Below are 72,089 nucleotides of genomic sequence, written 5' to 3' on the forward strand. Positions count from 1 at the left end.
AGATCTGAAATGAAACAGAAAAGGATTAAAATTCCAGATCTAAAATAAAGTAATTCCCAAATCAATAAAGACTCAGTCAAAAAAAGTTAGAATGCTTATTAGTGATGAATCTTGATAACCAAGAACATGAAATTGGACTTCAAGAAAGTTTCCCAATCAATCGAATCTGATAAGCAACACAAAACAGCGAGATTAAATTTAACAGATTATAAAAATAAAAACTTGAACAAAATTAGGGATTTGGGCGGCAAGAAGGGGGAAATTGATGGACAAGATTAATAATCGGTAATCAAGAAGTTCTATGATCCCTTCCAACCAAATCCGAAAAGAAATTAAGAATCCAATCAGCAAATCAATTGAAATTCCAGCAACTGTTTGAACCAGAATGAGAAGGAGAAATTCAGCGAGATCAATTGGGGAAAAGATGATTTGGCTTGAACTTGGCTGCCAAAGAGAGGGCTGATCGATTTTCTTTAGTATTAAAGAGGGCTGAAACAAACAAGAAGATCAAAACAAGTTAGATAAAGGAATCGACACTAGTAGAATTTAAAGGAAAAATTGACAGCAAGAAATTAAAAGATAAGTCCTAAGAAGCCTTGAAATCCCAAAAGATTCCACAACTCCTTTCAAACGACTCTAATCTCCCCTCCAAAGAATATCAATGGCAAGAATAAGGTTGAAGATGACTCCCACAATAAAAAGATTGTTAACACAACTTCTAAAGAAGACTCAAGAGAGAATTCTTGGAGAAAAACTCAAAGCGAATTCTGCACTTAAACAAATCTGAAATTTTCAATATAATTGAGAAGTGAATAACAAGGTGGCCGACCAAGCCTTTATATAGGCCTCTCAAGTGTTTTCCTAATCTAATTAGAAAACTAAAAATAAAAAAACTCCTAATTATTTTAATATTTAAATGGAAATTCGGCCAAGGGCTTTTAATTGGGCCTCTTGGACTGAATATCTACATAAAAATTTAAACTAAGTATTTAAAAAATAAAACTTTACAAATCGGGCCACTTTGACAATTTGGCCTGATTTTCAAGTAAGTATGGTTTGTCTTCTTGTTTGGGCTTGGAATTATCTTATTGGGCCTTGCCTTCAAGAACTTGGGCTTGTATTCCATTTTCTACCAAAATTGGTTCGTTGATGCTCGTAACGGAGATCCAATGCGCTTTGGCTACAAGATTTGGTTTCTTGGACCAAGATTTCCAAGATTTGAAATCTTGATTTTCTTGATTCTTGAAATCGCTCCAAACAGCAAGATTGGGCCAAGATTTGGTTTCTTGATTTTCTTGAAAACAAGAAAGTGAATCTTGATTTTCTCTTTCTTTCATGTACGCATTTAAGGCCTTGCTAACAAACTCCTGAATGGTCCCATTTAGTTTGGAACGCATTTTTCGGGCCTTTGATCTCGTTATTGGGCCTTGTGGTAATTTGAGTCCATCACGTTCTTGGGCTTGGGTTGGGCCTTTGTGACTCGTATCATAAGAGCTATAATCGGAAAGCTCATATGAGCCAATAATAGGAAGCTCCGGAGAGCCATATATCAGGAAGCTCAAGAGAGCCAATATTGAGATGCTTATGAGAGCTAATAATAGGATGCTCTTACGAGCTGTGGTGTGTCCGCAACACATGCAGGACCACAACTAATTCGGGAACCCTGTATCCATCGAATTTCATTTATTCAAACGGGACTTGATAGTTGTTGCTTATGTGACCAATAACATACATGACATTTTATACAAATCACAGACACAACAATATTCAATTCTAAATTATAAAAATATAAAATTTAGTTACACGAACTTACCTCGACAATGTTCGTGTACATAAAAGCTATTAATCCATTACTTTCTCTTTTCCACGATTTAACTCCGTATTTGATCTACCCGGATCTATACGAATGAATTTACCATCAATTTATATTCAATTCAATCTAATTATCATCTTTGGAAAAATTACCATTTTGCCCCTATACTTGTAATTAATTATAATTTCGTCTTTAGGCTCGGAAAATGAAATTCATACAATTTAATCCTTATTCCAAGATTAACCTATGTAACAATAACAACCCATGCATTTCATAAAATTTAGAATTTTTCATAAATTTTCCATCTTTAAATTTAGTCCTTAAATCATAATTTTATCAAAATTCACTTTACACAAGTTGTTTATCTATCAACGTCCTTCCATTTTCTACTATGAAACTTCATAATTCTTCTATATTCATCAATGGAAAAACCCTTATACTTTGATAAGTTTGTAAATCAATCCCCGAGATAGCTAGATTAAGCTATTACGATCTCAGAAACATGAAAATTATTAAAAATGAGACAAGAATACTTACCCAATTAAGGCAAATAAGCTTGATCAAAGCTTAATTTACACGGCTAGGGTTTCCATGTTTTTGTTTAGGAAAGATTATATAAAATGATGATATTTTGTTTTATTTTATTATTTATCATCTTTAATTATTTGATCTTTCCAATTTAATCATTTTCTTTATTAAATTTTCCAATGATGAATCATCATACTTATCTACTAACTCCACTAATTGGTATATTTTCCATATGAGGACCTCCAATTTTGAATTCCATAGCTATTTGATCCTTTTAGCTACTAGAATTCAACTTTTGCACTTTATGTAATTTTGTCAATTTCATCAAATTAAACATGTAATCGGTAAAATTTTCTTAACAAAATTTTCATACAATATTCCTATCATACTATAGACCATAAAATAATATTAAAATAAATTTTCTTCCAGACTCGAATTTGTGGTCCCGATACCACTGTTCCAATTTCACTAAAAACGGGCTGTTACAGGTAGTATATTTGTTGACGATGATATGTTTGGTTAAATGATTTCCTTGTCAAATGTCTAAACAGGTGAGGTAATACCATGGTATGGACATTTGAAGCTTGAGTAGTTGAAGTTGAATATATTAATTAGGGAGAAGTGAATTGGCATTTGTTTGCTCATCTAGTTTTTTTGGTATAATCGAAATGGTTGAGATGTATCAATGATTTAATAGTTTAATTGTATATATATAAATATGCATTTAGTTAGTTTGAAATTGAGGTACATTGTTTAGGGATATAGGTTGGTTGATTTTAATGATGTGTTTGATATGAAAACTTGTGTTTTTAATTGAGTTATATATCTATAAATACATTTAAGCCTACCATTTGAGTTTATGTGAATTTTGGTCATGAAAAGAAATTTTGAATATATTTTTTACCATTCTTGACCCAGTACAGGTATTTTAGGCATTGGTATTGATACTTTTTATTATGTATAGTTTTAAAATAAATGAATGTCAAAATATTATCGATTTTTATTTAAGTATCATTGCTTTCTCATAAAATATTGATACCATAAAATAATTATTGATACCATTGTTTTCAAAGAAAATAGAATTGAGTTTTAGTATCAATTTTTAGTGAGGTATCGATTTGGTATCGATACCAATTGTGGATTTTCAAAATTGACAATTAAACTTTAAAATTTTACAATTCAATCTTACTATATGCTCGAATTTTACAAATTAGGTTCTTCTAGAGTTTAAAAGTTCTAACATGCTCATATATATTTGGTTTAAAGATAAATATTTGAGTTTTGTTTAGAAATAAATTTGTCGATTATTGAAGCTTCTCGTAGCATCTTATTACTCGGGTTCGGTGACCAGGCTAGGTAAGGGGCTGTTACATTTAGTGGTATTAGAGCTATAGATTCTTGGGCTAAGTAGAGCTCTGAATTGAGTCTAGAGATACATGCCCTCATCGAGTCAAGAATGGGTTGGGATCTGGGTGCTGATCAATAAATTATTTTGTTTTATAGTTGAAAATGACAGGAGAATTAAGAAATGTTTATATTGACGACATGAATAACAATAGTCACTCTATTGAGAATGAAAGCAAGATCGGGGTTGAAGCAACTAGTAATGATTTAACCGGTGCTCAAGAAAATAGAACTATGGGAACTCGAATAGAAGGTCAAGGTAATAAGAGATTACCTCACAAGATACTAGAAATTTTTCAAAGAATAGCAATGGTTGCTCTACAAATCACCTCAGCAATCGCTACTAGACGAGCTCCGATAAAAGGACTACGAAAGTATGGTGACATAGAGTTTATGGGAGTAAAAGGGGTCGATCCTTTGAAGGTCGAGATGTGCGTAGAGGGAACGAATAAAATACTTAAATAGTTAGAATACACGCTCTATGAATGTGTTATTTGTACTGTTTTTCTATTACAAGGAGAATCATATACGTGGTGGCAGATAGTGTCACGCCACATACCTGTGGAAAGAACCGACTAGAGGTTTTTTCAAAAGGAATTTAAGAAGAAATAAGGCAAAAAATTATATCTGGAAGATAGGAAACAAGAGTTTTTACTATTAAAGTAGAGTGAAATGTCGTGGCTGATTATGAATGTGAATTTCTACGACTTAGTAAGTACGTTTTAGAACTTGTTCCGGCTGAAGAAGAAAGATGTAAGCTATTCCTCTGGGGAATGCGAGATGAGCTTCAAGTTTAGTTGATCTAGCATAAAATAAAGGAGTTTGTCGACCTAGTTGAACGAGCGAAAATGGTTGAACAAGCCTTGGGCTTAGATCTAATCCGACAGGAAAAGGTCGAGGAAACTTTGCTGGTGAGTCAATAGCTGAGGATTTGGTGTGTATACTTTCATGATTGAAAATCAAATTATTTATTCATGGATATATTGAATGGTGATTATGAGTACTAAATATTGAGAATCAAATTGAGTTGAGTAGGATAGAAAATGTGGACTTGATTGGTATTAGATTGTTAATATCAATTGAATTGAATCATATAATGATATTTGATAATTTGATATCTAATAATGAGGTTGGGGTTGATAGATCGTGAGATGAGTATATAATGACATTGAAAATTTGTTGGTTATTAAATGTGCAAGTTATACTTTGATATTATCCAATGATGCACTATGTCTGCCAGTATGTCGCTTCGGTATTATCCGATGATGCACTGTGTGTGCCAGTATGTTGCTTCGGTATTATCCGATGATACACTATGTGTGCTAGTATGTTTCTTTGATTTTATTCGATGATGCACTATGTGTGGCAGTATGTTGCTTCGATTTTATCCGATGATGCACTATGTGTGCCAGTATGTTGCTTTAGTATTATTTGATGATGCACTGTGTGTGCCAGTTTAATTGCGTTATTCATCCAATGATACACTTATGTGTTAGTATTGATTGTTTTGGCTTATCTGATGATGCAATTACAATGCTAGATTGGAATACAAGTTAGTTAATATATGTATCTGACTTTAGTCCAAGAAAGATCAATAAAGTTATAACATATGAGCAGGTTAAATGGATTGGGAATTGAGTTTATATCGTGATTGATGATTTGAATGTAAATTGTGATGTATGAATATTGATAGCATGCGAAAGACTATGCAGTCCGATTAAATGAGTTTGGGGATTGATAAGAAAGGATTGCAAACAAATTAATTGATTTGGAACAAAAATCTTAGTACCCTACCTTCTCCAAATAGATTTCGAGTATGAAATTTCTTAAAGGAGTGGAGAATTGTAACTACCTAAAAGACAGTGGTGCCGAAAATGATGGGTTCAGAACCCCGTTCTCTGACGGTCAAGTCTGAAAATATTATTTAATATTATTTATAAATTTATCTTAGTGTTTTATGAGATTTTAATTTGAAAGATTTTATTAAGTGATCAGTTAATCAAGGTACAAGTGGTTTGCACCGAAAATTAGTGGTTTTGGAAAATAAGGTATTGGGACCTCGTTTTCATTAATTGAGCTTGTAAATATTTAGTAAAAATATTTACGAGTTATTTTATAAGTGAATTGAATTTCGATCGATTAATTATATCGAATTAGTACTTAATTATGGTACAAGGACTAAATCATAAAAGTATCAAAAGTTTAATTATTATTAATTTTTTTGTAGAACATGATTAAGGGAATTTTATAGTAATTAAACCAATGGTTTAATTGAGTGGACACTAACATGTGCCAATATATTAGAATTTGTAATGAAAATTTAAGTAAAATAACATTACTAATAAAATAGTTAATTAAACTTAGGAAATAAAATAAGAGTGGAGCGAAAGAGAAGCTTTATTTCTCTTTGCATGCAACAACTTTCGAAACAAATAGGGAGGGGAAGAAGACGAACGGGCCAAGGGTTAGAAATTTTTAAGCTTTGAATGGTTAGTCAATGTAGTCCTTTTTCTTGTAATTTTTATAGTTTTGGTCTAATACCCCAAAATAGGGCATAGGAGTTTTAGGGCTAGAGTGTTTGGAATTTTACGACATGGTTTATCGGTAATTTTTTTACTATAGTTTTTAGAAAATTAAATCAATTTCTGAAAATGAGTTTTAAATACCTTTAATTTTGAAAATAGAACTGATTTGTAAAAAAGTCAAAACTTAGAGTTTTTATGTAACGATCCGACAGGCAGGGGTGTCGAAAAATGTATTTCTAGGACTTCATTTCTATGAACCGGACCCGTAAACATTTTTAGTAAATATTTACGAAGTTATATTAGAGACGAATTAAATCTTGATCAGGTAATTTGCATGAATTAGGAGTTATTAAAGTATAAGGACTAAATCGCGTAGGGTTAAAAGTTTAATTATAGATTTAAAATAAATTAAAGGGGATTAAACTAGCAATTATACCTTCATTTTAGTTGTAGTGGACAGTCATTAATGTTATGTATATTATATATATGTTATACATTAAGTTAACTTTAATACATATATTATAATAATGAATAAAATTTAAAGTAAAATAAGTGAAATAAAAGGAAAGTGAAAAGAGATGAAACATTTCATGCAAATTAAAAGAAAACAAAGAGAAAAAGGAATAGACCGATGAGACCTAAGGGTTTATAACTTTCCAACTTCAATTGGTTAGTCAATTTAGTCTATTTTCTTGTAATTTTTACGTTTTTGGAATCCTGGTACTTAGAGCTACTTGACCCATGATATAATTTTTAGTATTGATTAAGATTTTAGATGTTGTTATTGTTGAATAGTTTAAGTACTAGGGTTTGAATTGATAGATTTTTAAGTTAGAAGTGGAAAAGGACTAAATAGTGAAGATAATTACTGATTTTTAGTAGGGACTGAATTTTGAAAAACTCAAAATTGAGGGGTAGAATTAGAAAATAGGGAGCTAAATTTAGCTTAGAGTTAAATTAGTATAAAAATTGAGGTTAAATGTGGAGGTGAAAATTAGTCTCGGTTGAGGGACTATATTGAAGTTTATGCAAATATAGTGTAAAAATTGGAAATTTAATGTGAAAATTGAATTGTGTAATATTAATGTATTTAAATTATTTTATTCAGTAGCTATCTTCGTATCAAAATCCTCAAATAAAAGGGGAAGGATAAAATCACCGTCAAATAGCTCAAAATTCAGAGTTTGTGTTTCTATAATTCAGACTCTTGTAAATTCTTGCATTTTGAACTATTATGCATGGTAAGATACAAGGTGAGTAGTTTTGTTAAAATTGGGATGAAACGAATTGAATTTAATTGATGAATGTTTATAAGGATTTAAATGTGTGTATTGAGAAATGTACGTATTTATATATATGATGAATTGAATATATGTTCTGAGAATTGTGATTGTTAATGAATTGAATCAAATGCCTATATGTTACATATATATATATAGAACTAAGACATTGGTTATATTGAAATGTGAAATGAAACCCCATTAACTGTTTAGGCTAAGTCGAATATAGATGGCATGCCATAGGATAGGAAGAGTTTATGGATTTCTTCGACCTTGAGTCGATGAGGCATTGGGTGCAAATTTGCTTCGATTTAACCGATGAGACACTGGGTATCAATTTATATAGCACTAGATACAATTATTACTTCAAGTTTATCCAATGAGGCACGGGGTGCCAAACTGGTGTGTTGGTTTCTGTGTATCCATCTAAGTCCGAGTTGTGTTAATAGGGAAAATTAAATAATAAAAATATGTGTTTGATATTGAGATGACAAAGTTGAGAAATGAATATGAGATGAGAAATGAAATATGAAATGATGAAATGAGATGTGAATTTTGAATTAAATGCAAGTATTGATCAAAAAGATGAATCATTCCATTGTATGAGTTGAATTACCAAATGCTATGGAATACCATTGATATGTGTTTGAACATGTGGAATTTAGTGGATGTAAATAAGGAATGAGTAAATTTATATGATCGATTTGAAACATATGTGCATAACATTTCTTGTTGCATTCTTACATTTTGATTACTCATATCAAGCTAAATTGTTCAAATTATAGAAATACCACTGAGTTATACTCAGTGTACGGTTTTTCTTTCTATGCCCAGGTAAGGTACTTTTCAAGTTATCAGCGAATCAACATCCAACCTCAATCCTGAGCTTAAGTGTGGTGATATCTTATTTTGTAATGGCTTGTACCTAGGGAGTCTTTTGTTGATGTTGTTTATAAGGTGTTGATATTTTGGTTTGCTAGTGAAATTATGCTTAATTGTTTATATGATTGTGGTTGAGGTTATGTTGGTATGTTAGCGTAGTTTATAGTTTTGGGTATGTGTTTAGCTTAAAAATTTGGTAGCCTAAGTAGCTAAATATTAGTTCAATTATGGCAAAATTGGTGTGAATGAAAGTTTTGAATGGTTGATGATTTATTAATATGTTTGATGATATAAATTGTGGTACTAATAAGGGTACATTGTTTAGGCACTTAATATGGTGGTTTTGGCGTGTTTTGAGCATGTTTAATTGTGTTTTGAATAGGTTAATTGGTTGATAATTGAGTTTCTTAGTGTCCAAGTAAGCGTGAAATGGTAAACTTGAGTTTTAAGGTACATTTAGGTGCACATGGCCTGAGACACGGTCTGTCACACGGCCGTGTGAGACACACGGGCAACACATACGGGCATGTACCCTAAGCATGTTGAAAAATTGTATAGTTGTACTTTCCACACGAGTTGACACACAAGTTGGGACACGATCGTGTGTCTCAAGTCAGTGAGTTACACGGGCAAAGACACGGGCTGGGACATGACCGTGTGTCCCAACTTCGAAAGTCACATGGTTTGGGGCATTCCACACGGCCTGGCCACACGGTTGTGCGTCTCATGTTTCTAGGTATTTTGAGATTTCACCCTAAACTTCTAGAATTATTTCAAATTTGCCCCTGTTTGTTCTTAGATCATTTTTAGGGTCCTATAAACTCGTATTTAGGACGTATGGTAATTTTTACTACGATTTTGAATGAAATAGCTTGCATTTTAATTATGATTGAATAATTGATTAATTTGTTAGTAATGCCTGTGACCCTAATTCGATGATGGAGAGGGGTTAGGGGTGTTACATTTTAAGAGGCAATTAGACCAGATTTTAAAATCCAACCTAAAAACCCCCATTTATAGTTTTATTTTCACGTTATTCTTCTCCATCAATTGTTTGTGCTGTCCCATTTGTTCCCCCAACTCTCCCATTCAATTTTCATTTCAAAATCCTAATTTCTTTTGATTTCTCTAATCTTTTAAGCCATAAATCTCCATTAAATACCAAGAAAAACACCCAAAATCACCATTGATTTCTCCATTGTCAAGCTTGTGAGTTTTTTGGGTTTTCAATCAAACACTCAAATTTTCGTCATCTAAAGTAACGATTCAACTCCTAAATAGTTTTAAATGTTATTTAGTCTTTAAAACTAAGCTTTTAGCCATTAAATCACATGTTTTGAGTAAAAGCCAAAAATTGGCTTGTTAATGGTGTATTTCAAGATTTTAAGTAAAAATATGGTTTCAAAGTGTTTTTCAATTTGTTTTAACATGATTAGAAGATTTATACACTTATTGTAATGTTTGGTTAACGATTTCTAAGGATTTAATGAATTTGCATGAAAATAGCCATAAACATGTCAAAAATTTTGATACCATGAATTGAGTAATTTTGTGTATTTTAAAGGTTGAGAATTAGTCGTATGTGAATAATTAAATGAACAGAATCGGTTGTAGGTGAAAATATTAAGTATAGAGGAAGATATTTGAGTTTCAAGTTTGTTAGTCGAAATTTCAGTTTTAGGAGGAACATAGCTTAGACTTGCATTTTTGGTTGGTTTAAGTGAGTCTTTGGTTGAATATTGATTGTGTATATTGTGTGGTTATTATCTGTAAAGTGTTGGAACCGTTGGCACCTTCTTCGAGCTAGGAGAAAGGCAAGGAAAAGCTAGTTTAAGCTTTCAGCATTTCGGCGAAAGCGTAATTGGTGAGTGTTTGGAATAACCTAAATCCCTATCCTAACTTCTAAGTGTAAGTTTCAATTTCCCTTATTTTATTTTTGGTAAATTATGTGATTATGAGAATATTTATGGATTGATTATTGTGATGTGATATTGTGATATGAGAAATGTGTGATGACTATTGTGAATTGTATTAGGTCGTGGCATATTAAATGTGTCAAACAATAGTGGTGATTTTGTGTTAGCAATATAAATGTGTACTGAAAGTGTGCAAAAATTCGTAAGTATGTATGTGTTGAATTACGGAATGTAATGCTAATGTAATAGGTTATGAATGTGATAAATTGATTTTAATGCTCTCATATGTGGTTGGATATGTGATGGCTCAATGAGCATTAGTGTGGCACTTTAAGTGCAATTAAATGTGAATTTGATAAGCATGCATTGTGTACAAGTTTGTGATGCGAATTGATGAATATGAATAGAGATTATGTGCATTAGGATGGTTGGATATAGTTGGCATGCCATCGGATTGTAAATACTTACCTATATGTTTTTTTTGATTTGGGCGTTGAGGCCTTGCGACATGTTGGAGAGATAAGGGAACGTGAGCTAGGCTCTATTCAATGGGATATGTTTGGTATGTTGGAGAGTGTTAGCTTTATACTTCACTTTTGGGATATGTTCGACTCTATGAGTCATTTGGTGTATTGGAGATCCATGTATCCAATGTGTGGTAATAGAGCCCACTTTTATGTTTCATAGCCTTAAGTGCCAAATTATCTTAAAGTGTATATATGTGTAATGTGATGTATGCCTAAATGAGTATGTGGTTTCTATGCAAATTATTGTTTAAATGTGATCTTATCTGTTGTGGTCATACGACGTGAGATGAATGCTTAAACATGTGAATAATATGTTAAATGAGTTGATTTAAGTTTCATGAAAATGTTAGTATGTTCTCATAGGAAATTGCGTATGTAATTATGGTTTGGATCATTTTCATTTTACTTGTGAATGCATGTGAATATATCAGCTAGACTTGTGGGTTATTAAAGCATGTATACGTTGTTTAGTCTTGATAAATTATATATAGGTGAGTTGAGTGTAATTGCATGTAGTAGTATATGTTAGTTTTATGATTTAATGAAACGTGAATATGTTATTTTGACTTGATTAGAATATGGTTGTGAACGTGTTGTAGTATGCTCTTGTTTAACCTTTAATGTTGTGTGTACATTGTGGTTATTCTGAGCATTCATTGAGCTGGTTAAGCTCACCACTATTTTTAACCCATTGTAGATTAATTGTGTGTCAGTGTGAGCGGTGTGGTTTTCGACGCATGATCCAAGCAAGACATTAGCTTTATTTCATAGGTGTTATTAATTCGTTTATGTTTTGGGGAAATAAAGGCAATGTGGTAGAATTGTTGTATGAATTTTTCCATGATATTTTGGATGTTTCCATAGTTTATTTGTTCTAAGGATTTAAAGGTTTGAATCGTGATATGTTGATTATTTCTCGGACTTATTCTCGATGTTTGAAACTATGCTTATGGTCATTTGGACGTTTATTTGATATAGTAAAAGATGCATGTTGCATAGATTTGTGTTGGAATGGTTTATATGCTTAAATATGATGAATTTTTACTGTCTAGAGTAAAGGTATCGACATTCGTGTTTTAAAAATGATACCTCTATGATTTTCAAATGTGCAGGAAGTCAGAATCGTAATTTGGTATCGATACAAATACCACAAGTATCCATACTCGGGGCAAAATTACTGATATTTTTCGAAAGGTACCTATATTTTCTTATGCTTTGATTTTAGATGAGAAATAGAATGCTGATTTGGTACCGATTTTCCATACAGTATCGATACCATGCAAGGAAAATATCGATACCCATGTTCTAGTATCGATACCAACGTGATTGTCTTGGAAATTTTGCTAAGTGATCCTAATGAATGTTAAATTATTACTATATGTTTATTTAAAGTTTGTTTGGCATGTTCTAATGATGATTAATATACGTTTGACTAAAAAGAGGATGATTTCTTAATAATGTGACAATTTACCATGAGTACGAAATGAGATAACGGTGTGGCATTCTGATATTCGGGCTTGGTGACTAGACCGGGTATAGGCTGTTACATTTGGAATCCCGGGAGCTTAAGCTTGTTGATTGATGTCCTATTTTTCAGTATTGTTAAATATTGAGGATGTTACCATTATTGATTAGTTTAAGTTTTAGGGGTCAATTTGATAGATATTAAGTTTAGAGTTAAAAAAAGGACTAAATTATGAAGTACGTTTAAAGTTTTGTATTATAGGGATTCAATTGTATAAATTTCAAATTTTAGGGTAAAAAATGAAAAATAAGAGATCATTTAGGGACTCTAGTTAATTTGACATAAAATTTAGGGGTTAAGTTTAAAAGTTATTTTAGTCCCAATTTTAAGGACTAAATTGAATAAAATGAAAAAGTTGCTTAAATTAGCAATTCAATGTGAATTTGGTTGTATATTGATGATTTGGTATGTTTATTTTAATTCGTAGCTAACGTCGACCTGAATACCCCAAGACGAAAATGAAAAGACAAAGTCGTAATCGAATAGTTCAGAGTTTACAGTTTGTATTTCTATAACCCAAACCTTTTTAATTGTTGCATTTTGAACTATTCTACATGGTTATAACAGAAGGAAAGTTGGAAATGATAAAACAAGCTGAAACGAATCAATTTGAATAGATTTGAATATAGGATATGTTGATAATAACGTGCAATTGAATTCGATTTATGATGAGTTGTGTTGGAACATATGCAAATTAATGATTAGTTGATAAAATTATATTGTAGAACTGCGAAATTGAGTATATGAAATTGAAACAAGGGTAGATAGTGGATATTAGTTTATAAGCTCAATTTAATATATGTAATTAGATTGAATAAGAGGTGATGTAATTGGACTTGTATATTGACATGTTTAAAAGCATTATAATCTTTATAATATATTTTATTGTTTGATTATAGAAATACCACTGAATTATACTCAGCATAAGATTTTATTTTGTGTGCGTAGATTAGGTACTTTACGGCTCACTTGTCAACTCAGCATCCAACAACAATCCCGAACTCAAGCGTTAGTGATGCTCTTATTTTGTTTTGGCATGCACTTAGGAAGTTTTTTGAGCGAAAGCTCATTTTGTAATTTAATTGTTAGCTTGTGTTTTGGTTGGTAATTTATATAAGTTATGTCTTTATGTGTGTGAATGTGAAAGTATTTGTAGTATCTTTGTTGATGATGATATGTTTGGTTAAATGATTTCCTTGTCAAATGTCTAAACAGATGAGGTAATACCATGGCATGGGCATTTAATGCTTGATTAGTTGAAGGTGAATATATTAATTAGGGAGAAGTGATTTGGAATTTGTTTGTTCAACTAGTTTTGTTTGGTGTAATGGAAATGGTTGAGATGTATCAATGATTTAATAGTTTAATTGTATATATATAAATATGTATTTAGTTAGTTTGAAATTGTGGTACGTTGTTTAGAGATCTAGGTTGGCTGATTTTAATGATGTTTTGATATGAAAACTTATGTTTTTAAATTGAGTTATGCATCTAAAAATACATTTAAGCTTACCATTTGAGTTTATGTGAATTTTGGTCATGAAATGAACTTTTGAATATAGTTTTACCATTCCTAACCCATGTATCGATGTTTTTGGCGTTGGTATTGATACTTGTTATTATGTATAGTCTTAAAATAAATAGAATATCAAAATGGTATTGATTTTTATTTAAGTATCGATACTTTCTCATAAAATATCGATACCACAAAATAATTATTGATTTTGGCATTGGTATTGATACTTGTTATTATGTACGTCTTAAAATAAATAGAATATCAAAATGGTATTGATTTTTATTTAAGTATCGATACTTTCTCATAAAATATCGATACCACAAAATAATTATTGATACCTTTGTTTTGCAAAGAGAACAAAACCGAGTTTTAGTATAGATTTTAGTGAGGTACCGATTTGGTATAGATACCAATTGTGGGTTTTCAAAATTGACAGTTAAACTTTAAAATTTTACAATTCAATCTTACTATATGCTCGAATTTTACAAATTAGGTCCTTTTAGAGTTCAAAAGTTCTAATATGAAAATATATGTATATGGTTTAAAGATAAATATTTGAGTTTTGCTTAGAAATGTATTTGTCGATTATTGAAGTTTGTCATAGCATCTTATTACTTGGGTGTGACGACCTGGTCGGGTAAGGGGTGTTACATCTTGCTTCAACCTAGGCCAACAATACAGTTCAAGGAGGTCACAATACATCTTATTGCTTCTTGGGTGCATTGCGTAAGGGCTGCTATGAGCTTTAGTAAGGATCACATGTCTATGCTCTTCATCACAAGGTATGGAAAGTCTTCCACGAAAGCAAAGTATCCCTTCTGCATTCAGTGCGAAGTCTCCTTGAACCCCCTACTCTACTTGGTGAACCCACCTTGCCAAGTCTATAACAACCTATTTTTTGTGAAATCGAAATAGTGGTTTCGTGACCACAAATATGATAAGTAAATTATTATTTTATTGTCTATGGGATATTAGTAAGGTCGTACTAAAATTTCGTTAAGAAATTTTATGTTTGCTTGATTAATTAAGTGAAAAGGACTAAATCGTAAAGAGTGTAAAAGTAGAGTTCCATTAGTTAAAAGGGAAAGAAAGCTATGGAAAGGAAATGTAAGGGACTTAAATGGTAAATAAACCATTTAAATAAGATAGTGGATTTACATGGCAAGGTTTTAATGAAATTTTGGAAGGTTTTAAAGGTTAAAAAGGTAGATATGTTATTAAACTTAAAACAAATAAAACAAATATTGTGCTCATCTTCTTCAAAGTTTTTTTCCACCAAATTTTGAAAGAAGTAAAGCAAATTTTAGGGTTCTTGAATTCGTCTAGCTTGATTGAATGCATGTAAGTGATATTTCTACCCGTTTTTAATGATTTTTATGTTTTTGAGGTTGTTTTAGCTTAATCTAGCTAGCCCAGGGGTCAATTTGTAAAACTGTTAAAGGTTGAGGGTTATGCCATGAATGTTCTTGTATGATTCTTGAAGTTAAATGGTAGATTATGAATCCTTGTTGATAAATAAACAAGTTTTGTAAAGTGATTTTTGATGAAATTTGCATTTAGGGATTGATTTGTAAAAATGGTAAAAGTTCATGGAAAATTTATGAAATGATGGTTTGTATGGGTTGATAGAAGTCCCTAATAAATTCAGTTAGCCTGAATGGGGGATTAAAATGCTTAAATTTCAATTTATGAGCTTAAGGACTAAATTATGAAAAGTTAAAATGTTAGGAGAAAAATAGTAATTTTGCATAAATATGAAATGTGGACTAAATTGAATACTAGAAATATTAAATGGATTGAAATTTTCTATTTAGATCAAGATAGACCACGTATGGACTTAGATCGAGGCAAAGCTAAAGATTCAGAATAGCTCAATTTAACCTTCACGCCTTTAGTTGTCGAGGTAAGTTCGTGTGAATAGTTATCATTTTAATGTTAATTCAAGTAGTATGTTAATATGTTATTTATCATGTGAATTGAATGATGTGTAAATAAATTAATGCAATGATGGTTATAGAGTCTCGGTTAAATCTTAGGAATTTGTACGATACAAATGATATGTCATTAGGAATTTCATGTTTCAGGTGCTGGTCTTGAATGTCCTACGATAGCTGAAGTCCTACATTTGTTGTAGATACTCCATAGCTCATGTGAGCAGCATCGTGTAGCTTACATTCTGACCCACACCTCATGTGAGTAGACCCATTTCACAGCTCATGTGAGTAATGATGTAAAGGAAATGTTACAATTATATGTTTAAGCACACTTTGTGTGAGCTTTCTCGAGTATCTGATGATATTCTAGATGGTTCAATGGGCAAGAAAAGGGATTGAAATGGTAAGTTTTCAAGTGGAATTGTGCATATGCTCATGAAAAGGATATATGAATCAAATGATGTATTTTCATATGAAAATGAGTTATGTATAAATGTACTAACTTGTGTATTGATGATGATGTATAGGCTTATGCCAAGCTTGTGGTTTGGGTTATATTATGCTTATACTTATTGTTATGTAAATGAAATGGTAAGTTATGTTTTGATTTCTATGAACTTACTAAGAATTAAGTGCTTACGTAGTTCCTTTCCTATGTTTTATAGAGTATCGGAAGCTCGATTATATTGAAAACTCATCGGAGATCTATCACACTATCTAACTTATATATCGGTAGTTTTTAAATGTTTTGGCCAAGGTTATAATGACATGTATAGGTGGACTTGTAATGTTATTTAGTTGAATGTTTAGTTGATGATTTGGTATGTATATAAGTTGTGTAAGTTAACTTTGTCGGTACATTTGATGCCTTGCTAGTTTGTGTCAATGGGGCTATATTATGTTGCATGTTTGAATGGCTCAAATGGTATGTGTTGAATTGGTTTAATTATGGTCAAGTAATGACATGTTTAGGAAAGTATTGAACTAGATGTTGACGTTTGAAATTAGGTAAAGTTGACATGTTTATGTAAGTTTTGATGATTGTTTTTGAGGTGCCTCTAAATGAAATATTGGTTAATTGAATTAGGACTTTTGGAGTGGCAAATATATGCATGTTTAGGTATGGTTTGATGCCTTGTAAGTGTTCACAAATTGTTCAAATGATTATACATGAAATGGTATAGGAAATGGCTTGTTTTTAGGTAAATTTATGTCCACATGGCCTAAGACACGGGCGTGTGACTTAGCCGTGTATGACATATGGCCTGGCGACACGGCTGTTATCTAGGAATTCCTTTGTATGTAAGTCAGTGAGTTACACAGCCTAGCATACGGCCTGGTACACGGGCGTGTGACCCTACTCAGAGAGTTACACGGGTGAGGACACGGGCTGGGACACGACTGTGTGTCCCTAGCTTGAAGGTTACATAGCCTGTGACACGGGCATGTGTCTTAGCCGTGTGAGGCATACGGTCGTGTGACCCCTATTCCCCATTTTTTGTGAATTTTTCTTAGACTTTCCAAATGATTTTAATTTGGTCCCAAACTATTTCGAAGGTATTTTTAGCACCTTGAGGGCTCGATTTAGGGACGAAATGTGTATGTATGATTGACTTATGATATGTTTATGATAGTGGATGAAAATATGTTTAAATGTTCCATTTGTACGGTAATGCTCCGTAACCTTAACCCGACGATAGATATGGGTTAGGGGTGTTACATTTAGTACTATCAGAGCTATGATTTAGTTAGCTCTTGGACTGAACGTAGCATGTGTGTGATGCGACGAGGTCCATGAGCTACCTAGTGATAATGGCTCTTCTCTCGAACTGCCCAAAGGACCCATTACTCGAGCTAGGGCCAAGAAGTTCAAGGGTGCAATTTCAACCTTGGTGGATCGAGTTTGGGGTGAATCCGTAGCTGGTTTACTTGAAAGCTCATGGGCTAGCAATATGAGCAAACCATGCATCCTACTTCAAGTTCATTCAGCTCAACCATAGTTCATTGAGCTCATCTTTAGCTCATTCAGCTCATCTTCGTTTTTCTCCTAGCTCAACTTAAGCTTATTTGCGTTTAAATATTTATTTTCTTGGAATAATTATTTAAGTTGTTAGTTAAATTAGTTAAGCTAATTAATTAAGTTAAATCTTGGTCAAATAATTAATAAGTGTTATTAAATATGTCCTACCTAGTTCGGTGTCTTGAATATGTCCTAAACTCATACAAATCTTTGATTAGTTCACGAATTTTATTAGCGATTTTACATTCATTTGTTGCCCATTTTAATGTGTTTAAAACATAATTAATTTGCTAATTTAAATTGGTGCAGAATTCTTCTTGGGCGGCATGGGTGCATGCACCTTAGGTTCATTGCATTTGGCCGATACATGCATGGTACCCCAAAGGAATGTTCAAATTAATTTGCCAACTCCAAACATCTACATGCAGCCCATTTCAAGTGTTCACATGAGGGACTATTCAATGATGGTGTTCACACATATTTGACTCTCCAAAACCGACTTTTCACACTTGTGTGGCTGTTCAACAACTCTCTTTAATGTAGCTATCTTTTCACCAACAAGTGCCAAATTAATGAGTTATTTAAGGGCATGGCGAACCTAGTCATGGCCAATTAATTAACGGTGCATTCATCTCTACAAGGTTCATTTCCTTAATGTTTAAGCTGCCTCTTGGAGATCTCATTCAGCCGAACCATACTAGTGAATTAATTCTGGAATGATCATGAATTTTCCTTAGCTATTAAGTGTGTCTATTCGGCTAGCCTAGGGATTACTATAAATATTTGTTTGATAATTTGTCAAAGGACTTTTGCCATTTTGATTATTGAATTAAGTATTTTGTGAGGAATTCTTCTCTCAATTTCGTCCAAAGACTTAGTTGGCTTATCTACTAGTTAGTGGCGTCAACCTTTGTTCTTTGCATCCTGAACTTATCACTTTCACCCAAAGTGTGGCGTTCATTTGATACCGAGGTTCCTATCTTTGATAGATAGTGGGTCGAGGTCCTTTTACATTCGTTTTCATCCACCTTAAAGACATATAAGATTCGGGTCAACATTTTCCTTAGTGTTGGTTCATTTTTGTTTTAAGCTTTTCTTTCCATTTCACCTTAAACCGAAAATTCCATACCTTTAATATTTGTTTTCTTTCTTTCTTAGCCGAAATACCTTACCAACCAATTCCTTTTAACCTTAAATGAACCATAAACACCTTCATTGAATAAACATAACCTTTTGAATCAAGTCGAACGAAACTTCATCGTTAGAACGATCGGGCAACAAAACGACTCGGAATCATCCACGAGGCCGGGGCGTATCATTTGGTATCAGAGCTACTAAAACGAGGAGTTTGGACGTTCGAGAAGAGCCGGAGTAAGTAGATTTATTTTTCTAAAATCACATTCTACACTCCTTTATACCCATTTTAGTGAATTTTCACGCTATTTAAAAAAAACAATTTCCCAATTAGTGAATTCATTTTATACGCCACGTCTTTAAACCTTTCTTTCATTCGAGCCTACCCTAAACCATACGACTTTCCCTTGCAAACCCCTTGAAGCCGACCCTCTAAACTAAAGATCAAGCCCTACCGAGTCTTATACGAAATTATAAGAGAAGAAACGAGAGGAAAAAGGCACGAGTGTGGGAGCATATTCGAGAGGAGGTAAAAGCCAAAAGAGTGAAAACACGAGCGTGAGTGTCGTACTTTCTTTTCTGAGTGAACGTGAGTCTTTGTGGTGAGGAATCTTTAATATGTCTCAAAATCCCGAGCAAAACATGGCGGAAAGGACTGATAGACAACCGATAAGAAATGTTGGAGGAGGAGTTCCCGATTTAGGTCAACAAGCCCTCTTAAGGGAATTCCAACGAATGCTTCGAAGTGAACTTGAATCTATTAATGAGAGACTCGATCGAGTGGAAGGAGGACCAACACGAGAAGGAACCCCTCAAGGACCGAGAAGGGAGCGAGGGCGAGCAAGGCCTTTCGTGGATGATCCCTACGAGCCAAGCGAGGTGAAAAGTGACCAAGCGTCGAATCAAAGCGAGAGACGACAAGGTCAAAGGAATAGGGGTCCTAGAGATTGAGGCCAATTTGATGATGATTTAAAAAGTATTAAGCTATCCATTCCTCCCTTTCATGGGAAATCGATCCTAAGCTTATCTAGAATGGGAGAGAAAATTGAGATGGTCTTGAGTGTCACAACTACTCGGAGAGCAAAAGGTGAAATTAGGCGGCAATCGAGTTCTCCGATTACGCAATGATATGGTGGGATCAACTCACAACGAGTCGAAGAAGGAACGGGGAGCGGCCAATCTCATCTTGGGCCGAAATGAAAGCCGTAATGCGTAGGAGATTTATACCTTCTTACTATTGTCGTGAACTTTATCAAAAGTTGAAGAATCTTACGCAAGGAAATCTAAGTGTGGAGGACTACTTCAAAGAAATGGAGATTGCCATGATACGTGCGAACGTGGAAGAAGATCGCGAAGCAACCATGGCTCGATTCTTAGCTGGACTTAATCGTGACATAGCCAATATGGTGGAGCTTCAACACTACGTTGATATTGTTGATATGGTGCATGTTGCTATCAAAGTTGAAAAGCAATTGAAAAGAAAAAGTTCTTGCCGAACCTTTCCTAGCACCAACAATCCTCAAAGGTGGAACCAAGGCACGGGTAAGAAAGACTTATCTAATCGTACTAAGGATCAATCTTTGTCTTCTAAGATGAACAAACCCGTTGGCGAAACTAGCAAGGGCAAAGAAGTTGCCATTCCGAATCGATCGAGAGAAATAAAGTGCTTCAAGTGCTTAGGGAGGGGCCACATTGCGAGTCAATGCCCTAACCGAACCAACATGATTGTACGGGCTAATGGAGAAATTGAATCGGAAGAAGAAGATGACGAAGAACCCGATGAAATGGTCGAAAAGGAAGAAGAGGATGAACTTGAATACGCCGTTGATGGCGAAATTCTCGTTATTAAACGAAGCCTTAGTCTTCAAAGTGTTGAAAATGAACAACAAAGGGAGAACATTTTTCATACACGTTGCCATGTGCAAGGCAAGGTGTGTAGCTTGATCGTGGATGGCGGAAGTTGTACAAATGTGGCCAGCACTTTAATGGTTGAAAAACTCAGCTTGCCAACAACTAAGCACCCTCAACCTTACAAACTTCAATGGCTTAACGATGGGGGGGAGTTGAAGGTAACTAAGCAAGTTTTGGTGCCGTTCACTATCGGAAAATATTCCGACGAAGTCCTATGCGATGTAGTACCCATGCACGCTGGTCATATGTTATTGGGTCGTCCATGGCAATTTGATCGCAAAGTCATTCATGATGGTTTCACAAACCGCTACACCTTCAAATGCGATGGGAAAAATGTAAATTTGGTTCCCATGACGCCGAGGCAAGTTTATGAAGATCAATTAAAACTAAGGGAGAGTGTAGAGAAATTTCGGGAATATGTAAAAAAAGAAAAGAATGAAAAAGAGAGTGAAAAATATATTGAGAAGAAAAAAGAAAAACAAATGAAAAATGTGAGAGAAAAAATAAATCAATCGAACAAAAAAGAGAGAAGAAAAGAGCAAAAGAAAATGAGTGTTTATGCGAGAGAGTGATTTTAGGAAATCTTATTTGATGCAAAGAATCGGTTCTTGTACTTATCTACAAGGAAACTCTTTTGAATACTAACGAGTTGGATCCAAATTTGCCCTCTTGATTGTTTCTCTTTGCGGGAATTTGAGGACGTGTTTAGGAAGACATTCCTAATGGGTTGCCGCCATTCGAGGAATAGAACATCAAATTGATTTCATTCCGGAGCCTCTATTCCCAATCGTCCGACTTATCGTACTAATCCGAAGAGACCAAAGAGTTGCAAAAACAAGTTAATGAACTTATGGAGAAGGGATATATCTGAAAGCCTTAGCCCATGCGCCGTCTGCGGTTTTATTGGTACCAAAGAAGGATGGAACATGGCGATAAAGCGTAGATTGTCGCATGGTGAATAAGATCACAATTAAGTATCGACATCCAATACCGCGACTCGATGATATGTTGGATGAATTGAGTGGTGCTCGATTGTTTTCTAAAATTGATCTAAAGAGCGGATACCACCAAATTCGGATGCGTGAAGGGGACGAGTGGAAAACCACTTTTAAGACGAAGCATGGGCTCTACGAGTGGCTGGTTATGCCATTCGGGCTTACCAATGCGCCCAGCACTTTCATGCGCTTGCTGAACCATGTTCTTCGTTCTTTTATCAGAAAATTTTGTGTTGTCTATTTTGATGATATACTTATCTATAGCAAATCCTTAGATGACCATTTGTTGCATTTAAAATCTGTTTTGGATGTGCTTAGAAAAGAATCTTTGTTTGCTAATCTTAAGAAATGTACTTTTTGTACTAACAAGGTTATTTTCCTAGGATTCGTGGTCACTTTCGGAAGGACTGGAGGTTGATCAAGAAAAGGTGAAAGCTATTCGAGAGTGGCCTAGACCCACGAGCATTAGCCAAGTGAGGAGCTTCCACGGATTGGCAAGCTTCTATCGACGATTTGTTCCAAATTTTAGCACCTTGGCAGCACCTTTAACTAGTGTGATCAAGAAGTCTTCTGCCTTCTATTGGAATGAGGAACAAGAAAAATCTTTTATTGCTATTAAATCGTGTTTAACTAATGCTCCATTACTTGTGTTGCCTGACTTTGCTAAAATGTTTGAAGTTGAATGTGATGCATCAGGTGTCAGGATTGGAGCTGTTTTAACACAAGATGGAAGGCCCGTGGCATACTTTAGTGAGAAGTTAAATGGAGCCGTTCTCAACTATCCGACGTACGACAAGGAGATGTATGCTCTAATTCGAGCTCTCGAGACATGGTAGCACTACTTATGGCCAAAAGAGTTTGTCATACACTCGGATCATGAGGCGTTGAAACATATCAAGGGACAAGCAAAATTGAATAAACGACATGCCAAATGGGTAGAGTATTTAGAATCTTTTCCTTATATCATCAAATATAAAAAGGTTAAGGAAAACATTGTGGCTGATGCATTATCTCGACGATATACTTTATTATCACATTTGGATGCAAAGTTGCTTGGATTTGTCTTTTTAAAAGAAATGTATGTTGACGATGTTGATTTTGGTGCTATTTATAAATCCTGTGAAAATAAAGCTGTTGATAAGTATTTCAGGTTTGATGGTTTCCTTTTCCGCGAAAGTAAGCTTTGTGTGCCACAAAGTTCAATAAGGAAATTGTTGGTAATCGAGGCACATGGTGGTGGACTTATGGGCCATTTCGGGTGGCTAAGACGTTGTCAACCCTCCATGAGCATTTCTTTTGGCACAGGATGAGAAAAGATGTTGAGCGGTCGTAGTCAATTTATAACTTGCAAGAAGGCCAAGTCCAAAATCAATCCGCATGGACTCTACAAACCATTGCCCATAACTGACGCACCATGGGTCAATCTTTCAATGGATTTCGTCCTAGGACTACCAAGGACAAAAACGGGGAAGGACTCTATCTTTGTTGTTGTAGATAGATTTTCCAAAATGTCACATTTTATAGCTTGTTCTAAAACTAACGATGCTGTCCATATTGCTAATTTGTTTTTAGGGAGGTTATGCGACTTCATGGAGTTCAAAACCATCGTATCCGATCGAGACACAAAGTTCCTAAGTCATTTTGGAGAACTCTATGGGAAGGTTAGGAGCGAAGTCTGCATTTTCAACAACATGTCATCCTCAAACGGATGGACAAATGGAGGTTGTGAATCGGGTGCTATCAACTCTATTGCGAGCAATTATGCGAAAGAATATCAAGTCGTGGGAGGAGTGTCTACCGCATGTAGAATTTGCTTACAATAGAACCGTCCATTCTGCTACTAAACATTCACCATTTGAGGTTGTTTATGGGTTCAATCCTCTAACTCCGTTAGATTTGCTTCCTTTGCCCAATGATCAGCTTGTCCATTCTGATGCTAAGAGAAAAGCTGAATATGTAAAGTAACTACATCAAAGGGTGAAAGCCAACATCGAAGCTCGAACCGAACAATATATGCGAGCTACAAATAAAGGAAGAAAGCAAATAGTGTTCGAACCCGGAGACTGGGTTTGGGTTCACATGAGAAAAGAACGTTTTCAAGACTGCGAAGGTCAAAGCGCTACCAAGAGGAGATGGTCCCTTTCAAGTGTTGGAGCAATTAATGAGAACTCTTACAAGCTTGATCTCCGGGGATTACAATATTAGCGCAAGTTTTAACGTGGTGATTTATCTCCCTTTGATGTAGGTAGCGATTTGGGGACAAATCGCCTCGAAGGGAGGAATGATCTGAACGAGGTCCATGAGCTACCTAGTGATAATGGCTCTTCTCTCGAATCGCCCAAAGGACCCATTACTCGAGCTAGGGCCAAGAAGTTCAAGGATGCAATTTCAACCTTGGTGGATCGAGTTTGGGGTGAATCAGTATGGGTTTACTTGAAAGCTCATGGGCTAGCAATATGAGCAAACCATGCATCCTACTTCAAGTTCATTCAGCTCAACCATAGTTCATTGAGCTCATCTTTAGCTCATTCATCTCGTCTTCGTTTTCTCCTAGCTCAACTTAAGCTTATTTGCGTTTAAATATTTATTTTCTTTGGAATAATTATTTAAGTTGTTAGTTAAATTAGTTAAGCTAATTAATTAAGTTAAATCTTGGTCAAATAATTAATAAGTGTTATTAAATATGTCCTACCTAGTTTGGTGTCTTGAATATGTCCTAAACTCATACAAATCTTTGATTAGTTCACCGAATTTTATTAGCGATTTTTACATTCATTTCTTGCCCATTTTAATGTGTTTAAAACATAATTAATTTCTTGATTTAAATTGGTGCAGAATTCTTCTTAGACGGCATGGGTGCATGCACCTTAGGTTCATTGCATTTGGCCGATACATGCATGGTACCCCAAAGGAATGTTCAGCCGAATTTGCCAACTCCAAACATCTACATGCAGCCCATTTCAAGTGTTCACATGAGGGACTATTCAGCTGATGGTGTTCACACATATTTGACTCTCCAAAATCGACTTTTCACACTTGTGTGGCTGTTCAACAACTCTCTTTAATGTAGCTATCTTTTCAGCCAACAAGTGCCAAATTAATGAGTTATTTAAGGGCATGGCCGAACCTAGTCATGGCCAATTAATTGATGGTGCATTCATCTCTACAAGGTTCATTTCCTTAATGTTTAAGCTGCCTCTTGGAGATCTCATTCAGCCGAACCATACTAGTGAATTAATTCTGGAATGATCATGAATTTTCCTTAGCTATTAAGTGTGTCTATTCGGCTAGCCTAGGGATTACTATAAATATTTGTTTGATAATTTGTCAAAGGACTTTTGCCATTTTGATTATTGAATTAAGTATTTTGTGAGGAATTCTTCTCTCAATTTCGTCCAAAGACTTAGTTGGCTTATCTACTAGTTAGTGGCGTCAACCTTTGTTCTTTGCATCCCGAACTTATCACTTTCACCCAAAGTGTGGCGTTCATTTGATACCGAGGTTCCTATCTTTGATAGATAGTGGGTCAAGGTCCTTTTACATTCGTTTTCATCCACCTTAAAGACATATAAGATTCGGGTCAACATTTTCCTTAGTGTTGGTTCATTCTTGTTTTAAGCTTTTCTTTCCATTTCACCTTAAACCGAAAATTCCATACCTTTAATATTTGTTTTCTTTCTTTCTTAGCCGAAATACCTTACCAACCAATTCCTTTTAACCTTAAATGAACCATAAACACCTTCATTGAATAAACATAACCTTTTGAATCAAGTCGAACGAAACTTCATCGTTAGAACGATCGGGCAACAAAACGACTCGGAATCATCCACGAGGCTGGGGCGTATCAGTGTGAGTCTAGAAATACATGCCATTATATAATTGCGATAGTGTGATAACTTTGGACTCAAATTGAACTATGTTTTATTATAGATAAAATGTCATCCCGATGAAGTAGAAAGTAATGTGCAAGCCTCCATTCACAAGGCAGCTTCTAGTGGTAGTAGGCTTGTATCTGAGGGCTGAGAAGGAGAGGCTAAAGAAGCGTTCTTCAAGATGATGTCTGAATGGTTTACTGAGTTTGTGAGAACAAACCCTATGGATCAATGACCTTCACCCTTATCTGTATCCCAACCGGTCCCCGTAGTTCCTCAGGGTTTGGAACTATTGTGAGTGAGCAAGCATCCAGTTGATAAAATCTGAAAGTATGAGGCTGAAAAGTTTCATGATACAGCTGAAGATGATCCGGAGAGAGCTGAGTTCTAGTTAGATAACACAATTAGGGTTTTTGATGAATTATCTTGCACACCGATTGAATGTTTGAAACATGTTCTTTGTTTGTTGAAAGACTCGGCTTATCAGTGGTGGAATACCTTGATTATGGTAGTATCGAGGGATCGAGTAAACTAGGAATTCTTCCAGACAGAGTTTAGAAAGAAATATGAGTCAGAGATTCCTAGATAAGAAACGCAAAGAGTTTCTTGAATTGAAGCAAAAGTTTCTTGAATTTGTGTGACTTAGTAAGTATGCCGGGGAACGTGTAAAAATAGAGGTTGCTATGTGTACTCGGTTTGAAGATGGCCTAAATAAGGATATCAAGTTGTTAGTCAGGATTCTTGAGTTAAAAGAGTTTGTGGTTTTAGTTGATAGAGCACACAAGGCTGAGGAACTTAGTAAAGCGAAGAGAAAAGCCGATTCCGAGGCTCGTAATTTGGGAAAAAGACCTATGGGAAAATCATTCTTTTCTCCATCGAAGAAACCAAAAGAATTTCATAACTGTTCATTAGTTTCAGTGGGTTATTCTGGAAGAGATAGAGGAAAACAACATTGGAGCTCGAAACCTTAAGCTACATCTGTAGCGAGCATGGGCAGTGTTAGAACTAAAAAGCCTGAAATTCAACAATGTAATAGACGATACTTTGGTGAATGTAGACTAAAAGATGGGTCATGTTTTAAATACAGTTCTTACGATCATTATCTTAGTGGCTGCCCTGAAAGGTCTGATAAAGAAAAGACTTAGAACACTCGTTCAAGTAACACGATTGCGAGAAGGAGACGCCCCAGAATACTAGAAATGCTGGTAACAGTCGTAGTGGGACAAAAGATTCTGTTATGAGATCTGAGGCACGGGCACCAATTGGGGCTTATACGATTCGTGCTCGAAAGGAAGCTAGTGCCTGATGTGATCACCGGTACATTTTCTATCTTTGATACTAATGTTAATGCTTTGATTGACCTGTGGTCAATGCATTCATATGTATGTACAACTTTAGTGTTAGATAAGAAAATACCTTTTGAACCGAATGAGTTTGTGGTTAAAGTAATGAAACTTTTAGGTTAGTATGTGTTAGTCAATAAAGTTTGTAAAAACTGTCCTTTGATGATTCAGGGTTGTAACTTTCCTGCTAATTTGATGCTACTACCCTTTGATGAGTTGGATTTGATTTTGGGTACGGACTGGTTAACTCTGCATGATGTTGTTGTAAATTCTAGACGAAAACATATCGTGTTAAAATGTCAGATCAGTGAAAGGACCTGAATTGAATTAGATAGACAAGATGGTACATCTAATGTTATTTCAGCTATGACAACTGTAACGCTCGGGTTTGTGCAAGTGTACACAGTCGTTATCAAGTAAAAAGTAAGTATTGAGTTATCCTCTTCACAGGGATTGTATTTGTGCTAAGTCACTTAATTTGTAAAATTATATTAACAATTTGGTAAAATAAAAACACAATATAGTTGAGAAGTGGTGATTAAAATATAATAAACTAAATGAAATGATCCCTAATGCAAATTATCCTAAGTATGCAAACTATATGAATAAAATAAATTTTAGTAAAATTAAACACAATTTGCAACAATTATAACATAAAAAACCAGGACAATTACTTTAATTAAACTTTATTTATTATCAACATGCTTAATAATATTCGGAAAAACATTCCATGGCAACTCGATCTTTCATGAGTTTGGAAACCACATTAGGTCCTTTCAGAATCCTTTACTTAGTAAATACGCATTTTACTGATCCTTATTTACTAAAGGTTTCTTAGCATTCGTGTGAGGTAACAGGGATGTGTTAGGTCTGAAACAAATTAATCACACAAATCTAAACACTATGCATATAACAGAGCTTGGTTAGAGTTGATATGCAACCTACAATTTAATCGGGTTAGGATCTAAATTGAGCATGCACATTTCAATTATTCGTCCATTAGCCGTCGTCTGGTTAGGATCTCTTAGCTAATTTAGGTGCATTCCAATCACATATGAACGAATACAAACTTGATTTTAATTGAAAACATGATTGATTGAGGCACAAACATTATAAGCTTGAATCAAATAAATATTATTTAATCAAAATAATTATTCTAGCTTAAATAAACTTAAGCTATCATTGTTGTAAACAAGAACAAAGAACATATAGCAAACATCTTTAAATTAAATTTAAAGAAAAGAAAGATTAAACCCACTTCAGAGTGGCTGTCACCCAAGACTCTAACTGACGAGCTCCTTCACTTCTTTGCGTTGCTCCTTTGCGGATGGCTCTCCAAGGTTGCCGACCAAAGGTTCTTTAAGAGGCTTAATTGCTAAAATCCTTATGCAAGAATGATGAAGGGATAGCTAAAAGAGTTTAGAGAATGATGAATTAGTGAGAAATGATGGGATGAGGGATGATTGAAAAAGTGAGAAATGAGCTCTTATTTATAGGTGAGGCAAGGGAGCTAGTTTGCTAAAAATAGGAGTGTCTAACTTTTGAAATTTCTTCTAAGGGTGGCCGACCATGAATTGCGGAAAGGTGGCTTATTTTTCCTTGATTTTTGGTAAATTTGAGTGCCACAACAACCCAGGACTAAGACTCAGTCTCCAGCAAATCTTCGGGAAAATCTTTGATTTCTTTAACTCTTCAAAGACTTTTTGTAACTAAATCGAAAAATGGTTTAGGACATTCATGTGCAGCCAAATTTTGGGTTGACTTGGTCCCCAATTTGTACGATTTTGCAATTAGAAGAAAATTCTCAGACCTATCCAAAAATAGTAGATAGTTTAGAGAACCAAATAATATAATTTAACCACTTTAATTTATATATTAATTAAAACCAAATTTATTAATGAAATATTTAAAATGAATTATTAAATACAATTTTATATTTTATTATTTAATTTAATCATGCATGGCCCACTTTATAGCTTAAAAATATAATATGCTCAAATTAATATAAAATAAGCCATTTTATGACTGAAAACTATATAATAAAGTATAAAATCACATTTTAATAATTTCTATGTCCTAATTTCATATTTTTGCATATTTCATTAATTTATTAAACAATTACTTGGTTTTAACAATAAATTTAAGTAAAAAGGTGATGAATTATATAGGAAAAATCCTATATATTTTTCAGTTTACACACCCCAAAACTTAAATTTTGCTCCTTCCGAGTAATGTTCATGCGTAGCACAAAGTCTTGCTAAGGCAAATTTTGCTAAGAGTGTAAGTAGCATCAATCTTTGTCTCATAATCATGCATCAATAAATTCATGCTCATAAATCTTCTTTATTAACAAGTAACTCATATACAAACATTTTAAAAATTGTATTCTAAGTTTCAAGATATGTCAACATGAATCATAGTTAGTATGTATGTCACAGTCATAGATAATATTCTTCATTCAACACAATTTCTCATCAATCAAGCAAAACAATCATAAGGCTTATTTATGATCTTCATATGTTTAACTTAATACTTCCTCTCCACTAATGTAGGTGACATAATCATCAAATCAATAGGTCTTTTTATAAGGTTGTAATGGGGCTTGGTTAAAGGTGAAGATTTTTAAGAGATAGGACATTTCGGTTAAAAATATTAACCTTTAACTTTGTCTTGGTTTTCTCATAATACAACCTTTTTCTTTAACTGAACCTTTGGAACACCCCTAAACTTATTTTGAACTCAAGCTCATACATATTTTTCCTTTTCTGAGATGAAGCGAACTTTTCTTCGTTTTTTCTTTGTCTTTGTTGTTGTTTTTTTAAAGCATGAGCACATACATCTTTATGAAAATTTCCTCACATGTTGATTCCCAAGACAACTTTGGTTAAGATAGGTGCACAAAATTAGGATAATTAACAAAAAGATGGTAACTGGCTTATAATGTAGGTTCATTGCCAAAAACAGGCCTTAAAGCTCAAAATTATAGTTTCAAGGGTCTAATATCATAAGGTTGGCTTGAAAAGGCTCAAACGATCCAAAGAAAATGGTGCCTATATCATTTTAGATTTTTATGTCTCCTAGGATTTCGCCTCAAGAAAGTTACTAAGTCAATTCTAAAGTTATAAACCTTCATGCATGTCTAATCTCAAGAGAAACTAAGTTTTCATGGCAAACATTACCTAAGACTAAGATCATAAAAACATTCCATTTTCCATGATAACATACAATCACTCAGATAAAATCATCATTCGTGCTTGCATACAAGCTATCTTATTAAAAAGAATTTCTCTAAACATTCATTTATTAAAACATACTTATGAAAGAAATGATTTGAAACATACTTGAATACTTTAAAAAATTTGAGTAATTATTTGCCTTACCCCCTCTTTAAAAAGAAGCAATGTCCTCATTGCAAGAATAAAGTAATGAATGAAAACTGAACACCAGGTAGGGTTGTAAAGAAAGAGAGGTGAGTCATTAAGACTGCTTAAATACCAAGTCTTCTTTAATAACCCAATCCTAGACATGTTCATTCCCATTGCCACATCACATAGTCTTTTTCTTTCTAAAGAAGTATTTATTCATGCTTGCTATGTTTTATTTTGCAAAAAAATAAATCCTAATTACTAAAGAAATAAATTCCTAAAGACCTAAAAACAATTAAATAAATAACAAGACAAGAATCCCCCTTTTTATTTTTTTGACTTATTCCCCTTGTCTTCTTTAGCTCCATATTTGCTTGCATCGTCAGTCTCTTTCATCCATATCTAAAAGATAGCATCTAAGAACTCAGGAAAAAAAGTATTAGAGATATTCTTAAAAGTATTTATAATTGAATCATCCCTAATTTTTGCATATTTCTAGTAAGTTTGTTGCTGATTGTGCATGAACTTGCACATATCCATCAAAATTGACAACTCCTATTTCCTTGAATTACTTACAAAAGTCAGCATAGGAGTTCTATATTTAGGTTCAACACTTAGCTTGACTGGTTCTTCTTTTAGCTCAACCCTAGGTTCAGGGTTTTCAGCTCCTTCAGCTGGTTGAGGACTATTTGGTTCCTTATCAGATTCTTCTTCTTTAATGTCTGTAACTGAATCAACTTCAGTTTTAGTTTTATTTGTTGACTCTTCAGTTTTTGGCTTAGTTGGTTCCTCTTGCTCACCTTAGTTCAACTCATGCACTCTTTCTGCCAACCTTTCAAGATCATGACTTGCAATACACCCTTGGACATACTACCCCTTCAAATTTTCTTGTGTTTTCACATGGTCCCTTAAGCAAAGTGAAGTGATTAATGATGGGAAATAAGCACTTCCTGCCTTCTTTTTAGCACAATCATGAATCTCCTTAAGGATAATTTTCCCAACATTAATGGACTTTTCTATCAAAATTGCATATAACAAGAGCATCCGTTCCATCGAGATGGTGGAACTATGTGAGATAGGCATAAAACTGTAGCGAACAAAATAATACCTTTGCTACTAGTTTCAAGTATTCTCTTCGACAAGAATGGCTCCCATACTTTCTTATAATCCATTGGGATCCCGGATTTGTCACAAAATCAAGCACTTGTTGAAGAAAATCCTAATTGATATTGCTCATCATAGGGTAGTACTCATCTTCTTCAACATCAGGTAAATTAAACAAATCATTGATGGACATAGAAGTAAGAGGTACCTTTTTCTTTCGAACAATGACTTCAGTAGCATCTTGCATAGTCAAACTAGCATAGAATTCTTGAACTAGTTCATCACCGAGAAGTGATCGAGCATCATAGAATCGTTCCCATTTGAGAGCATTGATTATCTTTCTAATTGGCACAGGAACAACCATCACATCATTGGTCTTCAGGTTAAAACCTTTTTCCGACATCATAGGTTGATGCTATGACAAAAATCAGCAAAGAGAAAGAGAAATCGACAAAGTTAGTATAACTTGCTATGACAAAAATCTTGTGACAGCAAGGATGGTGCGGCGGCAATCTCTTCGTGGTAGCAACAGGGAATTTTGGCAGAAAGAAAGAAAAGGAGAAGGGTTTCTTTTGGGATTTGAGGTTGATGACACAAGAAAGAGATTTAGGGATTTTTAGGGTAGAAGCAAATTGCTTTGAGGGATATGAAAATTAGTAGAATGGAGAGGGGTTTATACAGGGAAAAATTAGGGCAACATTGATGCGATCCCGGTCGCATCATGTTACGACACAACTCGATGCTACCGAGATTGGTCCAAACTCGAGGGGCCCAAGTGCAAAATGAAGTTTTTAATTTTAGTTTGTCAATTTGGTTGCTGGAAAAAAAGGACTTTGATTCATTAATTTTTAGTTATTTTAGTTTGTGTTTTTAATTATGTCATAGTTTGCACATCATTAATATGTGTTCGCATTTAATAAAGTCATGCATTATGTAACTTTCATGTTAGTTAAGTTTGCATCATTAAATTAAGTCAAGTTAGTTTAATTATGTAACTTTCATGTTAGTTAAATTTGCATTTCAAAACCATGCATTTTAGCATCTTAGTTTAATAAATGAGTTCTTGGACATTTATTCAACTCATCTTAGTTTTAATTAATAAGTGTTTTTGTTGAACTTTATTTAATAAGTGTTGCTCTTAATTGATCTAGTTCCTAGGATTATTTATTGATGCATAAATTAAGTTTTTTAAAATTATGCTTCTTTAATTAAACTAGTTCTTGGAATAATTATTGCATATATGTTTTAGTTCATTTATTTAAGTAAGTTTAATGTTTGTTATGATAAATAAGTGTTTTCATTTGTTTAATAAACTTATTTTAATGTGTTTGTTACAGGTGACTTTTTAGCTTATAGTGGTTACAATTCAATGCTGTTACACATTTAATTAAGTGGCTGTTCAAGTTCTTTTGAGTTACAATTAAAGGGGCATGTTATAAAGGGAGCTTAAAAATCATTAAAGGAGTTTTAAAGAGCATTTTATGCCCTTTAAAATTCAGCGACAACTCTTCCACTTCCAGTAGTTTTGGAGCTTTCAAGAGAAATTAATCAAGCCTTTGAATGTCATTAAGGAGCAGGTTAAGAGATGGTGACTATTCAACTAGCCAAGGACAACTCAAGAGTCATTTTCTAAGCCATTAAAGACATTCAAATCAATTTGAATTAAAGTGATTTTATGGAAGGAGTTATTTGGTTCAAAGAATAAGAAAAGACATCAGTTTTTTATGGCACATTAAGTGGATGTTTTTGACCATTCGGTTACCTTGTTCTAGCATTATAAATAGATGTAATCAGCCATAGAGGGGAGGAACTTTTTGCTGAATATAGATGAAATATTTGAATTGTGAGCTATCCAATTCTCTTTGTTCTTTCGGAATTGATTTGACTTATCAAGCATAGCTTGTGGCGTCCATCTTTTCTTTATTGCTGAACTTATCACCTTTGGTGTGGCGTTCAATATACCTTTGGTTCCTATCATAGTTGATAGTGGGTCAAGGTTCCTTTCCTGTTTCCTTTAACCGAAAAACACCTAAAGACCATTTTGAGAGTCGGGTCAACAATTCGTTATTGTTGGTTCATTTTCGGTCTTAGCCAATTAATTTGTTATTATTTCCTCTTTATTTTGTTTATTACCTTTGTTTGAAGCCATTATCTCTATTTTGTTTCATTTTAAAACCGAAATGAATCCATCCTTACTCAATTCACGATTGGGCAACACATACGACTCAAAACATCACGAGACGAGTTTGTATCAAATTGGTATCAGAGCTAGCGAATTTGGAGTAAGAATCGACGTTGTCGGCATTACGGTATAGTAGTTTCTCGAAAAAAAATTCAAAAAAAAATTCAAAAAAAAAAACTAGTTTTAATTCAAACTTAAAAGATTGGATATCAAGTTGTGAAAAAAAAATTTGAAAAAAAAATTGTGAAAAAAAAAAGGGAGAGCTAGTTTTGAAATTTAGTTTTTGTTTGCTGCCCAAGTTTTAGTCATTATTACCTTCTACTATTTCGCCACACCCAACCTTTTCATTTCTTTGTTTCAAGCCTACCTTCCTTTGTCCTACAATAATCTTACCAAGCCCAAACATCAAGTTTGTAAGTCACCCACAACAATTGCTTTTAAGTTTAAATAATTCCTAAGAACTTAGAGAGGAGGAGTGAGTGGAAAGAGGCAAGAGAGTAGTGAGTTTATTCGAGAGAAAAAAAAAGCCAAGTGTGTGAGATTTCTTTGTGAGTGGATAGTGAGATTCTTTGTTGTGAGTTCTTAAAAAAATGTCACGAAGTCCGGAAAAAATTCGAGACAAGGGAGTTGGATTCCGTCCTGTAAGAATTGTTGGAGGAAGTGTGCCAGATTTTACACTCCAAGCCTTTACGCATGAAATGGAGCATCTATTTGATTGAAAACTCAAACCCATCAAGAAACAATTGGATCGTGTCAAAAAGCAGAGTCATCGAGCAAGAACCCAACGGGAGCAAATTTATCCAAATGAAAGGACAGAAATGAGATCATCAAGGAGACGAACATTCGACGAATATGTGAAAAGAGACCCTTATCCAGATTCCTATTCTTCAAGGAATTTAGGCCGAAATAAATCCAGCTACGAGTTTGAAGCCTATCAAGGTAATGAACGAGAAAGCACAAGTCATTCTTCGTATGCATCAAAGCATTCATCTACGAAAAAATCCTTACGAAGAAGTGAATGTGTTTCGTATAAGAACTCATCCATGGAGGTTTATTCACGAAGAGTTGATTGTGACTCTTATGAAGATTCTTCCACTTCATTCAAACGAAAAGTCTATTGTTCTGATTCTTTTGTATTATCTCCATTTTGTAATAAAGTTGAGAGAAGAAAAAGAGTGACGAGAGAAAAGAATCAAAAAGAAACAAAAATTGAAAAGAGAAAAGATTGGAGAAAGAAAAGAAAGAGTGCGAGAAACAAGTGTTGTTGAAAATGAAAGAGAATTGATGAGTGAAAGTGAGTTTTCAACAAACAAAGAGATTGTGGAAAAAAAGAGAAGTTGAAAAGAAACGAGTGGAAAAGATGAAAGTCAACAAGAAAAAGCGAGGAATGTTTTACTAACCAATCTGCAAGTTGTCCTCGTATTGTTTCTTCTTTCCAGGTTTCTAGAGATTCAAATGACAAGTTTCAACTTCATTACCTTCCTGATGAGAGACGATTCCATTTGATCGAAAAAGGTAAGGTTTAAGCGCTTAAAGGTAAGCAAGGTAAGGAGTTTTTAGTCAATGAATCATGGCAATCAGGTTTGAAAGTTGTTGATAAAATTTCTGATAATTTAGTTTTAAAAAGATCTCCTTATTTTGATTTGGTTAATTGTTACTCACTATTTGTGGTTGATAAATTCATTTTAAGTGGAGGCATGAAGAGTTGTTCACTCAATAAGTTTTGTGTTGAAAAATATTTTGATGTTGTTCGATTAAATCCACAAATACAAAATCTGATCATGTTTGATAAAGAGCTTTCATGTGAAATGCTCAATCTGTTTGATCGTGATGGTAATGAAAATTTTTTAACTCTTAGTGTGAGATCTTCGTATATTTGCATGAGATTTGAGAGATTTGATTGTTTGAATTTATTTTTTCCTACATCTTATTTATTTGGCATGTGTGATGTCTTGGTGAAAGTGAAGTTTTTGTTACGTTACGGAATGACCGATCAAAACCATGTTTTTTAAACGCGGAGCCTGTATTCCTAAGTTGACGTCAAGCGAAGGTGAGTATCAAAATTGTATTTTGAATCAATATGTTGACCCCTTCTATTTGCTTCAAGTTTTATCTTTATTTAGTTCGAAAACCAAACATGTGAATTTTGTTGGCTTGCCAAGTCAAAATCAAATTTTTGATTCTGGAGGTTGTTGTATATTGTTGCTTAATGGATTCGAACATGTGTTGCATGATTTTAACTTTAATGTGCTTCAAGTTCTTCATAAGTTACTAGCCATAAATTTTTCTGGTCAAATTGAAATGGTGAACAAAAACTTTGTCTTTCATCCCGATGAATGCTGTTCCATATCATTGTTCAAGGGATTTGGACCATCGAATTCTAATTTTCAAAACTATAATCTTCAAATACCTTGTGAATCAGGTTTGTTTCCATCGAAGAAAAAGGTAAAACCAATTTCTATTTTTGATCCCAATATTGATTCATGTGTTGTTATTTTGAGTTTATTTGTTCAAGTTGTGACTAAAATCCTGGAAAGTTCTTTTGTGTTTAACCTTCATTGTGTCACTAATTTGTTTTATTGTTTTGTAGGTGACGATGTTAGGTGGTACCCTTCTAAAGAGGGATGGCATGCAAATGACCTTCTTTCTTGCCAAGCCATTTGTGGTTATCGAATTTTGAAAATAATTCATGGGATCATGAACAAAGGGGTCATGATCTTGAAAACTTTTCTTGAGCAAGTGGCCCGATTTGAGGACAAATCGTTTTCAAGAGGGAGGGTATGATGCGATCCGGTCGCATCATGTTACGACACAACTTCGATGCTACCGAGATTGGTCCAAACTCGAGGGCCCAAGTGCAAAATGAAGTTTTTAATTTTAGTTTGTCAATTTGGTCACTGGAAAAAAGGACTTTGATTCATTAATTTTAGTTATTTTAGTTTGTGTTTTAATTATGTCATAGTTTGCACATCATTAATATGTGTTCGCATTTAATAAAGTCATGCATTATGTAACTTTCATGTTAGTTAAGTTTGCATCATTAAATTAAGTCAAGTTAGTTTAATTATGTAACTTTCATGTTAGTTAAATTTGCATTTCAAAACCATGCATTTTAGCATCTTAGTTTAATAAATGAGTTGTTGGACATTTATTCAACTCATCTTAGTTTTAATTAATAAGTGTTTTGTTGAACTTTATTTAATAAGTGTTGTTCTTAATTGATCTAGTTCCTAGGATTATTTATTGATGCATAAATTAAGTTTTTTAAAATTATGCTTCTTTAATTAAACTAGTTCTTTGGAATAATTATTGCATATATGTTTTAGTTCATTTATTTAAGTAAGTTTAATGTTTGTTATGATAAATAAGTGTTTTCATTTGTTTAATAAACTCATTTTAATGTGTTTATTGCAAGTGACTTTTAGCTTATAGTGGTTACAATTCAATCTTGTTACACATTTAATTAAGTGGTCATTCAAGTTCTTTTGAGTTACAATTAAAGGGCTGTTATAAAGGGAGCTTAAAAATCATTAAAGGAGTTTTTAAAGAGCATTTTATGCCCTTTAAAATTCAGCAACAACTCTTCCACTTCCAAATTGTTTTGGAGCTTTCAAGAGAAATTAATCAAGCCTTTGAATATCATTAAGGAGCAGGTTAAGAGATGGTGACTATTCAACTAGCCAAGGACAACTCAAGAGTCATTTTCTAAGCCATTAAAGACATTCAAATCAGTTGAATTAAAGTGATTTTATGGAAGGAGTTATTTGGTTCAAAGAATAAGAAAAGACATCAGTTTTTTTATGGCACATTAAGTGGATGTTTTTGACCATTCGGTTACCTTATTCTAGCATTATAAATAGATGTAATCAGCCATAGAGGGGAGGAACTTTTTGCTAAATATAGATGAAATATTTGAATTGTGAGCTATCCAATTCTCTTTGTTCTTTCGGAATTGATTTGACTTATCAAGCATAGCTTGTGGCGTCCATCTTTTCTTTGTTGCTGAACTTATCACCTTTGGTGTGGCGTTCAATATACCTTTGGTTCCTATCATAGTTGATAGTGGGTCAAGGTTCCTTTCCTGTTTCCTTTAACCGAAAAACACCTAAAGACCATTTTGAGAGTCGGGTCAACAATTTGTTATTGTTGGTTCATTTTCGGTCTTAGCCAATTAATTTGTTATTGTTTCCTCTTTATTTTGTTTATTACCTTTGTTTGAAGCCATTATCTTTATTTTGTTTCATTTTAAAAGAAACGAATCCATCCTTACTCAATTCACGATTGGGCAACACATACGACTCAAAACATCACGAGACGAGTTCGTATCAAACATGTAGCAAAAATTTAGCTACATTAAAGTTACTTGGGCGGCAAGTAATGGGTGTGACGGCAAGGCATAGATTTTTTCCCCTTTTTATGAATATAAAAATTTAAAATTTAAACTGAACAAAATGAAGCTTAAAAATTTTAATTAGAAAATTTCTTCTTAACAAATTACATTAAATTAATTTTCACGAAAGGTTGGAGGGATCACAGCGGTGCTGCTTAAGTTCCAATCTCCTTAGACAGAATTAATTACATGTAATAAATTAAGAAGATAAGTTCTAATTATTTATTTATTTACACAATGAGTTCATGAAAAAATAAGGGTCTGTTAAGATGAGCGAGAATTCAATTCGCTCATCTTCACCATCCTAGTAATGTTTGAGATGTTGACCATTAACTTTAAACGTACCTCCATAATTGTTGTATAATTCAATAACTCCATAAGGATAAACTCGGTAGATGGTATAGGGTCCTTTCCATCGGGATTTTAACTTCCCAGGAAATAACTTCAGCCTTGAATTAAACAACAACACCTTTTGACCTTTTTTAAACTCACAAAGTTGTATATGAGTATCATGCCATCTCTTTGATCATTTTTTACACATTTTGGCATTCTCATAGGAAAACAACCTCAGCTCTTCCAACTCATCCGGTTGTAACATCCTTCTCTCACCGGCTTGCTTAAGATTAAAATTTAACTGCTTCAAAGCCCAGTGAGCTTTATTCTCCAATTCTAATGGCAAATGACATAAATTTCCAAAGCCTAACCTATAAGGAGTCATTCCTAACGGAGTCTTAAATGCTGTTCGACAGGCCCATAATGCATCATGAAGCCTTCGAGACCAATCTTTTCAAAGATACCTTTGATTTCATGGTTCACTCTTTCAACTTGCCCATTGGACTAGGGGTGATAGGGAATAACAATCTTGTGCTTCACATCATATTTGTCAAGCAACCACTTAAGCCATTTGTTCACAAAGTGAGAACCTTCATCACTAATAATAGCTCTTGGTGTCCCAAACGTGTAAACACATGCTTATATAGAAATCGCATGACTACCATAGCATCATTTGTAGGGTATGCTTCAGCTTCAACCCACTTGGATACATACTCCACAGTAACTAAGATGTATTTTGTTCCCATACGAAGAAGGAAACGGGCCTAAAAAGTCAATGCCCCATACGTCGAATAATTAAATCTCCAAAATATTTATTAAGGGCATCTCATTCCTCTTTGATATATTTTCGGTTCTTTGGCACTTATCATAGTTCTTTACATAAGCATAAGCATCTTTAAATAATGTAGGCCAAAAGAAACCTACTTGCAAAATCTTTGCTGCAGTATGTGAACCACCAAAGTGTCCCCCACTTGGAGATGAATGGCAATGATATAAGATCTCAGCAATCTCACTTTCAGCTACACACTTTCAGATTTTATTATCTACACACTGTTTAAACAAAAACGGATCCTTCCAAAAATAATACAGACTATCATGAAGGAATTTCTTCCTTTATTGGTATGTCATTTCTTGAAGAATCATTCCAAATGCAAGATAATTAGAAAAATCAACGAACTAAGGTGTTTCATGAATTTGACTCACCTCAAATAAGTGCTCATCTGCGAAATTCTCGTTGATAGGCACACGTGATCGAGTTACCTCATCTTGCTGTAACCTTGACAGATGATCAGCTACTTGATTTTCAACACCTTTTCTATCTTGGATCTCAAGGTCAAATTCTTAGAGTAAAAGTATCCAATGAATCAGCCTCGATTTCGCATCTTTCTTTGTGAGCAAGTATTTAATGGCCGCATGGTCAGTAAATACTGTAACTTTGGTAGCTATAATATATAAGCGAAATTTTTCAAAAGCAAAAACTATAGAAAATAGTTCCTTTTCAGTTACCGTATAACTGAGTTGGGCTCCTGTTAAGGTTCTACTTGCATAGTAAATAGGGTGGAACACTTTATTTTTTCTTTGACCCATCACAGCTCCAACAACATAATCACTTGTGATGTGAGCTTGCCTACGAACCAAATGGAGAACGAACAAGAAGCCATCAAGCTGCCCATTGGTCCAATAACGCGAGCTAGAGCTAAACGATTCAAAGATGCTATTTTAGCAATGGTGGAACAGGTTGAGGAAAATGATAGAAAGGAGTTTAAAAATGAACTGAACATATTCAACTTCTTTGAAGCTGAATTTCGTTCTAGCTAATTAATTTGATGCTGGAATTTAGACCATTTAAATAAACATTTAAATAAGTTTCATTACAGCTTTTAAATATGTCTTAATTAATTTAAGTGTTTAATATGTCTTGATTTAGTTAAATTAAAGATGTCTTGATGTCATTTAGTTTGTCTAAATTATTACATGTTTTAAATTTGTCCACCAAATTTATGTGTTATGATTTGTTAATATTTAAGTTGTCTCAATGTTATTTAGGATGTTCAAATTATACTTTAATTTAGTTCAATTTGAATTTGCTTGAAATTAATTAAGTTCATGTGTGTTTTAGGTGCAAATTAATTTGAAAATGAATTGGGCGATTCATGCATGGAGATTCAATGAATTTGAAGATGCATGTGCAAATGATTTAATGCATTAAAGTGATTAATTTTGGAGTTTTTCAAGGCAACTATTCGCCAAAGTGACCAAGCTTTTCATCCTTTCAAGATTGACCGATTCTCTTCTCAAGGAAGTATAAAGGTCGTTCACACTATGGCTGTTCGGTTCACCATGTTCACACCTCATGGCCTTTCAAAACCATCTGTTCACACTTCTAAATGGTCGTTCAAATTGCCAATTAATGCTGGTAATTTTTCAGCAATAGTTGCTTCATGAATGACCCCATTATGTTCATTGACCGAACCTAGCCTATTCATGCACATCCAAGATGTTCAAGGTGCATTTGCCCATCTAGAAGATGACCATTGGAGCTCTCATTCACCGAATCTACATGGGCTAATAAATTTGCATTCATGCTGAATTTTAGTTCATTGTTTACTTAGAAACTAAGTCTTGAATTTGTCCATTCGGTTACTAGTAGAAAGGCTATAAATAGTTGTTGAATTTCTTGTAAAAGGACTTTTGACGAATTTCTGAATGAAATATCATTTTAGTGAGGCAATTCACTCTCTTTATTCTTCAAAGCTCAATTGACTAATCTTTACGAGTGGCGTCAATCTGACTTTGTTTCGAACTTATCACCACAAGGTGTGGCATTCCAACTATACCGAAGGTTCCTATTTTGCTAAATAGAGGGTCTCGGATTTATCTACCATGTTTTTCCTTTTTCTTTGAAACCTTTAAGCCCGGGTCCTTATTTGCTAATAAGGGTTCGTTCTTGTTTCATTGGAAACCACTTATCCCCATTTTGCTTCCTAAACCATTTAAAACCAATATAACTCATCTTATTGAATTTGAACTAAATCGACACTACCTAAATTCGATCGGGAACATAATACGACTCGTCACATCATCCGAATCGAGCTCGTATCAGTTGGTATCAGAGCTGGTTAATTTAGGTACGAAAATTTTAGTTTCCAAAAAAAATAAAAAAATCGAAAAGAAAAAAAAATTGAAAAAAAAATATTGCATACGGTCTAGGTGCGGACGAAAAGTCGTGAAAGATCCGTAAAAAAAAATTTCTTCATTTCCAATTAGTGAAATTTTTCCAAAATCACATTCTATACTCCTTTATATCCATCTTAGTGAAATTTCACGCTATTAAAAAAAAAATTTTCTTCTTTTCCAATTAGTGAATCCATTTTATACGCCACATCTTTGAACCTTTCTTTCTTTCGAGCCTACCCCAAACCATACGACTTTCCCTTGCAAACCCCTTGAAGTCGACCGACAAGTGTGGATAAATCTAAGTAGCTTTTCAGAATATCGAGAGTTGGATTTGAGAGGTAAAAGGCAAGAGAGTACATCAAGATAAGAGCCGGAAATAGAGTGAAACACGAGAGGAGTGAATTCTTTTCTTGTGAGAGAAATTGTGAGGTTTTTATGGTGAGGATAATTTTTTAATTTTAATCATCATGTCTAGGAGCCCGGAACGACGAGCAACAAGTGGAGGAGCCTCAAATGCCACTGGTGGAGGAGTTAATCTTAAACCAAGGAGAAACGTTCCCGGAGGCGGAGTGCCCGATCTACAAGTTCAAGCAATCGTGCGAGAAATTTCTCGTTTGTTCCAACCTCAATTCGATTCCCTTCATGAACGAATGGAACAAATAGAGGAACGAAGCCAACGTGCGAACACTCCTCCTATTCCGAGAAGAGAGCGAGAACGTCCATGGCAACATGCAAATGATCTATATGAAGTAAGTGACGTTGAAAGTGATCGACCTTCGCGACAAAGTGCAAGGCGACAAGGCCAACGAGCACGGGGACCAAGAGATCGAGAGATGACCGATGATGATTTAAAGAACATTAAAATGGCAATTCCTGCTTTTCAAGGAAGGTCAGATCCCGAGGCCTATCTTGAATGGGAGAAGAAGGTGGAGTTAGTTTTCGAGTGCCACAATTACTAGGAAAGCAAAAAGGTGAAATTAGCTGCTATAGAATTCTCCGACTATGCCATAATATGGTGGGATCAACTCACGATGAGCCGAAGACGCAATGGCGAACGTCCCGTGTCTACATGGGCGGAAATGAAAGCCATAATGAGAAAGCGATTCATTCCTGCTTACTATCACCGGGAGTTGTATCAAAAGCTCCAAAGCTTAACTCAAGGCCAACGAAGTGTGGAGGATTACTACAAGGAAATGGAAGTGGCCATGATCCGCGCCGATGTGGAGGAAGATCGAGAAGCCACCATGGCTCGATTTCTCGCCGGCCTTAACCGAGATATTGCAAATATTGTGGAGCTACACCATTATGTCGAGGTCATTGATATGGTCCATATGGCCATAAAGGTTGAAAAACAATTAAAGAGAAAAGGTACGTTCCGTTTTTTCCCTAATACTTCTTCTACGACTAGGTGGGGGCAAGGGTCCAACAAACGAGACTTGCCGAGTCGAAATAAAGAAGTAAGTGGTGCTACCAAATTCAACAAACCAATGGCCGAATCGAGTAAAGGAAAGATGGATGCCCAACCAAATAGATCCCGAGACATCAAATGCGTCAAATGTCTTGGAAGGGGCCACATCGCAAGCCAATGCCCGAACCGGAATGCGATGTTTGTTCGAGATGATGGTGAAATTGAATCCGAAAGTGAACAAGAGAACGAGGCTGTTGAACAACTCGAAGAAGAGGAAGACATCGAACAAGCCGACAATGGAGAAATCTTGGTTGTGAAAAGAAGCCTTACTTTGCAAGGTGTCGAAAATGATCAACAACGCGAAAACATCTTCCATACGCGATGTCAAGTGCAAGGTAAGATTTGTTGCGTGATAATCGATGGGGGAAGTTGTACAAATGTGGCTAGTACGTTGATGGTGGAGAAACTCGGATTGCCCACCACCAAACATCCCCATCCGTATAAACTCCAATGGCTTAACGATGGTGGAGAATTGATGGTAACAAAACAAGTGCTCATTTCATTCACAATCGGAAAATATCAAGATGAAGTGATGTGCGACGTTGTACCGATGCATGCGGGGCATCTTCTTTTGGGACGTCTGTGGCAATTCGACAAGCGAGCAATTCATGATGGTTACACAAATCGATTCTCTTTTAAGCATATGGGACGAATGGTGACGTTAGCTCCATTATCACCGAAACAAGTGTACGAAGATCAACTCAAAATGAGGAGTTCGATTGAAAAATCAAAAGAAATCGAGAGAGAGCAAAAAAATGAAAAGAATAAAGAAAAGAGTGAAGAAAAGAAGAAAAACAAAAAGATGAGTGATAAAAAAAGAGAGAGTGATTCAAAAGAAAAAGAAATGAGTGATGTGATTGAAAAAAAGAATTTGTTTGTAAAAGAAAGGGAAGTTCGAAAATCGATGTTATTGAAACAACCATTGTTGGTTCTTTTGTACAAGGAGAGCTTGCTTGGCACTAACGAATTTGATGACAAGTTGCCCTTCTTCTTTTGTGCGTGTTGCGTGATTTTAAAGATGTTTTCCCCGAAGAAATCCCGAGTGGGTTGCCACCTATTCGTGGAATTGAACACCAAATAGACTTGGTGCCGGGGCTACTATTCCGAACCGTCCTACTTATCGAAGCAATCCCGAAGAGACGAAAGAACTACAAAAGCAAGTGAACGAACTTCTTGAAAAAGGCTATGTGCGTGAAAGCCTTAGTCCATGCGCCGTGCCTGTTTTGCTCGTTCCGAAGAAGGATGGAACGTGGAGGATGTGTGTGGACTACCGTGCAATTAATAAGATAACCATTAAGTATCATCATCCTATACCACGATTGGATGATATGCTTGATGAACTAAGTGGCGCAAGTTTGTTTTCAAAAATCGATCTTAAAAGTGGTTATCACCAAATACGGATGCATGAGGGAGACGAGTGGAAGACTGCTTTCAAAACAAAGCATGGGCTTTACGAATGGCTTGTTATGCCATTTGGCTTAACGAACGCCCCAAGCACGTTCATGAGGCTTATGAATCATGTTCTAAGACCTTTTATTGGTAGATTTTGCGTAGTGTACTTCGATGATATATTGATCTATAGTAAAAAATTGGATGAACATGTTTTACATCTAAAGGTTGTTTTGGAAGTATTGAGAAAAGAAACCTTGTATGCTAATTTGAAGAAATGTGATTTTTGCACTAACAAGGTTGTGTTTTTAGGTTTTGTTGTTAGTTCGGAGGGTCTTGAAGTCGATCAAGAGAAGATCAAGGCGATCCAAGAATGGCCCCGTCTGACGAATGTCTCCCAAGTTCGAAGTTTCCATGGATTAGCAAGTTTTTACCGACGATTCGTGCCAAACTTCAGCACCTTAGCCTCACCCTTAACTGGGGTTATTCGTAAGAATTCTAATTTTGTATGGGGAGAGGAGCAAGAAAAATAATTTCTGAAAATTAAAGATTGTTTAACTCATGCACCGTTATTAGCTTTGCCTCATTTTGATAAAACTTTCGAGTTAGAGTGTGATGCATCAGGTTTAGGTATTGGAGCCGTGTTGATGCAAGATGGACGCCCTATCGCGTATTTTAGCGAGAAACTCAACGGTGCCGTTTTAAACTACCCGACGTACGACAAGGAGCTCTACTCGTTGGTTCGAGCCTTAGAAACGTGGCAGCACTATCTTTGGCCCAAAGAATTTGTAATACACACCGACCATGAGTCCTTGAAGTATCTAAAAGGGCAACACAAGTTGAATAAGAGGCATGCTAAGTGGGTAGAATTTCTCGAATCTTTTCCATATGTTATTAAATATAAACAAGGTAAGGAAAACGTAGTGGCTGATGCACTATCTCGAAGGTATGTGTTGCTAAATATTTTGGATGCAAAATTGATGGGGTTTGTATTCCTTAAAGATTTATATGTCAACGATGCTGACTTTGGTGAATTCTTTAGGTTATGCACAAAAGGAGCCTACGAGAAGTACTATCGACATGATGGGTACTTGTTCTGAGAAGGAAAGCTTTGCATACCCCAAGGTTCCGTACGAGAAGTGTTGATTGAAGAAGCCCATAGCGGAGGATTAATGGGGCACTTTGGTGTTGCTAAGACATTAGCTACATTGCACGAACATTTCTTTTGGCCCAAGATGCGACGAGATGTCGAACGATTTTGTAATAGATGCATTGCGTGCAAACGGGCTAAGTCACGAATTAAGCCCCACGGTTTGTATAAACCATTACCTACTCCCGAAACCCCTTGGTCTGATATCTCCATAGATTTCGTGCTAGGTTTACCTAGGAGTAAAAATGGTCGAGATTCAATATTTGTGGTTGTCGATAGGTTCTAAAAAATGTCCCATTTTATAGCATGTCATAAAACTGATGATGCCGTTAATATTGCTAACTTATTTTTCAAAGAGGTGGTCAGGTTGCATGGCATGCCTAGGACAATCGTGTCCGACCGAGACGCGAAATTTCTTAGCCATTTTTGGAGGACACTATGGGGGCGTCTTGGAACGAAGCTATTGTTTTCAACCACTTGCCATCCGCAAACGGACGGCCAAACTGAAGTGGTCAACCAGATTCTGTCTACATTGCTTCGAGCTATTATTCGGAAGAATTTGAAGGCTTGGGAAGAATGCTTACCACATGTGGAGTTAGCGTATAATCGAGCTGTTCATTCAGCTACCAAATTTTCTCCTTTTGAAATTTTCTACGGTTTCAATCCATTAACTCCACTTGATTTATTGCCATTGCCTTCTAATCAACTTGTTCATGTAGATGGGAAGCGCAAAGCTGATTTCGTCAAGCAATTGCACCAACGAGTTCGAGACAATATTGAGGCCAAGACCAAGAACTATGAGCAACATGCTAACAAAGGTCGTAAGCGAGTTGTGTTCGAACCGGGAGATTGGGTTTGGTTGTATATGCGCAAGGAGAGATTTCCTATGCAAAGGCGATCCAAAATTCTTCCGAGAAGGGATGGACCGTTTCAAGTCCTTGAGCGAATTAACGATAACTCCTATAAATTAGACTTGCCTGGTGAATATAATGTTAGCGCGACTTTTAACGTTTCTGATTTGTCTCCGTTTGATGCAGATTGCGATTTGAGGACAAATCATTCTGAAGAGGAGGGGAATGATGTGAGCTTGCCTACGAACCAAATAGAGAACGAACAAGAAGCCATCAAGCTGCCCATTGGTCCAATAACGCGAGCTAGAGCTAAACGATTCAAAGATGCTATTTTAGCAATGGTGGAACAGGTTGAGGAAAATGATAGCAAGGAGTTTAAAAGCAGTGAACATATTCAACTTCTTTGAAGTGAATTTCGTTCTAGCTAATTAATTTGATCTTGGAATTTAGACCATTTAAATAAACATTTAAATAAGTTTCATTACTGACTTTTAAATATGTCTTAATTAATTTAAGTGTTTAATATGTCTTGATTTAGTTAAATTAAAGATGTCTTGATGTCATTTAGTTTGTCTAAATTATTACATGTTTTAAATTTGTCCACCAAATTTATGTGTTATGATTTGTTAATATTTAAGTTGTCTCAATGTTATTTAGGATGTTCACATTATACTTTAATTTAGTTCAATTTGAATTTGCTTGAAATTAATTAAGTTCATGTGTGTTTTTAGGTGCAAATTAATTTGAAGATGAATTAGGCGATTCATGCATGGAGATTCAATGAATTTGAAGATGCATGTGCAATTGATTTAATGCATTAAAGTGATTAATTTTTGAGTTTTTCAAGGCAACTATTCGCCAAAGTGACCAAGCTTTTCATCCTTTCAAGATTGGCCGATTCTCTTCTCAAGGAAGTATAAAGGTCGTTCACACTATGGTTGTTCGGTTCACCATGTTCACACCTCATGGCTGTCAAAACCATCCGTTCACACTTCTAAATGGATGTTCAAATTGCCAATTAATGCTGGTAATTTTTCAGCAATAGTTGCTTCATGAATGACCCCATTATGTTCATTGACCGAACCTAGCCTATTCATGCACATCCAAGATGTTCAAGGTGCATTTGCCCATCTAGAAGATGACCATTGGAGCTCTCATTTAGCTGAATCTACATGGGCTAATAATTTTGCATTCATGCAGAATTTTAGTTCATTGTTTACTTAGAAACTAAGTCTTGAATTTGTCCATTCGGTTACTAGTAGAAAGGCTATAAATAGTTGTTGAATTTCTTGTAAAAGGACTTTTGACGAATTTCTGAATGAAATATCATTTTAGTGAGGCAATTCACTCTCTTTATTCTTCAAAGCTCAATTGACTTATCTTTACGAGTGGCGTCAATCTGACTTTGTTTCGAACTTATCACTATAAGGTGTGGCGTTCCAACTATACCGAAGGTTCCTATTTTGCTAAATAGAGGGTCTCAGTTTTATCTACCATGTCTTTCCTTTTTCTTTGAAACCTTTAAGCCCAGGTCCTTATTTGCTAATAAGGGTTCGTTCTTGTTTCATTGGAAACCACTTATCCCCATTTTGCTTCCTAAACCATTTAAAACCAATATAACTCATCTTATTGAATTTAAACTAAATCGACACTACCTAAATTCGATCGGGAACATAATACGACTCGTCACATCATCCGAATCGAGCTCGTATCAACTTGCATCACACATCAACTCAAAAGGTGTGCTCCAATCGGGTGTAATGATTATTGGGGCTGAGATTAACCATTTTTTCAACTCTTCAAAAGCTTTTAAACATGCTTTGTTGAAATCGAACATTGTATCTTTCTCTAACAACAAACACAGCGCTTAGAAATTTTTGAGAAACCCTTGATAAACCTTCGGTAAAAACCGACATGGCCTAAGAAACTTTTGACTCCTTTCACATTAATTAGGGCCGGTAATTTTTCAATTACGTCCACCTTTGCTTTATCGACTTCAATTCCTTTCTTTGAAATTCTATGGCCTCAGACAATCCCTTCCTTAACCATAAAATGACATTTCTCCAAATTAAGGACAAGATACGTCTCTTTGCATCTCTTCAGTACCTTAGCCAAATTACTCACACAGATATCATAAATGTTACCAAAAATAGAAAAATCATCCATGAAAACCTCAACAAAATTTTCAACCAAATCAGTAAATATTGCCATCATGCATCGTTGAAAAGTTGCAGGTCCATTGCATAAACCAAAAGGCATTCGCCTAAACTCAAACGTACCGTATGGACAAGTAAAGTTTATTTTATGTTGGTCTTCCGGGGCTACAACTATTTGGTTATAACCCGAATAGCCATCTAAAAAACAATAGAATTCATTACCTGCCAGTCGATCTAACATCTGATCCTTAAAAGGTAACGGAAATTGATCATTCCGAGTGGCTTTATCCAGCTTTTTGTAATTAATACAGATTCTCCAATCGATAACAGTTCTTGTTGGAATTAACTCGTTACACTAAATTTCAACAATCGTGATTCCACCTTTCTTTGGCACACACTGCACCAGATTTACCCACAAACTGTCTGAAATAGGATAGATGATTCCTGTATCAAACCATTTGATCACTTCTTTTCTCACAACTTCTTTCATAATAGGATTGAGCCTCCTTTGCCCATCAAGTCGAGCTCTTTTACCTTCTTCTAAAATGATTTTATGCATGCAAAAAGAAGGGCTTATACCTTGAATATCAGCTATAGTCCAACCAATTGCTTTCTTAAATTTCTTTTTAACAGCAATTAGTTGCTCCTCTTGATCTTTCGTTTGTTCTACTGAAATAATCACAAGCAAAGTAGAACAATCACCTAAATAAACGTATTTCAAATGGGAAGGAAGTACCTTTAGTTCGAGTTTAGGTGGTTCTTTAATTGACAACTTGGGTTACACAAATTCTTTGACTTCTAACTCCAATGGTTCAAACCGTGTGGATTGAATAAAATTTCTCGGATTGGCTTCCATCAAAGCCATGTTTTCTTCACCTTCTTCATCCTCTAAAGGGTCAAACTCAAACACTCCTCTGCCAGATCGAAAAATTTCATCGCTATAAGAATGCTAAAAGTTACCTAGTCATTTTGAACTCACAAGGTGAGTTCTCCTTTCTGCACATCAATTAACGTTCTCCCTGTGGCTAGGAAAGGTCTCCCAAGGATAATTAACACTTCCTTATCTACTTCAAAATCTAAAATAATGAAATCAACAGGAAAAATAAATTTATTGACTCTTACCAAAACATCCTCAATCTTTCCTTTGGGATATGCTAACGATCGAGCCGCTAGCTAAAGCGTCACAGTTGTAGGTCTTACTTTAACTATTCCTAAGGAGGAAAGTATACTAGATGTTAATGTTCCTGCACCAAAGGAATCAGAATCTGTAAAGTCTGACAAGGTAAATCCTGACTTAGTGAATTTAGATATTTTAACATCTTTTTTGGATGCAGATTTACCAATTTAGAAAAGTTGTCCAGTTCAACCAAAAGTTCCATCACCTCTATATCCACAAAGATTGCAGCAACACAAGCAGAAACATAAGGTGCAATTTAAGAATTTTTTGGATGTTTTGAAGCAGTTACACATCAATATTCCGTTGGTGAAGGCTTTAGAACAAATGTTGAATTATGTGAAGTTTATGAACTGGACAACTTTTCTAAGTTGGTAAATCTGCATCCAAAAAAGATGTTAAAATATCTAAATTCACTAAGTCAGGATTTACCTTGTCAGACTTTACAGATTCTGATTCCTTTGGTGCAGGAACATTAACATCTAGTATACTTTCCTCCTTTTCAACATGCTCATCTTTGACATCAATCAATTGGGGTTCCAGAGTCTTACCACTTCGCAATGCTACTACCTTGATATGTTCTTTACCCAAATTTCTTGGATTCTCAGTATTGCTCGGCCAGGTTCCTTGCGGTCTATTACAAAGCTCCGTAGCCAACTGATCCATTTGGTTTTCCAAATTTTCTAGTGTTGTTGCTTGGCTTTGGATTAAAGCGTCATTCTTTGCCATGTACGCTTTCAACAAGTTCTCTAAACTGTTTAATGCCTCAGCTTGAGGTGGTTTTGGAGCTTGATGATTAAACCCTTGAGATTGGTTGGGTCTTTGCTGCAATAAGTTGTTCTTTGTTCCATTCATTGGTTGCTCCAAGAAAAGTTAGGATGATTATGCCATGAAGGATTGTAGAAGTTGGACTAGGGTCCTTGTCCACTCCTAGTTTGATATTGGTTCCCCACATAGTAAACTGACAGGGGATTTGATGGACAATTCTCAAAAGAATGACCTTCCCCACAGTACACATAGGAAACTACTTCAAATGGACTTGGTGGCTAAGCTGCAAAATTATTAGTACTATTAGCGGTTAACTGTTTTAACATAGAGGAAATAGATGATACCTGAGCTGATATCGAAGTGAAAGAGTCAACTTCATGGACTCTGGCTACACTTCTTCCTGAAGTTGTTCGATTTGTTGGCCATTGATCGTTAGTACTCGCAATCCTCTCGATGATCTCATAAGCCTCATTATAAGACTTAGAAAAAATGGCACCATTCGTGAAAGTATCTACCATCAATCTTGTATGTGCATTGAGACCATTATAGAATGTCTGCAACTAGATACAATAAGGAATCCAATGATGAGGACACTTACGAAGTAACTCTTTTTGAATCACTCCCAAGCCTCATACAAAGACTCGTCATCCAATTGTTGGAAAGTTGTGATCTCATTCCTCAACTTAGCGTTTTTGCTAGGTGGGAAATACTTAACCAAAAATATCTCTGCTAATTCTTGCCATGAAGATATGGAACTTGGTGGTAATGAATTGAGCCATACTCGTGCTCGATCTTGCAACGAGTACGGAAACAACTCCAACCTCAGTGCGTCTTCAGTCACATCGACTATCTTGAATGAATCACTCACCTCCATAAATAATCGAAGGTGGAGATGTGGATCTTCTGTGGGCATACCACTAAATTGGCCCATCATTTTTAGCATTTGAAACATCAATGGTTTTAATTCAAACTGGGTTGCCTCAATATCTGGCCTTCTAATTCCTGGGTTTAACTCATTGAAAAGTGGCACAACATATTGTCTGATGCATTGATCCCTATCATAAGCAATGAGGATAGGATTTCGTACATGATCGGCTTCATTACCTTGGTCTTGCTTCTGATTTCCAAGATCCACCTCGACTTGTCTTTGAGCTATTCGTTCATGTCTTCTTTGTCTAAAAGTTCACTCAATTTCAGGGTCTACAGGGAGTAAATCGATAATTCGATCTATGCTCATAAACACCTAAAAAAAATCACAAAAATTAAAAAGAATAAGTTAGTAATGTTAGAAAATCAAATTGAAAATAAATAATTTCACAAAAAAATGACTATAACAACAGTTGCCAATCCCTGGCAACGGCGCCAAAAACTTGTAACACTCGGGTTTGTGCAAGTGTACACAGTCGTTTTCAAGTAATAAGTAAGTATCGATTTATCGTCTCCACAGGGATTGTATTTGTGTTAAGTCACTTAATTTGTAAAATTATATTAACAATTTGGTAAAATAAAAACACAACATAGTTGAGAAGTGGTGATTAAAATACAATAAACTAAACGCAATGATCCCTAATGCAAATTATCCTAAGTATGCAAACTATATGAATGAAATAGACTTTTGTAAAATTAAACACAACTTGCAGCAATTATAACATAAATAAACTAGGACAATTACTTTAATTAAACTCTATTTATTATCAACATGCTTAATAATATACGGAAAAACATTCCATGGCAACTCGATCTTTCATGAGTTTGGAAACCACATTAGGTCCTTTCAGAATCCTTTGCTTAGTAAATACGCATTTTACTCATCCTTATTTACTAAAGGTTTCTTAGCATTCGTGTGAGGTAACAGGGACGTGTTAGGTCTGAAACAAATTAATCACACAAATCTAAACACTATGCATATAACAGAGCCTGGTTAGAGTTGATATGCAACCTACAATTTAATCGGGTTAGGATCTAAATTGAGCATGCACATTTCAATGATGCGTCTATTAACCGTTGTTTGGTTAGGATCGCTCAGCTAATTCAGGTGCATTCCAATCACATATGAACGAAATACAGACTTGATTTTAATTGAAAACATGATTGATTGAGGCACAAACATTATAAGCTTGAATCAAATAAATATTATTTAATCAAAACAATCATCCTCGCTTAAATAAATTTAAGCTATCATTGTTGTAAACAATAACAAAGAACACATAGCAAACATCTTTAAATTAAATTTTAAGAAAATAAAAATTAAACCTAATTCAAAGTGGCTGTCACCCAAGACTCTGACTGACGAGGCTCCTTCGCTTCTTTGCATTGCTCATTTGCTGATGGCTCTCCAAGGTGGCCGACCAATGGTTCTTTAAGAGGCTTAATTGCTAAAATCCTTATGCAAGAATGATGAAGGGGATAGATAGCTAAAAGAGTTGAGAGAATGATGAATTAGTGAGAGATGATGGGATGAGGAATGACTGAAAAAGTGATAAATGAGCTCTTATTTATAGGTGAGGCAATGAAGCTAGTTTGCTAAAAATAGAAGTGTCCATCTTTTGAAATTTCTTCCAAGGGTGGCCGGCATTAATTGAGGAAAGGTGGCTGATTTTTCCTTGATTTTTGGTCAATTTGAGTGCCACAACAACTCAGGACTAAGACTCAACCACCTGCAAATCTTCGGGAAAATCTTTGATTTCTTTAATTCTTAAAGGACTTTGTGTAATTAAACTAAAAATGGTTTATGACATCCATGTGCAGCTGAATTTTGGTTGACTTGGTCCCTAATTTGGACGGTTTTGTAGTTAGAAGAAAATTCTCAAACTTGTCCAAAAATAGTAGATAGTTTAGAAGACCAAATAATATAATTTAACCACTTTAATTAATCAATTAATTAAAACCCAATTTATTAATGAAATATTTAAAATAAATTATTAAATACAACTTTATATTTTATTATTTAATTTAATCAAGCATGACCCACTTTATAGCTTAAAAATATAATATGCTCAAATTACTATAAAATAATTCATTTTATGCATGAAAACTATATAATAAGGTATAAAATCACATTTTAATAATTTCTATGTCCTAATTTAATATTTTCACATATTTCATTAATTTATTAAACAATTACTTGGTTTTAACAACAAATTTAAGTAAAAAGGTGATGAATTATATAGGAAAAATCCTATATATTTTCCAGTTTACAACGACACAGAAATATGTTAGAAAAGGTTGTGAAGCGTATCTTGCTTATATATTTGATTCTAGGGTTTCTGAATTAAAGTTAGAATTGGTTTCAATTTTGTGTGAGTTCACAGATGCTTTTCCAGAAGAATTACCAGGGTTACCGCCGATAAGAGAGGTTGAGTTTGCTATTGAATTGATGCCCGAAACATCTCTGATATCGATAGCTCTGTATAGAATGACACCTATAGAATTAAAAGAGTTGAAAGCACAATTGCAAGACTGGACTGATAGGGGCTTTCCTTAGCCCACCTTTTCTCATTGGGGTGCTCTTTTATTATTTGTGAAGAAAAAGGACGAGTCAATGCAATTATGTATAGATGATTATCGACAGCTCAACAAAGTAACGATCAAGAACAAGTATCCATTGCCACATATCGATGATTTGTTTGACTAGTTGAAAGGTGCGACAGTATTTTCAAAGATTGATCTTCTTTCTGGTTATTATCAGTTACGAGTTAAAGACTCTGATGTGCCAAGAACTGCATTCAGAACCAGGTACGGACATTATGAGTTTCTTGTTATGCCATTTGGTTTGACTAATGCACCTGTTATGTTTATGAACTTGATGAATAGAATATTTAGACCGTACTTAGACAGATTTGTTGTTGTGTTCATTGATGACATTCTTATCTATTCACGAGATGTGAACGAGCATGCCCAACTTTTGAGAATTGTTTTGTAGATGTTACACAAAAAAAATTGTTTGCTTAGTTTAACAAATGTGAGTTCTGGCACCGAGAAGTTGGATTTTTGGGACATGTGGTATCAGTAGACGATATTAGAGTTGATCCAAGTAAAATTTTAGTTGTGGTGGACTAGAAACCTCTGAGAAATGTTCCTGAAGTGAGAAGTTTTCTGGTTTTAGCTGGATATTATAGAAGATTTATCAAGGGATTTTCGATGATTGCTATGCCGTTGATAAAACTGCTTCAAGAAGATGTCAAGTTCGAATGGTCTAAGAAGTGTCAGTAAAGTTTTAACCGTTTGAAAGTTTTGTTAACCGAGGCACCTGTCTTAGTTTAGCCAGAGTTCGGTAAGGAGTTTGTGGTTTATAGTGATGCTTCATTAAATGGTTTAGGCTATGTTTTGATGCAAGAAGGCAAAGTGATAGCGTATGCTTCTTGATAGTTGAAATTGCATGAAAAGAATTATCCAACTCACGATTTAGAGCTTGTAGCAATTGTATTTGGTTTAAATATTTGGTGGCACCATTTGTACAGAGAAAAATGTCATATCTTCAAGGTTCACAAAACCTTGAGTATTTGATGTCATACAAAGATTTGAATTTGCGACAGCATAGATGGCTTGAGTTGCTAAAAGATTATGATTTGATCATCGATTATCATTCGGGAATGGTTAATGTTGTTGCTGATGCTTTGCGAGCATTGAACACATGGTTGATGTTGATTGATGATAGTTCAATTTTAGCTAAATTAAAAGCTAGCCGACATTTTTGCAATAGATTTCTAAAGGTCAGAAAAGTGATGTTGAATTGATCGGTAAAAGAAATAGATTAAGTCGACATCTGATTCAGATTTTCATGTTAGTTTAGACAACATTTTATACTTCAAAAATAGAATTTGTGTTCTGAGAAATCCTGATCTCATTTAGAAGATTTTACCAAACCAGGACATAAACATGATATAAATCATAGAAACACATGCATATCGTCCCTTATTCGAGCCTTCAAGGCCTTAGAAATGATTTGGGACTAAATCAAAACCATTTGGAACATTTAAGAAAATTTTGAAAAAAAATTGAACTGTGGGTCACACAGCTGAGACATACAGTCGTGTCACAGCCCGTGTAACAATCGAAAGAGGGACACACGGCCCTATCCCATCCCATGTCCGTGCCCGTATAACACTCTGAGTTGGGTCACATGGCCAAGCCACACGCCTGTGTGCTAGGCCGTGTAACTACCTAACTTGTAACCTTTGAAACCTACAGGGGACACATGACCGTGTCGCATGGCCGTGTGTCATACACGGCTGAGACACACACCTGTGTCTTAGGCTGTGTGGACATGAAATTGGCCAAACTCAAGCCATTTCCATCACCAACCCAAATATGTACCTACAAGCATTTTGTACCCAAATTCAAGACATAAAAAACATACCAATTCATGCATGAAACAATCAATTCAATAGACCATAAATTCATCCAAGCAATATGCCAATAAGGCACCTCAAATGATTTCAACCATATGTTACCTAAATATTGAAACATTACCACATTTCATACATACACATCAAGATCAATACCATTTCAAAGCTTACCCTATTTTGACCACATCAAAACTATTCCAACACATACCATATTGGCCATTAAATTATGCATTAAAACTTAGCCATATTGGCACCTACCATTAAGGCATCAAAAGTACCATAAGTACATCAACCATAATAACATATACATGCCAAACATGTCAACTAGATCATTAAACACAAATCCACCTATACATGCCATTATAACCTAGGCCAAAACATCAAAAACTACCAATATATTCACTGGATAATGTGATAGATCTCCGACGAGCTTCCAAACCGGTCGAGCTTCTAATATCTATAAAACATGGGAAAGAAAACTACGTAGGCATATAATGCTTCGTAAGTTCGTAAAACATGAACATAACTTACCATTTTAATGCATAACTTTAAATTTAAACATGATACAATCCAACCATAAGCTTGGCACAAGTCTAAGCATCATCAACAACACATGTTAGTGCATCAACTCATAATTGACTTGAATTAACATAAGATAGGTAATTATACATGAACAACATCACTTGAAATCATCAATTTCATGTACATAAAAATGCTTTCATTGAACAGTTCCTTTACACTCTTATTCATTGATTCATGACATAAGTCATTTAAATACTTACTGTTCCTTTCGTTTTCATGTCCATTGAACCATTTAGATTAACATCATATACACAGGAAAGCTTACACAAAGTGTGTTAAACATATAACCTTTCCTTTTCCTTTACATCGTTGCTCAAACGAGTCGCGGAATGGGTCTGCTCACTCAAGTTGACGATTAGAATGTAAGCTATGTGATGCTGCTCACACAAGCTATTGAGTATCTACAACAAATGCCAGAGCTCAGCCATCAGTAGAACATTCAGGACCAGCACCCGAAACATGGTAACCCTAATGACATGTCATTTGTATCTACATATTCTTAAGGTTCAAATGAGACTCAATAATCATCGTAACATCATTGCATTTCCACCATTTGTTTACATGATAAATAACATAATGAAATATGGATAAAAATAACATTAAAATGTTATTTAAACCTACGAATTTACCTCGATGACAAAGACGTCGAAGCAAGATAAATTAATATGAGGCTTTAGCTTTTTCTTGATTTAGATTCGTACGAGGTTTATCTTGATCTAAATAAGCAAATTCATTCCATTTAAAACTCATAATATTATATTCAGTCCAAAATTCATACTTTTGCAAAATTACACTTTTGCCCCTAATATTTTAACTTCTTTACAATTTAGTCCTTAAGCTCGTAATTTGAAATTTAAGCAATTTCATCCACATTTCATGCTAGCCAAATGCACTGAGGACCTCTATCAATCCATAAAAATCAACATTTCACAAATTTACCATGGTATTTTCTATTTTTATAAATAAGTCCATAAATGACATTTTCATAAAAAATCCATTTACAAAACTTGTTTATTTAACAACAATGACTCATAATCTTTCATTAAAATTCAAGAATAATGCATACTTGTTCATGGAAAAACCCTAAACCTTTAACATTTTTTCAAATTAGTCCCTGGGCTAGCTAGATTAAGCTACAACGATCCCAAAAACATAAAAATCATTAAAAATGAGCTCAAAATTCACTTACATGATAGCACTTAAAGAATCCAAATGGAAGAAGCCTAATATGGCTTTCTAACCCTCAATTTTTGATACAGGCAACATTTGGGGAAGATGAATGAATTTTGTTTTAATTATTTTAACATTTATTTACCTATTTACATTTTTAACCTTTAAAAATATTCATAATTTCAATAAAACCAATCCATGAATATCCAGTAACTATATAAATGGTCTGTTTACCATTTGAGCCTTATAACATTAAAGTTTCATAGCTATTGGATACCTTTAGCTACTAGAACTCTACTTTTGCACCTTTGACAATTTAGTCCTTTTCACTTAATTAAGCATGCAAACGTCAAAATTTCTTAACAAAATTTTTTATGACCTTGATAACATATCGTAGACAATAAGTAATAAAATAATAATTTACTCATCAGATTTGTGGTCCCGAAACCACTATTCCTATTTCACTAAAAACGGGCTATTACAGTTCATATTCCTGGTGGGATTGTTAATATAGTGGAAAAGTAGTTTGTCTCCTCCATATATAGACGATGCACTATTTTTGGATTCGATGCTATTGATTTTGTCCATTAGCTATTGATATCTGTCATCCTCATGGACAACTTTGACCGTAGATGGTCTCTGGCCATATGTGTGTCTTTCAGTTTTCCACTGGAACGAGTTCGTTGCCATATTTTCTATTAGTTCGTACGCATCCTCATACGTTCTTTTCATTAAGGCACCTCCTGCTGCTCCATCTAATCCTAACCTTGAATGCGCATCCAACCCATTATAGAAAATTTACAGTTGTCACCACTAAGGTAATCCGTGGTGTGGACATTTCTGAATCAACATCTTAAAACAATCTGATGCTTCATGAAAGCTTTCCCCCTCAAATTGTTTAAACATAGAAATTTCCCTTCTGACCTGGTCCGTCTTGCTAATGGGGAAAAACTTTTTGTAGGAATTTCCTTGCGAGTTCGTCCCATGTCGTGATTGATCTTAGTGCTTGCAAATCTAACCAAGAAAAGGTGTTATCAATTAATTGAAAGGGGAACAACTGAAGATGAATAGCGTCATCAGTAACCCTATTGTACTTGAAGGTATCACAAAGCTGGAGGAACCGTTTTAGATGTTGACTTGGGCATGTTCTGTTATTGATCCTCAAAACTGCAAATTATTCTGGATAGTCTAGATCATAGTTGGCTTGATCTCAAAATTATTCGCCCTGATGGCTGGCCTCATTATACTTCCTTAAACAATATCAAGATTCGGTAGTGCATATTCCTTCAAAGTCCTTTCGTTATGTGCCATGAGATTAGTTACGAGTAGTTGTGGTGGTGGTGGATATTCCAAATTGTTATTGTTAGCCTTGCCGAGCAATGGATTCTCATGTGATGTTAAATTAACTTTACTAGGTAATGAATTCTGCATTGGTTGTTGCTATTGTTGCTGTTGTTCTCGACGATTCCTTTGGGTTATTCGTTCTAGATCTGTGGCTAGCTCGATAGGTGTTCCCCTACTATGAGTCATACACTAAACCCAAAGAGAAGGGATTAGTAGAAAACAATAAAATAAATCATATTTATAACCTAAAAATTTCCTAATTATTCTATTAATATGCAAAAATGAAAATTAATATACCTTGACAATGGCGCCAACAACTTGACCGTCTCCGGATGTATCAACGTCTAGAGTAGAAATCCTGTACAAAATATATGAAAGGTGGTATTCAAAAGTATACGGGTCAGGTTGTAATATAGTTACAATGGAATAGGTTAGTACTCTGAGGATCGTACCCAGGGGAGGCGATCACTAAATTAATTCTAACCAAATCATAAAAAGATCTAATTAGTACTTTAAATTGATTATATTACGATGAATAAAAAGAAAGGTTTTAGTAGTCTAAACTAAAAATAACAATGAAGGAAAGAATAGAAATAAATAAATCACGAGAAATCAAATAGTAAAATATATATCAAACCTGGGCATGGGTGATTAACTCACTTTAGTAATCATAACCAACTGTTGTTTCTGGCTTTCTTGTTTAATCAACTAATCAATACCCCAACAGGATATTCCGATCTTCCACTAAAATACTGAGTGGATAAGAACTACTTATCTCTCAACCTCACAGTCAAGACCGGTTCAGTGATAAAGTGTTCATGGATAGGCGATACCAAATTTGGGCCAATTCCCACCTTGATTACTTCCTAGGGCTGTCAAGCCTAGGGTTTTAGGATCTTCCTTTCCTGAACAACTGATCTGTTGAGAGAACCCTGTAAAATAGTTAATTAATCATACCTCCACTCATTAATCCACCACAAGATGATTAGTTCCTCATGGGTATAATAAACAGTATAAACTTGATAGAAAGAGTAAACATGAATAATAATTCAAGAGTATAAAGTTTAGACGAAGCTTAGTTTATATTAGAATTAATCACAAAATCCTCAAAGAGTTTGATTTTGTTTCACAAATCTGATTTCTCCCACAAAAGCAAATAACAAGAACTGAAATAAAACCTAAGCTTAAGAAAAGAAAAAAAATAAAGACTAAATCTAGGAAGAACATTATACAATATAAAAGTTGTCCATAACATGTGCTAAATAAGCTTATTTATAGACTTTAGAGTGGTCGTTGTCCTTAAACCTAGGTCAGTTGCCGTCCTCGTGCTTAATATTTTATGTGCAGACCAAAATTCCCCTAACTTGTATTTATTTCTTGCACAGAGGTGACATCGCGACACACCAAGTCCCATGTCGCGACATCAAGGGTAGTATGCTTATCTTCAAGGTATCTTCAGGGGTATGTCGCGACACCAAAGGTAGTCTTGGAATTCTTCTATTTTACTCCCTATGTTGCGACATCCAATGCTCCGTGTTGCAACACAACAACCAGTATTGAGTTAGCACATCTTCTAGTGGTCTCATGCATGTTCATAAAGAATATTAGCTCACTTTTAGGCCTCATTCGACCCCTAAGGTCCATAAAAGACTCAACTTACACACTTTATTGAATTTAACTAAACTTATGAAAGCATAATTAAAACATAACTAAAATGCTTTTTGTTCAAGCTCCTAAAGTGAAAAAACTAGTTTAATTTATTACACCGAATTACGGGAGATAAGAACACTCGATTCATCAAGTCCATGAATGCAATAGGTGGATTAATTAAACCAAAGGGCCCATACCTTGTTCTAAAGGTTGCCTTCAAAACATCTGACTCATTCACCTTAAGTTGATAATACCTTGAGTGTATTTTCAAGAACATTGTGGCACCTTATAGTTGGTTGAACATGTCATCAATCTATGGTAGTGGGTACTTGTTTTTTATGGTTAATTTGTCTAAGTGTCTATATGTAACAGTTTATTTTTTACTGGTGTCGAAAACAGTAGTTTCGGGGCCACAAATCTAATGAGTGGGTTTGTAAATATTATTATTTAATAATTATGAGCCAAATATATGTTGGATCACCGACACCCCTACGGCGCAGCGGGAAAATTTAATAATCGGAGACCCTAACCACGGATCCATGTGTGAGGAACGAATCGGGGTGAAAAGGGTTACGAAATTACCTAATGTTTGTTCTGAGTAGACAGCAACTTCTCAACAATGTGTAGTCTGATCTACAATCGAACCAAGCCGCAATCTATCGAGACTCTGACCTCTACGTAATCCACCCAGTTAACTACGAACGGAAGAAATCCCCAAAACGATTTTGAAAGTAATTTTTCTTTGACGGCTGCTAGACCAAAAATAAAGAAAAACGAAATTCTTATATCCTATTATTTTAGGGTTTTTTTAGGAATTAAATAAATATAATAATATTTTAAACCAAAAATTATAATTACATTAATTATAATATAATTTCGGTAAACTATATATTTATTTGAATTCATATGCTAACCAAATTCATGTCCTCATTATGCGCACAACAAACTTGTACATAATGTGTTGGAAATTTGATTATCGAATTAAATTAATTCTATAATTAATTTAATTCAAGCGAAACCCAAAAATAATACCAACTATGGTTTATTCCGTTCATTTCAACTATAGGGTGTGAACTTGTAGGTTCATGTAACATTAGCAGTAATACTAGAACGATTCTAATGTTACAAACAATGAGTGGCATCTAGCAATGCTACCTAAGTCACAAGAGATCATGATTCGACATAACCTTTTTTTATTATTTATGATTAACCTTTTATGTAATAATCCTTAAGTCCTTTATCTCTGGATTGGACACAAGTCATGGAATAGTCACACTTGTATAGTCCATTCCATGTTCCTTGATACCTTAAGCAGACTACAATATACAAATAAGTATGACATCTCATATCAACTTATTTGAGCATGGCCATGCATTTCTAGTCTCACTTAATCAAGTGGCCCAAGATATTATTCCCATTATGTAGGAGGGACTTATTCTATATCGACCAACCATATCCCTCTACATCGATTGTGGTATATCCAACATTAGCCTTTATAGAACAACCAGTTACGGTGTATGTTTGACTGTATCAAAATATACTACTCACGATGTTGGGATTATGATGATCTCAAGTCTGAGGATCATATACATATTAATCACTATGAGTAATGTCGTGACAATTACATAATAATCCAGGAAACATACTCATAATGGGTCAATCCAATATGTTGTTCTCTAACACACATATTCATGCATCGATTCTGACATTCCATATCAATGATAACTCTTTATCATCAATCAACTACATGTTAGTCTTAATGCATTATCGCTTTCCTATCTAACAATAATACTTGACTAAGGATCTTTTAAGAATAATCATATTATTCTTAGGACATTATTATAAAATAGTTTATTTATACACATAGAAAAGAAACTGAAATAATAATGGTAACGCCTTATATTAATAAACATGATAAATCAAGTATGTTATTACAACCATCCCATGATTGATCTTTGGGCATACTCTAACAATATAGTATTATAATAAATTTTTATTTGATAATTTTATCATTTGAACGAAAAATTAGGTTCAAGTGGTAAATCCTAAAGTCAAGTGGTTTTAGAAAAGGAGGTATGAGGACCTCGTTTCTATAAACCAAGCCCGTAATTTTTATTAAACATTTACGAGTGTTATTAAGGTCATAATATAGTTTGGTTAAGAAATTTTATCATTTAAATAATTAATTAATTAAAAAGACTAAATCATAAAGGTTGTAAAAGTGAGTTTTATTAGTTAAAAGGTGTTAATTGGTAAATTATTAAAGTTACAAGAGTTTATGTTGGAATTAGACCATAATAATGAATTGTGATCGAGTGGTGGATGTAGGAATTGAAAAGAAAAGAAAAGATATAATTTAATATATGTTTATTAATGAAACAAAAGTTAAAGTAATAAAATAAAACAACCAAAAGGATTCACCTTCTTTCTTTTATTTCCTTAGTCGAACACCATTATAGGAAGGAAGGAGCTCGATTTTCTATTTTTCTTAGCATGTAAGTATTTCTTGATTTGTTTCTTATGAATTTTGTGTATTTGTGATGGTTGTTTTGATATCTAGCTAAATTGAGGATTAATTTGTGAAATCATCAAACATTTATAGATTTACCATTGATGATTTTGAATGTCTTTGATGCTAATTGGTTTTGTTAGAAGCTTGATTGTTAGATATGCTTATTTTGTTAAGTGATTTTAATGATTTTAATGTTTAAGGATTAATTTGTTAAAATAGTAAATTTTCATGTAAACATTGGGAATTGATAATGAATATAGGCTGGTTATAAATCACATGAAATTGGGCTAGTTGGTATTTCGATTAAATGTGGATAATTCATGAATTTGGGATTTAGGACTAAATTGTAAAATCCTAAAACATTAGGGGTAATTTAGTAAATTCATAAAGATAAGGGTTATAGGCTTGAATTATTTTAAATGCTGGAATGAGATTAATTGAATAAAAATATTTATCTAGATCAAGAAACAACTCAAACGAACACAAATTAGGGGAATAATAGTCGGTTCATGTTAAAAGTCATTTTTGAGTTCACGTAAGTTCGTATTCCTTAAACTCAAACATTATTTATTTATTTAGTTTGATTACTAGTTAGTTTGATAGTCAATTATATGTATTGAAATGATTAGTACTTTAAATGTAATGTTATGGAAATATATATATGAAAATGATTATGGAGTGGATTATAGAAATTTAATATAGAAGATTAATGTAAAGGATTTAAATTATGAATTGAAGAATTGTGGAAGGATGTAATTATGTATGTATTTGTCAGTTTATCCAACTAGCACTGGGCGCAACTCATGTCGGTTTATTTGACTAGCGCTGGGCGCAACTCAATGTTGGTTTATCCGACTAGTGGTGGCAACACATTTGATATCGTCGGTTTATCTGACTAGCACTGGGTGCAAAACATTATCGGTTTATTCGACTAGTGGTGGGCGCACATTTGGTATCATCAGTTTATTCGACTAGTGAAGAGCACACCTATCATCAGTTTATCCGACTAGTGCTAGGCACAAAACTTTGTTATGGTTTATCCGTCGGCACCGGGTGCCAATAACATATTGATCCATGTTGATGTTGTGTAAATGATCCATTGAAGAAGTTTGAAAATGATATAAATGAAAAGGTCAAAAAGATTATAAACAAAAAGGTTAGTATCTCATCCTTCAATAGTTCTCTATTCAGGTAAAATGTATCGGGTGAGATATGTATCAGAATTAGGAATATGAGATGAATGTTTGACTAGTATAGTTTGGTGATGAATATAAAGACATTGTTGTAGTTATATGTTTCATGAGTATTTAAATATGTTATAATTAGTTATGTTTGTGGTGGGTTTAGAGAGTAAAATGTGTATATTAGTATTTTCTAAGTATTCGATGTTATTTCATTAGGTACATTAGGTAATCAAGGATTAATGGAGTGAATATGAATATATGTATGGAAGGTTACATGGTTATAATTTGTAAATTGAAAATTAATGTTGTGAAGAATTGATATAGGATTTGATGATGGTGAATTAATTGTTGAATGGAATTTGGAAGACAAAGCTTATTACGCACGTTCAAGATTGGTTGTATTTATATGTCTTATTGATTCATTTGCTAACCTTTGAAATGTGTGTGTATAGAAATGGTATAGAAATGAAAGATGTGCAATTGGCATATAAATGAATTCATGTTTGAACGGATTAAATATTTTATGTTCGGTAAGACTAAGTACATGTTATACAAGCTTACTAAGCTTAATTCTTATGTTAGTTATTTCACTTCTTTGTAGGTCATCGAAAAGCTTGGTCAGTTAGGAACATTGTCAGAGCACGATCACACTATCCATCGATCCGTTTTGGTGGGTTTTGAATGTTTTAACCTATGGTTATAAATGGCATGTATAGAGTTTTATGTTAAATTGGTATGCCTTGGGTTGTGTCAAGCTTTGGTATGTTTTAATATCTTTTGTTACTGATTGTGCATGGTCTTTTGGAATTAGGAAAGAAATGGTTGATTGCTATCTGTTTGGTTCATTGAAGTGATTAAATGATATATGTGCTTTGGAATGTAATAGGTGCTTATCTAGTTTGATCACATGGTGTATTTTGCCTCTTCTTGCATCTAGTAGTATATATATAGTTTGATTTGGCTTGTATAGGTTTAAACATTTATGGATATGGTCATTTTAATTTTACCTATCTAAAGTGGTAAGTTTTGATGGTATAATTTGAAAAGAAATGGTCTTTTGGTATTCATGATATATGATTGAGATATGATATTGTAATTTAGTTCATGAATGATTGTGGAGTGTGAATTGGAGAGTCTATTGATGACTTATTGGTTAGTCATAGGTTGGATGAGAATTTAACATGTTTTTGATGCTTTGAAAGTACTTCTAACCATGTGAAATATGTTAGATATGGTGTGCATTGGTATGCAAGTAATTGAATTTGAAATGACTTATTTTAAGGGCACTTTTTACTGTACACAGCCTAGGATACGGGCTATCACACGACTGTTTGCCACACACTGCCACCTGACACTGTCATGTGTCATATTAATTTAGGTGCAGGTTTCACACAGTCTGACACATGGCTTACGACACGACCGTGTGATCCAAGTCAATGAGTTGAACAATTTGACACACAGGCTGGGACACGGTCGTGTGTCCCATAGTTCGAATGCCCACATGGCCTGGGCTATGTCACACGGCCTGGCCACACGGCCGTTTGACCCCTATTTTGAAAATTCTCAAGTTTGGGCTAAAATTTCTAATTTGTTTTTAAGGTCTCTTAGGTTCGATTTTAGGCCGAAAAAGTAATTATGCTATAATTTAATTATGTTAGTAAATGTTAATAAATAAATTGCATGTTGATTCAGTGTCGATGTTAAATATTATGTTTTGTACAATAATGCTCTATAACCCTGATCTGATGACGGAGACGAGTCAGGGGTGTTACATTATAGTTGATTCACATATTCAAACTACCATCCTTCTTTTTCAAAAACAGAACTGGCGATTGATCTACCGGAATTTGGTGTAGCAAATTAAACTAGTTTACACATTTAAGGAGCTTGAATACAAGTATTTTCATTATGTTCTAGTTAAGTTTTCATAGTTTTATTTAAATTCAATAAAATGTGCAAATTGAGCCTTTTATTGATGTTAGGGGCTGACTGAGGCCTAAGGGTGAGCTATTGTACTTTGTGAGTGTGTAGGAGACCATTTGAAGGTGCACTAAACGAATATTAGTCGCTATGTCACAACACGGATGACTCGATGTCACAACAATGGGAACAAAATGAAGAAAACTCAAGTTTGCCTTCAATGTCGCGACACAGGTATTGGTGTGTCGCAACATCAACTCTGTGATGAAAACTAAACACGAAGCAGAGGCATTTTGTCTGTACAATCAAAATTTAAAGCTCTGGAACATCAGCTAACCTAGGGTTAAGGACGATGATTACCTGAAGGCTATAAATAGGCTTATTTTCACCTGTTATGGACATCATTCCTTTAGTTTAGATTCTCTGTGTAAACTTTCATTTAGTATTTTCTTTCATTTTTAGGCTTTAGTTTTATTTAGTTGTTCTTGTTGATTTCAAGAGATCTGAACTGTGGAACATTCAACACTGTGGGTTGGCACTTAATCTCAATAAAATCAAGCTCTTATATTTACTATATCTTGTCGATTTAATTAGCATGCTTTCTTTTTACATCGATTATATATTGTTTATGAACACCATGAGGAACTAATCCTTGTATGGGGATTAGCGAGTGGAGGTAAGATAGGCTAACTATTTTGTAGGGTTAGTCAATGAATTAGCTACTTGGGAAAGGGAGAACGTGAGGGATAGGGAGAACGTGAAACAAACCCTAGGCTTGACAACCCCATGAAGTCATCAAAGTGGGAATTAACTCGAAAATTGTTATTACCCATCAATAAACACCTTAACCCCAAACCAGTCTAGCCTGTGAGGTTTGAAGACAAATAGTTCTTGCTGACTTATTATGTTAGTGGAAGATCAGAATATCCTACTAAGGTAGTGACTAGTTGATTGACGAGAAAACCCAAAATGACAGTTGATGGAGCTTAACGAAGCAAGGTAATCACCCATAATCAGACCTGATTTATTCTTCCTTTCTAATCTCTTGAATTTTATCTTTTATGTTATTTTGTCTTTATTATTATAAAACCCCCAAAAATCCTTTATTTTATATTCTTCATACTATAACTAAATTGAATGTACTAGTTAGATCTTTTAGTGTTTAGGTTAAAATTGATCTAGCACTTGCCTCCCTTGGGTACAATCCTCGAAGTACTCACGTACTTCATTGTAAAACTATATTACAACACGACCCATATACTTGCGAATATCACCTTGTCTTTCTATATTTTTATTGCAGTATTCATACTCTGGACGTTAGTATGTCTGGAGGTGGTCAAGTTGTTGGCGCCGTTGTCGCGGAGGCAACGTCACTAGATTGATTTTAATTTTTGCATGTTAAAAAATAATTAGGAAACTTGTAGGCTATAGTTATGACTTTCAATTTATTTTGTTAATTAATACTTCTAATATTTGTTTAATTTTAGGAACCTTATACACAAAAACATCAGTTAGCGCAAAGTCATGGATGACTTCTATTATATGTGGTCCAATGAATACTTCGATTATGACGAAGATATTTACGAAGAAGGAGTCTGTGAAGATTGGGAGATACAAGAGAATCAACGATTACTAATGATCAAATTAAGTCAACTCTAAGGTGAAACCCTAGCTCCTCCCTAAGATGATAACGATCATAATTACATGCCACCAGAAAGGTACCAAGAGGTGCCAAGTCCCAAATTGCACAGAGAGAAGAATGTCATCATAAGTTCCTGTGAAGAAGGAAAAACTTTAGACTATTATCCACTTCAGTTGACAGAAAAATATTTAGACGAATTAAACAAAACTTTGGAGAGAGAAGATATAAAGTTAACAGAGGAAATGGACAATGAGTCGAAGAATCAAATAGCTCAAGAACTCATCATTCCTAAAATCCGCGGTAATATTGACAAAGCTTAACCACAAGAACATTATAATCTAGACCGACCAACAGAGATGATGGTAGTTTGGACTGAGTTAATAAAGGAATGTCTATCGATTCAAAAGTTCAGAGAACAAAAAAAAAACCAACAATCCTAAAGGATGAGTTTAAATTGGCCATTCTTTTCGCATCTCTAGTCCTAAACCAAGCACCCCCGAAGTCTATAGATCTGGGAATTCCCTAGATATTGAAAAGAGTGGAAAAAATACATACTGGCAGAACTTACGATTATCTAGTAGGTTTCAGTCAAATCGAACAATCAGCGTGTACAAGCATCGATTTACAACCACCATGGAATGTTCAATTCTTCCAAGAATAAGCTAAGGGAATTATTAGCATACCAATGAATGAACTTAAAAGCCTATAGAGATAGAACTTCAGTAGCATAATACAATATTTTTTCTCAAATTCTCTGCCAAGCGCATTACAAATTTCTCCTAAAAAGCCATATCTGATCAATGAAAAGGACATAGGCCTCATAGGAAACAATTATGAGCTACAATCTTCAAAATTCTTTCAAAAAACAAATGTTGAATATTAAGGAAAACAACTGTGTGGGTATATGGACTCGCCAATCACCAATAGTTATGACCTGCAAAAAGAATTGTCTGTCATTAAAGCAAAACAAAAAGGTAAATTCAAGGAAAGGGACAACCACAGACGAATAGAATGGCATTGTAACATCCCGATTTTGGGCCTAGTCGGAGCAGTGGTTTTGGGACCACAAATTCGACAAGGAAAAATTTATCTTTATTATATTTTTATGGTCTACAATTTCACAGAATGATTTTGTGAAAATTTCGTTTGAAAATTTCGACGTTTGGGCACTCAATTTAGTCAAAAGGACTAAATTGTAAAAAATGCAAAACTTGAGTTCTACATGTTAGAGGTGTTCAATTGTTATGAAACTTTAAATTGGAGGTCCTTATATGGTAATTAGACCATTGGTTAAGTTGGTTGACAAAAATGGGCATGAGATAAGTGAAATAGGAAATTTTTAAGTTAAGGGCAATTTGGTAATCGAGTAATTAAAATGAATTAAAAGGGAAAAAGATGGCAAATTGTGCTCATCTTCTTCATTTGGACGAAATCAGCAAGGGGGGAAGCCATTTTAGGGTTTTCAAGCTTCCAAGCTCCATAAATATGAAGCTAGAAATTATGTTAAGCAACTTTTGCTAAACGATTTTGAGTGAAAACGATTAAAACGACATAATCGATAAAAATGCTAAATGTTCATAAGTAAGTGTTAGAGTGGGAATTTGATGTTTCCATAGAAGGGAAAAATGTTCAGCATGTCATAATACATAAGAATAAGGGATGAAGTTTAATTTACGAGCTTTAGGGCAAAAGTGTAAATATGCAAAAGTGTAGGGGCAAAATTGTAATTTTGCCAAAGTTTGAGTCAAGGATTGTTTTGATAAATGTGAGTACTAAATAAGTCAAATGTGTTATTATAGATCAAGAAAGAAGTGGAATCGACCTTGACCGGAGAAAAGAAAAGACTAAAGACTAAATTGCTAAATTTTTATATTGTTGCATCAAAGTAAGTTATGTGTAAACAATAGTTATATTTTTATAAATTGTGAATTATATTTGATATTTGAATTAATATTGAATGTGGAAGGAAAATTATTCAAGAACTATTCAAGTGATAAAGTGTTCAAAATAAAGTGTTAAGTGTAAATTCCCGGTTGAACTTATGAATAGAAGTGGATAGAAGTGACATGTCACTAGAGATCAGTGTTACAGTGAGTCTCGGGTGCTGGGTGATCTAGCATGTGTTGCAGACGCCTGACAGGTTGTGTGAGCAGGCCCGTGGACATTTCCAGTGTTATTCATCAGTGGTAGCTTCGGCTACATATCAGTGGTAGCTTCAGCTACATATCAGTGGTAGCTTCGGCTACATTTCAGTGGTAGCTTCAGCTACATTTCAATGGTAGCTTCGGCTACATATCAGTGTGGCACTTATGTGCTAATTCTCTACGTATCCGTGTATATTCCGAGTGTTCAACGGGAAATTGACTAAGTGAAAATACATGAGATCATGTAATGATTAAGTTCAATTGAATAATGAATATATGTGTGGAATTGAAATGAATATTGACTTGAAAATGGAAAAGTGAATTTTGAATTGAATAGTGATTAAAAGTGAAAAAGTGAAATTTTGAAAAAGTAGAATTAGCAACAAAATAGTTTTGGACAGTAACAATAGTGTGACTTTGAAAAATCACCAAAAATAGTGGAAATTGAAATTCTTTCATTTTTAGTGGAAGAGAGGTCAGAGATGTTAAGCAGTGAAACAGGGGTGACTTTAAAGAATAAACTGTACAAATTTACCAAGTAAAAAAATTCTGAAAATTTTATGGTAAGAAGACATGTGAGTATAGTTTGAAGGTAAGAAGACATGTGAGTATAGTTTCAAGGGAAATTAACGGATCTTAATTTGGAGCTCTATAGCTTCGGATAAAAATGATTTAGTGACTCTGACTCAATTAGATAGCTTTGAATTTAAATATAAGTGAATAGTGAAATTATGTATAATGCTATTTAAGCATGTTTTATACATAAAAGATGTGGAATGGAGAGGAGGAGGAGGACAATAAAATGTATGAAAGAATTGTATATAATGGTCATATGCCCGATTATAATCGGTAAATGTTAAATTAAATGGTAAATATGTATTGGTACTGAAGGAACTATTGCGATATTGAAAAGCAATTGATCAAATGTTTAAGAAATTTAGTCATGACATATATATATGTGATAATAATGATATATGGATGATTATATCATTGAGTTGCATTGATTAATTCGGTTTATGTGATGGAAATGTCAAGAACATTTGTCTTTGATATGTGATGATCATGGTTTAAGCTCATATGGGAAAATAAAGTTTCATAGTATGAGAGTGTGGTATTGAAATATATATATTGGATTGAGAAATTGATTTGAATTGCGAACATGAAAGATTGTGAATTGAATAAAATGGAAATGGAGCTTTGAATTACATGAGTAAGTATCGGGTCTCGTAGGCCCTACTTGTTATGAATATAATATTTTGAGGATATGTTGTAAAGAATTATAAAAGCATGTTAAAAATTTGAAGAGTTGAAATTTGAATGAAATTTTGCAACTCGGTTTAATACATTTACATGTGTAAGTGTTCTAGTAATGCCTCATACCCTATTTCGGAGTTGAATACGGGTAAGGGGTGTTACATTTAGTGGTATCAGAGCTACGGTTTAGTCGGTTCCCGGACTGAACGTAGCATATGTGAGTCTAGCTATACATGCCATGTTATTACTCACATTTACATGTGTAAGTGTTCTAGTAATGCCTCATACCCTATTTTGGAGTTGAATACGAGTAAGGGGTGTACATTTAGTGGTATCAAAGCTACGGTTTAGTCGGTTCCCGGATCGAACGTAGCATATGTGAGTCTAGCTATACATGCCATGTTATTACTCGTGATGGTGTGATATCTCCGGGCTCTAACGAAATTGTTTTGTTAAGACAGAGATGATTTTCAACCGAGCTATTTTTGATAATGCTGAAAATGATATTGAGATAAATGAAATATGCTCATGTTATGTTAGAATTTGGAAAGGTAAGAATAGAAATTTGTGATATGTATGTGGTCATGTATGAAAAAAAAACGAAATGAAAGTTTATGTTGTGATAAGCTCATCCAAGTATGTTAGTGATCATATGATGCTATGTGCTCAACATATTTAATTAAGTGAATATGGAAACGAAATTTACT

General features: G+C 34.4%; 1 protein-coding gene and 2 non-coding genes across 3 annotated transcripts; all 3 read left to right on the forward strand.

Annotated features, from left to right (window-relative positions):
• The first annotated feature begins 20,128 nt into the window (after window positions 1-20,128).
• LOC128041720 (uncharacterized) lies at window positions 20,129-22,746 on the forward strand. Its single transcript, XM_052632021.1, has 2 exons — window positions 20,129-21,334; window positions 22,294-22,746. The coding sequence occupies exons 1-2, from the start codon at window positions 20,129-20,131 to the stop codon at window positions 22,744-22,746; spliced, it is 1,659 nt and encodes a 552-aa protein (XP_052487981.1).
• A 28,462-nt stretch (window positions 22,747-51,208) lies between these two features.
• Window positions 51,209-51,317, forward strand: LOC128042084 (small nucleolar RNA R71). The gene has a single exon (XR_008197292.1). It is a non-coding gene; the product is annotated as a small nucleolar RNA R71 (small nucleolar RNA).
• A 7,235-nt stretch (window positions 51,318-58,552) lies between these two features.
• LOC128041995 (small nucleolar RNA R71) lies at window positions 58,553-58,658 on the forward strand. The gene has a single exon (XR_008197203.1). It is a non-coding gene; the product is annotated as a small nucleolar RNA R71 (small nucleolar RNA).
• The last annotated feature ends 13,431 nt before the right edge of the window (window positions 58,659-72,089 follow it).

Source organism: Gossypium raimondii, chromosome 6 (genome assembly GCF_025698545.1).
Source record: "Gossypium raimondii isolate GPD5lz chromosome 6, ASM2569854v1, whole genome shotgun sequence".
Lineage (NCBI taxonomy): Eukaryota > Viridiplantae > Streptophyta > Magnoliopsida > Malvales > Malvaceae > Gossypium > Gossypium raimondii.

Excerpts from the sequence above, each read along its gene's own strand:
- LOC128041720 (XM_052632021.1), top strand. The coding sequence starts at position 20,129 with ATGATATGGTGGGATCAACTCACAACGAGTCGAAGAAGGAACGGGGAG. Across the intron at positions 21,335-22,293 it reads TAGAGAAATTTCGGGAATAT|GATTCGTGGTCACTTTCGGA; the intron begins GTAAAAAAAGAA and ends TTATTTTCCTAG.